The following is a 60,948-nucleotide window of genomic DNA, read 5'->3' on the forward strand; positions in this document are numbered from 1 at the left end:
GAAGCTCAAATTGCTCCTTTTGTTTCGGCCTGGCAGACTTAAGAAGACAGTCTCTCTCCTCACTTCCAAGGGCATGGCACTCCGTGAAATACATCCACAAAAACAAGAGGTGCCATTCACTCCTAATTTATTTAAGGTTCACTCTTATGGAAGACCAGGTTGAAAACTAAAAGCGAGCAGCTAGGAAATATTGGAAAAGAAAAATAGATTTGCGGTTCTTTTGAAAGATGAGACCCAGGAAGCCAGATGTCCTAACGCTCTCCACATTCTTCCCCATGACCCTGTCTCCAACTCGCGGCCCCCCTAGCGGCTCACACCCTTTCCATCACAGTGGATCAGCTGCCCTGACACGTTCTGCGCTCTGTGTCTCCTTGCCACCTTTCAGCACCCTGTGCTGGACACACATTCCTTTAGAGCCTGCAGTGGCCGCTGCCTCATGCACCAAGTGGCCACGCATTGCGGATGCACACCAGCATCCAGCCAGAGCCATGGGATGGGTTATCGCAGATCAAATTCCTGTGGCAGCTACTTCCTCTCCTTATCGAGGAATCGGGGCCTTTTTCGAGCCGTTCCAGTGCACCAGCCGTCCTCCCAGGCGTGACTCCTTGACAGTACAGTCTGAGAGCTTTCATGTGCGCTAATAGTGGATGCTTTTGCAGAGGCCAGCTCACCACTCTGAGATCCATTCACAGGGCACGTAAAGGCAGATTGCATGCCTGCGTTTGCTGCAGGAGGGGGTGCCACAGTCATGATCGGAACCCAGAGTTGATTCTCAGTCCACATTAGCCACTGTCCTCCCCTGCACCCCCTAGGAAGTCTGAAGGGTTTCAGATTTTCATAGGATCCTTAATACACACATCACATGTATCGTTTCTGAGTGCATACAATTGGCTGGTGTTCTCTTTGAACAAAGATCATCTGTTTTGGAATGCTCCTGGATGCAAAACCTTAGGGTATCATTTCCAGATTTATTCCTTTCAAGTTTACTAACCAGTTGCAGTAGTGCTCTTTAAGAACATTCAAATAATATAATAGCTAGTGTGTTCTTCTATCCTTTATCTTGAAAGCAATGAATGAATGAATGAATATGCTCTTTCCCTTTCTGAACAGTTTTACAGTTTAATAACAATTTTCCCAAATTCATTAGCTAGAGCCCAGCAGAGTAGATCCCCATATGGAGAGTGTAGAGAGTAGAAACCTTGATAGCTCAGTGTTGGGCCTAGAGAAATGAGCAATGTGGTTTACAGTGGGGAGGGCACAGCATCTGAGTGGGCAGCCAGGGCCTTGGTGTGGTAAACAGGGCATCCTTATGAGGAAAGGGATGCTGCTTACAGTGGGGGATAGGTTGCACACAGTATTATTGATTAAAACAAATGATTATAATGGAGCAAGATTCTTCTATGTCAATAAGGGTGTTGTAAATACAGAGTGAGAAACCACCATTAAACCCTGACTTTAAATTTCAGCTGGAGATATTGATGTAAACAATGATTTTCACAAGATACAAATACAAATGAAATATTATAAATGGTTAATAGCAACAAATTGGAATAGAATGCATACCAGTTACAACTCATCTACGTCTCCCTGTATTTCTAAATATGTATGGACTCTTGTGCACCTGTATCCTAGCTCTGTTCATGAGCAAAAACATCCAGGTAGAAATGAACACCACTAGAGCTCAGATGTGGGTTTCTGAATTCCATTCTCTACTAAAAAGCACCAAGGAATCCCTTCAGAATGACTGATTACAAATTTGGAGTCAGGAAATTTCAAGATGAGCCTGAAATAGTTTACTACGCCAAACAACATATAATCTACTCAAGAACCATGCAAGTCATGGAAAAAGATGTGGGAACCAGCATGAAATAATCTTTTTGGCCAATTTAGGGACAACTTGAGCATTAAAATAAATAATAATGTTGATAGGTTATGTCTCATTGCATAAAATACAATGCCAAGAGTTCATACCAACATAAATAAATGAATGAATAGATTGACTATTTGATGATGCACACCATGTTTATTTAGTTCCAAGTAGCTCCCAACAAAATTCTTCTCAAATTTACAGGAAGAGAGCAGTGGACAAGTTTAGCAATGAACAAGTTCAGCAGAAACCACCTTCATGAAGTGGTCAAGGTGAGCACAACATTATCAGATATGGAGCGGAACAAAGTCTTGTGTCTCCCGTGGGAAGCCAGAGAAAGAACACAGCTTCCCTTTTGGGGCTGGGCAGCAGTGGGGCAGGGATGAGGAGGACACATTCCTGAAGACACCCTGACTATTGGCCAGGAGGAAGCAGCTGTTCAGCTGTGCATTCCACAAATAATTGACCCGTGACCTTCAAGTTTGTCAAGGTCGCTGGCATCCTGACAAGCTGAGAAGTGCTCCAAGGTGCAGGACATGACCGAGGCCTGACAAGTACATGTGACCCAGGATTCTGAACTGGCTCCTGTTCTTACAAGGGACACTAATGGGGTAAATGGCAAAACTTCTGGCTAGGGTTATGAGGAGCATAAGGCACACACATGTGCCTAAACACATTTCCTGATGCTGTCCACTGTGTTGTGGCTAGGAAGATGTCCTGCTTTGTAAGAAATGCAAAGAAGACCTTGAGACAATAGATATTAGGGTATTAATTTATACTCAAATCAGAAAAATAAAACCAGTTTTTGCCTACTTATAATGTGTGTAAGTTTTAAATTATGTCAAAATAAAATGAATTGTGTCCAAATCGAAAAGCCAAACAAATAATATGGAACTGATACTTCTTTATGGACAAGAATGTACAAAGAATTCTACCCCACTTTTTCTTCTTATATGGCATGTGAATACATTCTTCCCACCAAATGAGGTTAGTAAAGTGAGAAGTTAATTTATTTGACCCATACATATTGTGTCCTAACTCTGAACAATGAAAGCTCTAATTAGTAAGCACCTCAGCATTTATCTTTTCAGTAAAGGCATAAGAAGACATACTATGAATCCAACTATTATATTAAATTTGTAAAATCATACACCCTGACAGAACTACCTACCTTTGTGTTACCTAGTTTGTGTCTTAATTCAGTGAGCAAATTGGAACAGTTCCCTTGGTCCAGGTGATATCAGGGGTGTGGACATGGGATTAGACTGATGTTGGCTCCATTGAGAGACTTGTCCTCTGTTTTCAGCTGGCATAGAAAGTCTGTAGAGTGTGATCATCTGTAAAGATGTGTGTTTGTACACACACACACACACACACACACACACACCGGATAGTAGTAAAGGAGAAAGAGTTGGTACAGGGACCCAACAGGGGAAGCACACTTGATAAGACCTCCAGATTTCTCTCTTGGAGCAACATCTGGGGAGAGAACCAGCAGATGGATGATCCCGCCCTGTCCCTTTCTGCCTTTGAAACAAAATGAAAATAAATTAATATTTTTTTCAAAAAAGTGAGATGAAGATGATGACCATAGGAGGAGAGGAGAAACAGATATGAGATACTAAAACAGGAAAAATGCTCAGGAGTGTTGGAGCTCAATGAGAAATGATTCATAAAAGGGGCAGTCAAGATTTCGAACACAGGAGTAATTGTCTTGCACACATTTTCCTTCTGTTGCCCTGTATTTTAGTTTCCACTTAATTTTTACTCCTTTTGTATAGTGTTGGATAATGTTGATCTGGGGCAGGAGGGTGAGGTAAGGGGGAGACAGTGGCTCTGTGCCTCCCTGAACAACTACATAGTCTACAGAAGCTGGTTCACTTCTCTGGGTTGTTCTTTGCTGTCTGTTAAACGGGGGAAGATAGCCATAGTCTTTTTGACCTATTTTGTAGGAAGTGCGGGCAGTCCCCACCTAACCATGTTTCTATTTAGGACTTGTGACTTCACGAAGTGTGAAAGCAGGTGACATTTGGAAGAACACCCTGAATGCTGCAATTTGATTTCTGCCCAAACGCAAGATGGGCAGGGTGACACTCTCCTGTGATGCTGGGCAACCACAACTGACGGCAAGCCTGTGATCAAGAGGGCAACAACCCCTGCTCAAGTGTGCTGTGTGGCTTGGCTATGGCTTTCACAGGCTAGCTGTGCTACCTGCATTTTTCATCTAAGATATTTTCAATTTGGAATGGATTTATCAGGATATAATCTTATCCTAAATCAAGGAGTGTGCCAATCAACTGTTTGAAGGCTATATTTTAAAATATTACCCAAAAGATATAAGCCAAAGAGCCCTGCAACTCCCTTCTGTTCAGCAGACAGAATGGTCTCTCTTCCCTTTAGACCTCTACCAGATCACTCTAACAGCACCCAAGTACGTCTGAGTGAAACCTTCTTTGTCCACCTTCTGGTCACTTTGAGAATGGTATTCTGTGGCGACAGAATGGAGAGCACAAAGTAGGAGGGGGGAAAAAGACCTGACAAGTTTACAAATACAGCCATAAAATATAAAATATTTAAGGTGTAAGAAAGGCTTTTGTAGTTGTATACTTAAAGGTATCAAGTGATAGCTAGATACATGTATACATTAAGAAATGTTCTCGTTAAATAATTATCATATCTTGGTAAAAGATTAAAAATCCTCTCTTCTCTTTTACATTTTAAATTTTTTATGTATTCATTTTTAGTTGAGAGGCCATGAGAGAGAAATGGGCAGAGAGAGAGAGAGAGAGAGAGAGAGAGAGACAAAGAGTGAGAGAGCAGATATACTTCCTTCTCTGGCTCACTCTTCAAATGCACACAATGGCCCTGGAAACCTGATTTAGCCAGGAGCCATGAACTCAATCCTGGTTTTCCAGAAGGGTGTCAAGGAGCCACCGATGAATCTTCCTCTCTGAGAGTGCAGTAGCAGGAAACTGGAAACAAGATTAGACTCAAATCATGGAATTCCATTGAGAGATGCTGGCATTCCAAGCAACAGGTTAACCACTAGGCCAAAAGCATAGTCCTTCTAGCTTTTTGAAAAATAGGCTAATCCTCTACCTTGCAGCACTGGCGTTCCGTAAGGGTGCCAGTTCATGACCCATGGCTCTATTTCAGTCTAGCTCACTGCTTACGGCCTGGGATAGCAGCAAAAGATGGCTCAAGTCCTTGGGTACCTGCACCTGTATGGCAGACCTTGTAAAAGCTCTTGTATCCTGGCTTTGGGTTGGTTCATCTCCAATCATTGCAGCCATTTTGGGAGTGAACCAGTGGATGGAAGATCTTTCTGTCTCTCTTTTTCTCTGCGCATCTGTCTTTCAAATAAAAATAAATAAGTCTTTAAAAATATAAAGACATACATTATTGGAGTGAGTTCCATCCATTTGAGGAATGACTCAGCATATTGGAAGATCTCTCTCTGTATTTCCCTTTTTTTCTCCCTCTCTCTCACAAAATAAATACAGTCATCCTCCTGTATACTAAAGTACCAAAATTTATTACTCATACCTGAGAATAACTCACTATTCATTAACCAACCTTTGCCTTCCTTTCCCCATATACTTTCCTGGTTCTGCAACCACCACTGGACTCTTCACTTCAATGAGATCCCGCCAGCACTTTTTAAAACTCAACATATGAGATTTTATTTTTCTTTCTAAAGATTTTTATATTTTTATTGGGGAGGTAAATTAGATTTACAGAGAAAAGGAGAGACAGAGAGAAAGGTCTTCCATCCACTGGTTCGCTCCCCAAGTGGCCGCAACGGCTGGAGCTGAGCCAATCCAAAGCCAGGAGCCAAGAGCCTCTTCTGGGTCTCCCAGGCGGGCGCAGGGTCCAAAGGCTTTGGGCTATGTTCCACTGCTTTCCTGGGCCACAACTGGGGAGCCAGGTGGGAAATGGAGCATCCAGGACACGAACCTGTACCCATACGGATTCCTGGTGCTTATAAGGTCAGTGGTTCTATAATAAACATAAGAACACATTGATTTCATCTCCTTATAACACATGCCTGCTAGTGGGACCACTGGGACACAAGCAGTTCTATTCCTAATCTCCTGAGGAACCTCCACTCTACAATGGCTGCACTAACCCATACTCTCACTAACAGTGCACAGACATTCCCTTTTTTCCATATCTTCACTGGCTCCTGTCATTTGCCTTTTTTTTAAAAAAAGATTTATTTATTTTTATTACAAAGTCAGATATACAGAGAGGAGGAGAGACAGAGAGGAAGATCTTCCATCCAATGATTCACTCCCCAAGTGACCACAACAGCTGGTGCTGTGCTGATCTGAAGCTGGGAACCAGGAACCTCTTCCAGGTCTCCCATGCGGGTGCAGGGTCCCAATGCATTGGGCCGTCCTCAACTGCTTTCCCAGGGCACAAGCACGGAGCTGGATGGGAAGTGGAGCTGCCGGGATTAGAACCAGTGCCCATATGGGATCCCGGAGCGTTCAAGGTGAGGACTTTAGCCGCTAGGCCACGCCGCCGGGGCCTATCATTTGCCTTTTTAATAAAATACATTTTAACAGTAGTTAAGGGATACCTGGCTGTGGTATTGAGTTGCATTTCCCTGGCAGTTACCACTATTCAGCATTTTTATGTATATGTTGGCCATTTATATGGCTTCTTTTCAGAAATGTCTGTTTAAATCTACTGCTTATTTTATAATTAGATTATTTGTTTCTGTGCAATTTAATTGAGTTCCTTAAATTTTCTGATTATTAACTCCTTGTGAGATATACAGTTTGCACATATTTTATCACCTCTGCAGTTTGTCTCTGGACTTTTTTTTTTGTTGCTTTCTTGATTATGCAGAAATTTTGTAGCCTGATGAGATTTCATGTTTGCTTTTGAAGAAAATACTTTTTTTTCTTTTTCTGTTTTTTTTAAAGATTTATTTATTGGAAAGGCAGATTTCCAGAGAGGAGAGACAGAAAGACCTTCAATTTGCTAGTTCATTCCCCAAGTGGCTGCAACATCCAGAGCTGAGCCAATCCTAAGCCAAGAGTTTCTTCTGGGTCTCCCATGTGGGTGTAAGCTAATCCTCTCCCTTCATGCATTAGGACCCCTTATGGGTGCTGGTTCATGTTCCAGCTGCTCCGTTTATCATACAGTTCCCTACTTGCGGTTGGAAAAGCAGCAGAGGATGGCTTAAAACCTTGAAAAAATGCTTTTAACCAATAAATATTAAATCACTTTAAGCAAAATGATTGATACAATCAAGACAGCAATTTACAATCAAGACCACAAAGTTAAAAGTCTAAGAGGAAAATTTTGCAGCAAAGCAATTGTATAGAAAGAAACCCACTACAAATTAATTTAAGTGACACAGGTAAAAACAAAGTATAAAAATAGGCAAATATCTTAATAATAGGATGTTGGACTTTCTACCATTGTCTTAAACTATAATGTCATGATACTCTTAAATAGAAGAATGATGTGACTTGTGACTGTTGCTGGTGGGGATGGGGCGAGATGGAAGGGGAAATCTTTCTTGTTATTTGAACCATATCCTGAAAAATAAAATTAAAAAATAGTAAATATGCAAGGAGTGACTGTTGCAGCAAGTAGACCATCACTTAGAATCCTAACTTTTCTTTTTTACTCAGAAGGGCAGATTTACAGATCATCACTTAGAAAGTCAGCATTCCATACGGAAGTTCCTGAATTCCCAGCTTCACTGTCAATTCCACCTTTATGCTAGTGTACAACCAGGAAGGCTCAGGCAATGGCTCAAGTGATTGGGCAACCATCATCCCTGTGGGAAACTCAGAAGGTGTTCCCAGCTCCTGGCTTCTGCCTAACCCAGCTCTGACAGTTGTAGACATTTGGAAAGTGAATGGGAGCATAAAGGAACTCCTGCTTTTCTCTCTTTCTCATACTCTCTCTCTTTCTCCCTCCTTCATTCCTTCCCCTGTTTTCAAAAGAAAAAGGTCAAATGGTCAATAAAGTTATAAAAAGATGTAAATATTTGCTAACAACCAGGAGAATGCAAAGTAACAAAATAATACCACTTTCTCATGCTGACAAAAGTTGAAACATTTTTACAACTGTCAGAGTCTGGCAAGAATGCTCAGTATCTTCTGATGAATAGCGGAATTATTCACAAACTACATTTTGTTCATACTCTGCCGTTACTGCACACAAATGCGAAAGGATGAGACAAATACCAATGACTTAGACTTAGGGGAGTCTCCAAACACATTAAGTGAAAAACACACATGTTGAAACACGTTGAAATACAATATGCACAGCAGGATGCTATTTATCTGAAACACAGAAGCATTGCAGAATTTGCATGGATGTGTGCAGTCATGTACCTGTGTGTCTCTCTGCGTGTACATGTGTTCAGAAGTTTCTATCGGACATTTGCCAAACAGAGTTGGGAGAGGAGACTCTTTGGGAGACCTGTCTGATCTTTCACATTTTAATAGGACCCATTTGTTAGGTAGTTAGAAAGTTATTTACAGACAAGGACACAGAGTGGATGTTCAAACAGTGAGGCTACCTACATTCCACACCAGAGCACCTGAATTTAGTTCTGCCCTCTATCTGCTGTGTTTCATTTCTGTCTCATGCAGACACAACATGGCAGCAGTAATGGCTCAACTAGTCATGTTCCTGACAACCTTGAGGGGCACCTGGATTGTCATCCTGGCTCCTGGCTTTAGCATCAGACCGAAGCTGACGCCTGAGATCAGTTGAGGAATGAACCAGCATATGGAAGCTCTTGCTTTCGTCATTAGAAAAACATACACAGAAAAAAAAAAAGAACGTGACAGATGGCACTTTTCAAAGACAGTCATAGTCATATCTCCAATCTCACTGGCCCCTGGCTATAGGACCTTACCACACCCTAGCAGCTTTCAAATGCCACAGCCAGAATGCAAATGCAGTTTGACGACATCCAAGCTTAAGTACATAAACACTATCCAGTAGTACTTTCATTAAGTAATCCTTCCAATAACCTTATTAGGTTAAAAAAATCTTATTAGGTAATACTGCTGTTAATCTCACTGGGGGGAAAAAAAGAAGAGGAAGCTGGAGCCCAGAAAAGAATTGCAAATTGTACATGATGGAAGAAAGGAGGGAATTTCAGAAGAAGAGAAGGAAGGAAGGAAACAAAGAAGGGAAAAGGGTAAGTATGGAAGGCAGAAAGGAAAATACTGAATATTATTAATAATCAAGGCAGTAAAATGGAAACAAAGGTGAAGTATGATGTCCTATCTACTAAACTACAAAAATAAATAATAAAATAATAGAATAAACTTTAAAGTAAAAAAAAAAGCACATTATTTAACTCCCTGTTGCTGTAAATTTTCTCTTTCATCCTGTTGTTGATTTTGTATTATGGCTTTTTATTTAAAGAGATATATAGTAACTTTGTAATAGAGACTATCACATCCAAATGTGAAGCACAGTGCAGTATGCATCTCTACTTTCAAATCAAAGATGGACTCCCAATGAAACTGTTAAATATATCTTGACAATAGGATGCTGGACTCTCTGTCATTGTCCATACCTACAAGGACAAGATACGCTTAAATAGCAGAATAATGCACTTATGACTGTTCATGAAACACTATGCATCGCGAAATAATAGAGGGGAAATTAGGGGGAAGAAGGGGACTCAGCAGGGGAGTGAGGGAAAGAGGAGAAATCCCAGAATCCATATAACTGTATCATAAGAAAATAAAAAATAATAAATAAAAACCTAAAAACTTTAAAAGTTGTATGTTAATGAGTAGAAGAAAAAAATAATGTAATGCTTTAAAAGCCCTATCCCAGCATATGTGTTATGTTGCACTAAATATTTTGAATACTACTTCTGGAGTTCATCCTTAAGAAATGTGAAAGAATGGAACTATTTTCACACAAATATATTCTTTACAATGTCAGGTATATAAAGATAAAAATGTGAATGACTAATTGGATGCATTATAACAAAAAATTCAGGACATATTAATTTATAGAAACTCTATTACTAGATGAGTTCACACGGGAAACATCAGGAGAGATTATGTAAGATGAACCGCAGCACTCTGTGAGTCCAATGATCAACTCTATTTTCAAGAAGTTTAGTAATGCTGTTCTGCTGAAAATTCACATTTGAAAAGAAACAGCTCATTTGATGATACTTATCTGCCTATCAGCATCTTTTTCTAAGGTTTTTGCCTTGGAGCCAGAGCTTAGCTATAATTTGGAACAAAATGGATTTCTTCTTGTCCCCTTGGAGTATGATGGCCACAGCAGACAAAATAAGTACCCAGCACCAGCCAGGAGCAGTGCCCATGGCAGGGAGGAGCTGGACCTGGAATGTCCACAGTCCTTGCTCTGTGTGTCTGACATTATTCATCAGTGAAACCTGGCTGCTGGCGGCTGAGGTCCTTGACAGTTGCTTAACCGGCAACGGAGTTGAGAGCCAGAGTCTGCAATTGAATTATTCCATTATCTGGATTGAGGCTTAACACCTCTATTGATTTGATACAGAAAATGACTCAGAAATCCCCCTTGACAAGCTCACTCTTTATCAAGAAACCACTCACCCAGTTAGCCATGCACTGTTAAGTGCCTGTATTAACTGAAATCAGGCATATGAAAAGGCTGCCCACTCAGACCAACCCCTAGGGACAAGGCAGGCATCCCACGGCCCCACAGCCCCCAAGGGACCTGGGCTGACTCTGACCAGATGTTCTGCATACCCAGACCCCGGTTCACATTGCTCATCACCCAGAAGTAGCATTAGGACAAGAGTCATTAGGACTGACTCTTGTCAGTCTCCAACCTGTTCACTAATCCATGACTAAAAAGACCCAGCTGATGGGAAAGTCCGCTTCCCTCACCTACAAGACTGCCTAGCCTGGCCCTTGCCACCTCTCCAATAGAACAGTTGCACTGGTCCCAGTCCTGCAGGGGGCACTGTTTTCACTTTTCCTAAAGTGACCAATTCCTGTTTTTGTTTGTTTTGCTTATTTGTAATTGTTGTTTTTGATACAATTTAATTCGTGATGGGCTCACCCCTCCTCCTCCCCAAATTCCCTCTCTTTCCCTCTGTTCTCTCTAGAATCATAATGTGTGTCGATCATGAATTTTCCCAAGTCCATCATGCTTTCACTGGCAACTCCTGTTTTGCTTGCCACTTTCCTCTTGTCACCCGCTGAGAGTCTCACGTCTGGGAAACGTCATAGTGGGAGCAGCTCAGAACATCTGCCAGACCACGTCCTTTCCCCTACCCACTCCTCACCAGGCACTCTCTGCTTCCTGCAGGTCTTAGCCCAAAACGAAAACCACTTCTCAGAGAGAGCTGGCTCCTCCTCAACACACCCAATGTCACTTGGGTGAGGGCCTTTGTTCTCTGTCTTGACACTCTCTTCTTTGGCTTGAGGACTCTTTGATGATGGGCTCTTTCATTTACAGTGAATGTTTGGGTCTCCCCTGGATGCTATGCACTGGATTATGGGTGGGGAATAAAGCAGGAGCAGGGTGGGCCAAATCACCTTCCTCATGGTGCTTACATCTTAGAGACAATAACCCCGGTAAAGCAGACAGTATGAGGGTGTGGTCAGTGGGACAGAGTATAAGGCAGGGGCAGTGATTGAAATGTCAGGTCTAGGAGTGCAGTTTGCAGTCAAAGTGGGAATGCTGGCAAAAGACCTAATTGAAGTTATGTTTTAAACATTTATTTTTTACTAATAGAAATTCAGATACACAGAGAGAAGGAGAGACAGAGAGGAAGATCTTCCATCCACTGATTCACTCCCCAAGTGCCTGCAATGGGTAGAGCTGAAGTCAGGAACCTGGAGCTTCTTCTGGGTCTCCCACATGGGTGCAGGGCCCCAAGGCTATGGGCCATCCTCAACTGCTTTCACAGGCCACAAACAAGGAGCTGAATGGAAAGCTGGGCCACCAGGACACAAACTGGTGCCCATATGGGATCCCAGCATATGCAAGGCGAGGACTTTAGCCACTAAGCTGGGCCCAGATGTTATGTTTTAATTAATACCTCAAAGGTGAGGGAGCTCAAAGCAAAGATTCCTGAGAGTAAGTGTGCCAAATTGAGCTGGTGAAACCAGGAGACGAAAAAAGGCAGGAGGACAAAGCAGGAAAGTCTTCTCCCACAGGACCTTGTGGGTCATATGGTGAGGATGCTGAGTGAGATGGGGTATTGTAGCAGGATTAGGATCTACCTTATGGATTAGCATAAATCTATTTAGAAGGCTTTCAAAATATTCCAAGTATGAGAATCAATGTATTAAATCAGTAGATGAGAAGTTGTTTCATCCTGTCTATATTTTGGAGGCAGAATTGAAAATATTTTTTGACAACCTAGATGTGAGTGGGAGAGAGGTAAGATGACTCCAGTATGAAGTGAATGGCCTGAATAGGCAATGGCGCTTCCATTCACAGAGAAGGGAAAGGTTAAAGGCAGTAAGTGGAAATACAGAGCTCAATTTTGAACATGATTGTGTTTTCGTAGCAAGATACCACATAGAGACTCAGACATATGAATCTGGCTGTCAAGAAACAGACCTGGGCTAGAATTGAAAATTTGGGGTTGTCAGACTAGAGATGGCATTTAAGACCCTAACACTGGCTGAAATCACTCATTGAGCTAAATATGAACAGAAAAGAAGAAAAGCCCAGAGGCTAAGGTCTAAGACCCTCCAACATTTCCAAGTTAGGAAGAGGAAAGGACAAGGAGTGGTCAGGATAAAGGCAGAACCAGGCAGGCGTGGAGTCCTAGGGTTCCCCTGAGGGGGTAGAAAGGACCCAATTGCTTCAAGTGCTACTGGTTTGTCAGTAAAGAAAGGGCTGAAGACTGATCATTGCATTGGTGTGTGAGACTAAGGGCAGTTTCAGCAGCGTTTGAGGTCAAACCCAACTAGCATAGGTTCTAGGGGAACAGAGAGAAGATGGCATGAACCACTCAAGGAATTTTCTTAAAAATACAAGAGGAGAAAAGAGAAAATAATCAAGGATTAGAAGTGCTGTCAAGAAAGAAATTTTGTTTTATTTGATTTCTGTCATTAATACCATTCTATTATTCTTAAGAATTTTTTTATTAGAAATGCAGATCCACAGAGTGGAGACACAGAAAGATCTTGTATCGGCTGTTTCACTACCCAAGTGCGATGGTCAGAGCCAAGCCAAGCTGAAGCCAGGAGTCAGGAGCTTCCTCTGAGTCTCCCACCTGGGTGCAGGGTCCCAAAGCTTTGGGCCATCCTCCACTATTTTTCCAAGCCTCAGCAGGGAGCTAGATGAGAAGTGGAGTAGCCGGAACACTAACTGGCTTCAAGATTCTGAAGCTTGAAAGTGGAGGATTAGCCAATTAAATCATTGTACTGGGCCTATATCATTCTATTTTGAAGGTTGAAATATGGAATGTATTTTTGCTCACTAAATAACACATAAAAGAAGTGAATGCAGACAAGAGAAACTGATGGAGATAGAGTCATTCATGAGTGGGAGAGGAGTGGGATCTAGAATGGAAGTGGAGATGGGCTGGACTGGGAACACAGGCCAGTTCTTAAGAATAGGGTAGAAGACAGAGGCCAGACATGCAGAGGATGGGAGAGGGGCACATAGTGGTAGGTCATGTCAGCTTGTGTACAGCTTCCACATTCTCAATGAAATAAGGTTTATCAATTGGTGTCTAAATTTGGAAAACCAGAAACATGCTCAAGTATAGGGAAATTGACTTGAAGGCTGCAGAGGTTTGGAAGCACTAAATAAATCAATGGAAGAGAGAGCGTTACCTGTCATGGGGCCCCTGACTTGCTGGGGGAGTCCTGGCTAACGCTACACAGAAACAACCTCCCTTAGAGTTGGCAATGCAGGCACGGCTGGAGACTGCCGCTATCACTGGCAGTCCTAGCAGCAAAGGGCTTTTCTCCTCCTGCTTTCTCATCTGTCAGTGCCTTTCACTGGTGGAATGTAACCTAAATACAGCTGACAAATCTCTAGGAAATGCAGTTTTGAGACTCTTTTCCCTCAACAATAACATAAAACTCTGCAGAGACCTGGAATGGGGCTAAGTACCACGCAGCACACAGATCACCATCTGAGAATGAGAGTGGCAGACAAAGCAACACAGTGCAGTTGTCTGGCAGACTGAACAGCTGATTGTCCATGGGTTTGAAGGGTGTGCTAGAGGCAGGGTTGTGGATTTAAAGTGAGACCACTCCACATATCTGTTTCTTTCTCTCTCTCTCTCTCTCTCTCTCTCTCTCTCTCTCTCTCTCTCTCTCTCTCTCTCTCTCTCTCCCCTCTTCCTCCCTCTCTCCCTCCCATAGCATTCTTTTCCCACCACCACATAGGCAAAAATGTGACCTCAAGAAAGCTCCCTAAAGCAAGAAGAAAGTAAGGGAGACAAGGGTAAATTCCAAGGAGCAGCAAGAACACCAACTGTAGAGTTTAAGCTGGGTAAGGAAGACAGTGAGGACATGAGGAAGGGCAGGGAGGTGACAGACATGTTCACATACTAAATTCTTTGCAAACTTCACAAACAATTCTTGTCTTCAAGGATCATATCTAACCTAGATCACCACTGTACTCTTTAAGACCTACAATTCTGCTTAATATTCAGTAATAACTCAACAAGTATTGGTTCAATAATTGAGTAATTGAATGAATGAAAGCATCCAATGCTGTACCCCTACCAGGCTGTCAACCCTATCAGGTTAGGAATCTTATCTCACTTGTTCTTTTCTGTTTCCTCCATATTGTCAGAGTACATTGTAGATATTCAAATATGTGAAAATACTTTAAAAAGCTTGTCTAAAAATGCTCAATATCATTGCCATCAAGGAAATGCAAATCAAAGATGTCAGACTAGTTGTTAACCAAGAACCCAGGATGCTAGAACTCGATCTATATCTTCCATCAAGGTGGCAGGGACTCAATTACTTGAGCCATCACCTGCTGTGTTCCAGAATACTCATTAGCAGAATGGGAACTGGAATAGGAGCAGAGCTAGGAACTCAAATCTGATGTCCCAACTAATGGTGGCTTAACTGCTGTTATTCAACCCCATTATATTAATTTAATTTCAACTTAAATATATTTAGTTGCAAAATGTGAGCACAATTGTTGTTCATTATAACATACAAGTTTGAGGATCAAGAATCCAGGAGGGCTTACCTGATTGATTCTGGCTAGTTTCTCGTGAGGTTTCAGTGTAACTGTTACCCAGAGCTGGAGTCATCTGAAGGCTTCATTGGGGCTGGGGGTTTTTCTAAGAATGGGAAACCTCAGTTTCTCATTAGAAGAGCTGAGACACTAGGTTACTGAGTGTCTTACATGGCAGCTGACTCCCCTAGAGAAACCCATAAGAGTATAAGACAGAGGTCAAATGTCTAACCTGGAAAGATTCACACTGTCATTTTCATAATATTTCATTAGCTTCACAGGTCTACCCTATTCATTTTTTTTTAAAGATTTTATTATTATTGGAAAGCCGGATATACAGAGAGGAAGAGAGACAGAGAGGAAGATCTTCCATCCGATGTTTCACTCCCCAAGTGAGCCGCAATGGGCCGGTACGCGCCAATCCGATGCCGGGACCAGGAACCTGGGGGACCAGGGTCCCCCACGCGGGTGCAGGGTCCCAAAGCTTTGGGCCGTCCTCGACTGCTTTCCCAGGCCACAAGCAGGGAGCTGGATGGGAAGTGGAGCTGCCGGGATTAGAACCGGCGCCCATATGGGATCCCGGGGCATTCAAGACGAGGACTTTAGCCGCTAGGCCATGCCGCCGGGCCCTACCCTATTCATTTTTGAGGGAGAAGTATACAAAGGTGTGAATTCTGGACCAGCACAACAGCACAGTTGGCTAATCCTATCCCTTCAAATGCCACAATCCCATAAGGACACCAGTTCGTGTCCCAGTTGCTCCACTTCCCATCCAGTTCCTGCTTGTAGCCTGGGAAAGTAGTGGAGGATGGCCCAAAGCCTTGGGACCCTGCACCCATGTGGGAGACCTGGAAGAAGCTCCTGACTTCAGGTCGGCTTAACTCTGGTTGTTGCATCTACTTGGGAAGTGAACCAGTAGGTGAAAGATCTTTTTGTCTCTCCTTCTCTCTGTAAACCTGCCTTTCCAATAAAAATAAATAAATCTTTTAAAAGAAAAGAAATGAAATGAAAAGGAAAGGAAAAAAGAAGTGAATTCCAAGAAACAGGGACCACTGGGCATCATCTGGAAGGATGATTATCACATCACCTTCCCCTTGCTAAAGTCATTCAGTAGCATGCTATTTAACATCATGTTGTTGTAAATCTTTATTTTGTTCTTGTTATTGACTTTATTTTATGACTTTTCTTGTAAGGGGATTATAGTAACTGTATTATAGAGATTATCATATTCAGATGTGAAGGTTCAATGCAGTATACATCTCTACTTTCAAATCAAAGATTCCCAATGAAGCTATTAAATATATATTAACAATAGGATGCTGTATTCTCTGCCATAGTCCATACCTACAATGTCAGGATACACTTAAATAGCAGAATAATGTAGTTATGACTGTTTATGAAGGACTATACTATTGTAATAATATAGGGGAAATCACTGAGGAGAGAGAGGACTTGGGGAGGTGTGAAGAGAAATTCCAGAGCCTATGGAACTGAATCATAAAATAAAATAAAATAATAAATAATAATAAAATAAAATAAAATATTTAAAAAACTAAATCCATGCATTACCCATTCAGTCTGAACTTAACACCAAGAGTGGAGAACAGAGGCAGTGCTTGGAAAACATAGAAAAATTGTTGTAAATATTGCATGTGGATATCCTATGTATGTGGAACTGTGTAGATCATGCCTATGGGTTGGTGTATATATATGTGTTATGATGAAAATCTTCTTGCAACAATTTTCTAGGAAACTCAATTTTCTTGAAGACAAGATTCTTATAAGTAATTGGAACATGGATACCTGGTAACATGACATCAACCCATAATGGCATGACGGAGATGTTGTAATGGAGCTAGGGAAGAGCACCTTGTCCTGATCTCCTGCCTTCTCTTTGTGGGTCATTATACGCTGGCACACAGCTTCCCCCAACAACTCCTCAACCAAGCTCATTTCTTTCCTTTCTCTGAGCTTCTTTGTCATAATTCTCAGAACACAGAAGTAACCAGCACAAAACAACAAACAAGGCTCTGTCATCTCATGAGTCACACTTTTCAAATTCTACTTAATCAGTTTGCTGATTGGCACATCCAGAAGACAGCTAGGTGAATAAAATTTTCCCAAAATCTTGACGTGGGTGTGTTACTACTTGTATACATTCATACAAGCAAGAGACTCAAATTCTATTGACTTCCCATTTGGACAGAAAACTATCATCAAGTCATTTAGTGGTAAAACAATTACATTTTGTAAAAGGTGCTGCCAGCTGACAAGCAAAACTAAGGGTATTGGGAATCTTGACTGCCAATTTATGAAGAATGGGATTCAAGAAGCAATGGGACAAACTAAGAAGCTGGATCTTGAATGAATTTAGAGATAAGTAGCCAAGGGTTGATACAAACTGCAGCAAAATAATTGCTAGAATGGTGTGTCCAATCACAGGGCCTGCTTCAGGGAAAATATTAGGGTTGAACATCCAGGAAGAATAAAGAAAGGATAGGAAAAAGAGCCCAGGAAACTAGGCCAGAAATGAAAGAGGTAACAACAGCAATGTTGAGGTCAGAGCTGTTGGCATCTTGGAAGGCAAAATTTTAGATTGCTGGATGTGCCTTAGGAAGGCATGATGCAAAGGGAACTGATAAGAGAACATCAGAAGGGTGGAGGGAGTGGGAGATAGCTACAGAACCCCTAAGTAATTCCAAAGGAGCACAAAGCAAGCAGCATGTGCATGGAAAAGGCCTCATACACTACACATCAGGCTCCATGGCAAGAAATCACAATGAGATTCTGGGTCATAACGCCATAAATGGGTTACTGATTTATATTTGTCATTTGCTTTTAGATTAGGGAAGAAATGCAAGTATATAGGTTTGCATGAGGAAAACTTCATTAATTTAAAGTATTTTCTCGATTGTAATACTCACTGTGTTTGGCAAAGGAGGAAGACTACTTAAATATAATTATTATTCAGAAATAAATATAGCAGTCTGCCTCCCAGAATGAAGCTATATAGTGAGGAGGAGGAAGCTGCTGGTTTACAGCAGGCAGTAAATTCATTCCAGGGAAAATCAAAGCATATTTAGCAAACATGAATAGAACAAGGCTTCCGGGCAAAGGAGTCTTGTGCTTGCCAAAGGTTCCAGGATGCAAGATAAAAGGCAAACAACTTTGCAGATGCTTGACATTCTTGTTCCTTTTTCTTCACCCCCTACCCTCAAATCCAGGGACAAAAATATTAGTGATATGTCTCTGGTAACCTTACCCTTGAACTGTAATTTGAGCTAATAAGCGGGCCAGTTTTTCTTGCACCTGTCATTCTACTGAGAGTTTGTTTTCCTCATTGATTTTGCCACTTAATCTTTGCTTTCATTGTTTGCCATTAAAATCAACTAACAGTTACTGCACAGTGGCTATGTACCAGACACTGTGGAGTCCTCCTGAAGATACAGAGATGAGTAGTATACCATTAGTGAAACTCATTTATTCATTTACTCACTTAACCTTCATTTTTGAGGGTAGGGTACTATCCTAAATATTTAATATCAGAGTTATAGTACAGACAAGAGAAGTCACTAAGAAAAGAAGTTAGCAATCAAGTGACACAAGTGTGCAATTTCACACCCGAAGAAGACAACTATATGCATACATAACACGATAAAGAATGCAAATAGCTAACAGAGAGTAGAAGCAGAAAAATGTGGCTCACAGGAAAGGATGGGACAAAAGATGGCACCACTGTTCAAACTGAGTTTTAAAATGGGACCAAAAAAGAAGGGATGTAAGGAGACATGAATCAAGGCTTTTGTACAACTCTCATTCCTTAGTGAGACTCCATGGCTTGAAGATTCTTATTATTCCTTTTGCATGTGGCTCTCAGTCACTACAGAACTAAATGCAAATTTGAATGAATAGCTGAGTTATTATTTATTAGAAAAGTTACACACACCAGCATTTTAGCAAGCATTCAAATACCATTCTAATAACTACCTTTAATCATAGCCTCATGGGGCTGCCATTTTGGCACAGCAGATTAATCCACCTCTGTTAATGCTGGCACCCCATAACCACTCAAGTCCTAGCTGCCCTGCTGCCAATCCTGCTTCTTGCTAATGTGCCTTAGAAGGCAGCAGATGATAACTCGATGCTTGGCCATCCAAGTGGGAGATTCACATGGAGCTTCTGGCTCTCAACTTTGGGCTGACCCAGCCCTGCAAGTTGTAGCCATTTGGAGAGCAAATCAATGGATGAAAGGTTTCTCCCCTGCAACCTCTTTCTCTCTCTCTATCCCACTCAAATAAATAAATAAACAGATTTTTTAAAAATAGCCTTATATTTCCATGACGCATTTTGTTGTAAAGCTATCTCAGAAATATGCCATTACTTATCACAGATTCTGATGACTAGAAGACAGTAACTCGGACACTTACTCATTTAAACTATAACTCACACTTAACAAAGCATGAAAGGCAGAACATTTAGGGGGCAAAATGCATCTAGCTGGAGGCACTAGGTCTACAAACTTGAATTCTAATTTGAACTTTGCACTGCTAGATTCAATTGGAGCAGAGTTAGGAGCTGAACTTGAAGGAGTTAGTCTATGGGCTGCATTTCCCCATTTGAAAAATGAGCAGGGAGTCAGTGCACCTCGTAACCCTTAGAGGTGGTGCCAAGGAGCAGATGAAATCATGGCTATTAAGGTGAGTCATACATTTGAAAGTACTAATATATGCACAATTTTATTTATTTATTAGTTTTTGCAACTCAGGAGCCTCCTGGTTTTGTTCCTGATGGTTTCTGCAAACTTCTCATTAAATGTACAACATTTAAAGATCTCTTTTGACTTACAGTGTAATGCCTCTATAAAGTTACTCACAAACTTCCCATGCTTAAAATGGAAGGGTTTAGGGGCCAGCACAGTGGCTCAGAGTCAGCATTCCAGAAGACAAGACTACAAAAAAACATTATGCTCCATTCTGTCACTACAACGATGGAGTTGGTAGGTGTGCACAGGCTAACCAGTGAGGTTGAGCATAGGGTTGGTGGACCAAAAAGAATGCTGAATTTGTATTGCACGTGCTTCAAAACGCAGGCAGTAATGGTGAACATAAAGATTAGGAATCATCCAAGATGTGCCATTTTACCTACACAATTCCATGGTCAGATTAACCCTTACATGAGCTCTCTGATAATCCTTACTGAAAAGGAACAAGTTTTCCTTAAACCAGAGGAGGAAGTGGAACAAAAAGATCTCAGGAAAAATTACTGAAGAAACAAAAGAGCTTATGGCTTGGAAATAAATTCAGTTTAAATAAATGCAAATTACAATGAAAAAATAAAGCTTAACTTTTATTTCTTCCCCATGTCTTTCACCTATTTAGAGACAAATCCTACCACTTTGTTAAATTCTGTAAGTCGTAGCTTTAATCTATTGTATTTATCAAGCCATTAATCATTGACTATGTGGTCAGCACCTGGTATTTTCAAGAGATGACAGCAATAGAAATATGAGTGTGACATAATCTGAGTAACTTTACAGACCCTACATTCCATGTTCCAACAGCAGTTTTTACTGTGCAATGTAATGACTGAGCTGCTGGTCTTCACTTCAGGGATCATGCTGGTGCCCAGACTCACAGCTTGTCTTCTCCTGAGAGAAATGTCCATTTGATTCTGGCCTTTTGAAGTTCGATCCAAATAGCTGGACCATCACCTGTCAGCCTTGAGCAAAACAACATCATATATTAAAAAGCCTGAATGATGCCTGAAACACCCAATAAAGAGTTCTCTGGGTCCCAAGAATTCCAGAGACGGTCAAAGGGTCCTTTGTGGAAAAGAACGCGTCCAGAAATGGAAGCTAAAAGCTATGGAGACACAGACCATCCAGTGGGAGAAAGACATCAGAATAGTCAATGTCTGAAGAAATGAAGTCAAGTCAGCTTGATAAAGCAGGGTGAATAGTGATTTTCTGTTTGAATAAGGAGCTGAATCATATTGCTTTTCAATCAGTCTGATTTTATAGTTTACTCTGTTTTGGCTTCATAATATTTTCCTCCACCATTCCTACTCTTAGTAAAGAACTTTTTGAGAACTGAGAGGTGAAAACAGTGAGCTCATTCATTTTGTATCAAGTGCATATTGTGAGGTCTACTGTTTACAATCCTTACCTTAATTGTTAAGGTCAAGGGCATGCCAACCCACAAAGACTTGTTCATGTACCATGTTTGCCTTGGAACCAGTAGAGGCATCAGGGTAAAGGAAAAATATTCAGATATAATTCAAGAAAATTGATAGTTATGATTACATAAATGTGCCTTTCCCCCCCCGAATGGATCCGGATCAGGTTAACTGCCCCAGAGACCATTTTCATGGCAATAACTTAGAGGTCTAGGACTATATAAACCGCCTTTAGAAAATACATGGTGTATTGGACATTCTACTATGCATGCACCTGTATGGGGTCTGAGAGAGAGACAACATGAAATACCTTGTAAGTAAATTCCATGATTTATAGTGTGAGTGACTGTTCTCATGGTCAAACTTCCAAGTAACAGTTCTCTTTCTTCCCAGCAACTCTCCAAATCAAACCCAAATAGAATTCTCAAATATTACTTTGGCAGAGAACCCCTCTGTTGGCAAGGCTCTGTTGTAGAGCATCAGGTGAAGGGTCTTTGCCAAAGAAACTAATAATTTCTTAAAGATCTAGAATCTATGGGGATTGGACAGATATTCAGATTTTATGGTGATATCTTCCTAAATTTTTCTTGTTAACAACTGTCAGTGAATGAAAGTTGCAGATATATTTAATATATGGCACCATTTTCTCTAATAGTTCAATAAAACTTTGTCCCTTTGCTATCTCTTTCTCATCTCATGTGTTTCACTCTTGGCACCGTGGTTGCTGTTCACATAGCAGCTGTTTCCTTTTGTTTTGAAGGTGACTCTCTGCTTGCATTGCTGTCAATGCTTGTGGACTATTGCATGGAGTGTCACAGGGTTGAGGCAAAGGGGAAGTTCCTGTCAGTTCTGGCTTATATAGCTTATGTTGTGAGCACATGTGAGTTAGATGAGCCACAGAGAGACTAGAGAGAGAACTGTGGAGCCTGGGGAGAGTTTCATCAGTGCGTTTGTTACTGTAATCTGTTCCCACTCACCTATCAACTCTCTTTGATTCTGTGATACCTGAAAGCCCTTCAGCAGGCAAGCTAGATCACAAGGAGAGAAAAAAGTGTTGAATCACAAATGCTTCAAGATCTAGTTCCACTTGTGTACAAACTACTTCAAAGGAAAGGATAGATAAGTGATGCATGGTCTTTCACTCTTTGGTAAAGTGGGAGACTCTACAGGAAAATCGGTCAGAAGAACCTGGAGGGAATCAGTTTCCCAAAGGACTGGGAGAGGGCCGCAGTAACTGGGTGGAAAGAGGAAGATGCAGGAAAAGAAGAGACTGCGTCATTGCCTGTTCTGTAAGATGGCTTAGCCCAGTCTTTGCCTATGTGCACATCCACAGTGATTGATTTGTTTGCCTACTATTCAGCTTAGTGACTACCAGTAAACATGGTCCAAAACAGAAGATACCCTTGAGTGGAGATCACAATTTGTCTATGGAAAATTCAGACTGCTCCATATTAACCACACAGACTGACAGTCTCCTGTATACATTAGGTCCCCAAGAGCATAGGAAATAAGGAAAGCTGTTGATCATTTTATGAAGATTGTAGCCCCGGTGGAAATTTTGGTCCTGGACTTACTTTCACAAGTGAAAAAAAATGCACCAATATTTATTTTCATTTCAGATTTCACCTTCCATCATTGTGAGCTTCTTTCTAACTCCATGTCTGGCTCTATTGGTGAGTTAAGGTGGAGTGGGTCTAATCCCTTTAGTCCTCCTTTAGCTGAAGTAGTTGAAAAGTGACAATCAAGGGTGGTTTTCCTCAGATCTCTTGTGGGTGCTCCTTCAGCCTGCTAGGTACTGGCAGAGTGGGGACAACTCTAACTATTGCTTGGTTTTCTACAGAACATCAGTGACATCCATCCTCTGGATGGATCTGTTGGGTCCCAAATCATCCATGTCGATGCCCTCAGAGGGATGGTCAACATCCGAGACAATAACGTTTTGAGCGAATGGGATGGAATCTTGGACTACACACATGTAAGCTGTCAAGTCCACACATTATAATGCCAAAGAAAGCCTTATCTGTTTCAAAACATAACCTTAAGAATTTTTAGAGGCAGGTGGATACTGTCTGCATTTGCCTTTGACCCTAGAAGGGAATGCATGTCTCTAGAGAAAGGACCAGTTATCCTGCAGGTACAGTGACTTTTTCTTGAACAAAAGAATAGAGGAGAAATTTTTCTGGCCTGTAGGAATCCCACAACATTTGGCGTTCCTGTCAAATATTGACCAATGATGGCCACCAAACTAACAAGGCCGTTTAAAGAGTCCCTGTTTCTTGTAACTATAATGTGATACAGGAGTGATTTTCTTGGGACTTCAGCTTTTGGTGTCTATTTCTAAAGAAGAATAATACATTTTCATTTTCAGAAATCTGACTGTAACTTGTGCATCTCTGTAAGTAGTAGTAAGACCTAGCAGAACAGAAGACCAGGGAGGAGCCACTGGTGCCTTTGGCCTGGTTCTCTGTGTGCCTCAATTCCCTCATCTGCAAGACAACATCAATAGCTGCCTTTCCTGCCTGGAAGAACCCTCAGAGATTAAGTAAACTAAAAGCCCACAGTTGCTCATTCTGTCCCAAAGGGCCCTTGGTCACCGATTTCCAACTAGTTGCAAACCCCACACCTTCCATCCAGCCATATGGGACATCTCAGGACAAACACCTCAAACACAGACTTTCTTATGCCACCTGCATCTGCCAAGCTCTCCTACCTGAATACTGCCCTCTCCCACCTAACCCAACCTGATTTGCTATGGGTACATTCCCTGAATCCTCCAGAGGGCTCACAGTTCAGTGAGTTCCAACTTGATTTTCAAATGTGAAAATTCTCTGCCAAACAAAAATATTTCACAGTAATCCACCACGTGGAAAAGAGGAAATCTGAGTTACTCTGGCTAGAGAATGGAGAAGCAGAGGTGGCTCAGTCAGACCTGGCTGGAAAGCAGCTGCTCTGAACCAAGCTGAGACAACCCAAAGGAGAGGCTGTGGTCCATGGCAGACTAGATCTGAATCTAGAGGTCCCAGCTCAGGGCTGCCCCCAGCCCTACACAATCAGAATGTACTCTGTAACTTGTACAACACTCCCAATAACAGTTAGCTTCTTCCCCCATCCTCTTATTGCCATATGCTCTGTGACAAAAGGGCCTTTATTCCTACATGCGGAAAGATAGCTGCTCAGCTGCAGAACCTGCCCTTGAAGTTAGCCATATTACAGAGCTTGTTCCCTTCTCCCCCAGTGCCAAGTGTCTGTCAGTTGCAGAGGACCATGGGGGTCCACCCCATGCCCATCAGTGGGACAGTGCTGTAGGGTTCTGTAAGATTGCCAGTTCTGGCGTTGACCTTTTCTCCAGAGCAGTCCTGGGCTCAGAAACTCTACATTACAGTCAAAAAAAAAACAGCTGGGTGCCATCCCCTGACTAAATGACATGTTTCTACTATGTTACTTTAAGGCCCTTTTGGCGGCTAAACTATTTAGCAAGATGGCCTGCATCCTGGCCAGGATGGATCAAAAAGTCTTCCCGAGCTTGGCTGATGTTAGCAAAGCCCTGGACAAGCAGGTAAGTGGGACCAGCTCACTGTGGCCCCTTCTGGTTTCATGTTTCCTGATCCAACCTCCTGAGACAGTTCTGTGTACACAGGGGATTTACATCATGCTTCTCCTCTTAACAAATTTTTGTTTGTATGTTTTATTTACTTGAAAGACAGTCAGACATATGCCTCTCATCTTCTGAGTCATTCCCCAAATGCCAGCAGCAGCCAATTTGGTCCAGCCCGAAGTCAGGAGTCAAGAATTCAATCCAAGTCTCCCACATCTCAGGGACCCAAAGCACTTGATCCATTACCTGTTACCTTCAAGGCACACACTATAAGGAGCTAGAGCGGGGAGCAGAGCCAGAACTTGACCCCTGGCCTCGGATATGGCATACAGATGTTCCATGTGGCATCCTAACCACAGTGCCCAATGCCTACTCTCATGCTGATTCTACTGTCACGCAAAGGATTCCAAGTCAGGTCCATGGCCCATTCAAGTCAACCCACAGTTCAAACAATGAAAATTCTATGCAATTACAGGTTCTAGTCCCAGCTGCTCCACTTCCCTGTTAATGGCATGGGAAAACAGCAGAGGATGGTCCAAGGCACCAGGTCCCTGTACTCACATGGGAGACTTGGAAGAAGCTCTTCTCTCCCAGTTTTGGACTGACCATGAACCAGAGAATGGAAAACCCTTTCTCTCCGTCTCTAACTCTGACTTTCAAGAAAAATACATAAATCTTTTAAAAAGAAAGAAGCTACAGTATTCTGTGTGTCAGCATTATATTTAGCCATGAAAATTAAGGGATACTAATAAAAAGACTAAAATTTAAAAAAAAATTCTATGCAATTATCTCATTTTGATTTGTTCTAGGAGGATCCAAACTCTACGTAGCAACTTACGTTGCTGAATATAAATGTCACAATCGATTGAGTATTAGCATGTTCCCTTCCAGTGATGTATACACATATAATCTTTAGTTGAAAATAAGTACAGCACTGATGAGGCTGTCTTTCCTTTTGGGTCTTGGATAACATGGGTAGTCTAGTACACTAAAATTCACAGGAATTGGCTAGTAGTTGAAATCTACTACCAGTGGCTTAGGTAATGTAAAGTGGCACATTTGGATGACTTTCATGTTGGCAGCATGAGTATTTAATAACACTAGAGAGAAAAATACAGTTTGGACACACAAAAAAATGTATCAATTTTTAGGGGGAAAAATGAGAAGTTGGAAGCATCCTGCTTGTCCACTTGAACAAGTAAAAACACTAATGCAACAAATGGTGTCTCAGTTATTCTAAATTATCTTTACAGAGGAAACATCACTGAAGTCTGGCACAGTGGTGTAGTAAAAGGGGTGAAAGAAAACAGACAAGTCACACCGGCATGCAGACCAATTTTCCTGGAGTAATGTCGTCACCTGGTGGCCAGAGAGGATATTGCTACTAGAGATAGAACTCCGCAGCAAGTTTGGGTTTGCAGCTGCGGTTCAGTTCAGCTGTCACATGTGTCGTCACCACTGCCGAGAAAACCGTTTCTTCCTCTTCCCGCAACCTCTCTCAGATCTGGCTCATCATTCTGCTGCCCTATGTCTTCCAGGCTCTGGAGCATTACCCATCCACCCGCGGCTTGACCTACACTGTCTTACCCAACCGGGTCAAGAACTTAGATCAGTACGGAGAGACCATCAAGGACATGTGCAGAGATGTCCCCACCTACTTTGCCCAGCAGCAAAAAGAAGGTGTGTTAGCAGTGCGTCTAGAAACTCTAGACCAATGGCCAATTTTAATGATGGTGCATTCCATTTCTTTGCCCCTGAATATAAAAATATGTGTCCCAGAACGTGCTCCCCCTGGTGGCAGAGATGATTTCCCGACACCAGGATTCACTGATTATGGAGAGTAGAGTCAGCTTGCCAGTCATCTCATTATTGGGATTTGATGGTTGGTGGATACCCTTCGCTGGCTCAAATACGCATTGCTTTCTGCCCAAGCAGTGTCACGTCAAGCATCCCACCATTGAGTCCTGTTGCTTTGAGGGCTTTCAGTCCTCTTTTCAAGGTCCTAATAAGGGACACCTCAGTGCCCAACATTCCTGCTGGGGAGATGATAGGGGATTGCTAGCGAACAACTTGGAAAGCAACCAGATAAGACGTCTTGACCTGGCTGGTAATCTGCATATGATCGACAACTTACCATCAGCCTGTGTTTTGTCATTTATCCTTTAGCATAAGTTAGTCCAAGAACAATGTTTTTTCATATTAGGAGGATCCAGTAGGAAGGCTTGAGGAGCTGAAAGATTGAGGAAGAAGATTCAGGCTCAGTAGAACAGAGGATATGTGGGTCAAGTCATTGCAGTGATAGGGAAGGTGGAGTGAGTTGGATCCTCCATTTCAGTCCTACTGTCTCTTCCTAGTAAATCTGTTCTGGGTGCCATATCTGATGTACATGCAGCTTATAATGTATCTATTTTACTTGGGGAAATCTCTAATTGACCTTTTTGTAAAATGCTTTTCTTTCTTCTTAAAGGTACTGCCCTGGCAATTGACCCTGATTCCTGTTTCAATGTCCAAATTGTGCTGTTTATGGGACTCTCTGTCTGTGGTGAAATCTCTGGGCTCTGAGCCTCCAGCTCTGCCACATGGAAAGTAGACCTGCCTGGCCTTCACCATCCAACCTGGGACTGGCACCCAGAGGCCTGGCACCCAGGGGCCTGGTCCACCTTCTGCCTCCAGGAAGTGATCTACTTCAGTCCTCCACCTTCTACTCCTCTCTGCAATCTGGCAAAATGTATTTACCCATGATCCCCAGGTTAGAACAATAAAGTTTCTTGTTTCACTGGCCTAGCAGACCCTTGCTGCTGTACTTCCTCCCTCTGCACTGCCAGTTGTTACACAGTCTCCTGCAATCTGAGGATGAGATTCCAGAATCTGATGGTCCAGTCTGCGCTTGGCAAATCCCTGAGCCACTTCCAAGCAAATCTCCCCCTGAAACTTGTCTAATCTCATTAAGGAAACTCCCAAGCATTTCTCTCTCACACAAATTCCTGAGGAACCTGGATTCTTAGCCCTCTTTCTTTAACTGTCCTTTCCTTTAGCTCAGATGGGCACATCCATGTCCACCTACACCATACAGAACATCCCTGATTTTCTCTATTTGAAGAAGAATAAACAGTGTTGAAGATACAGACACAAATGTTCATTGTGGGTATGTTGGCATTTGCAGCACTTTAAGGCAAGCCTGGGTGCCGGACCTGTGGTATTGTGTGGCATGTGCACATGGAGCAGAAGTGTTTAGGTGATAGGGCTGGGTGAGTGTCAGCTCCAGTCAGGAGTAGCATGTATGGGAAGCCGGGTGCTGAAGCCGCTCCCCAGAATAGGAAAGCTGGAATAGGAGGGGCTGTCGTAAGATGGCGGCTGGCCCAGGGCCAGGAAGCAAAGTTGGTCTCACCAGCAGGTAAACAGGAAGTCACAGGGATGGGCTAATGCCCTCGCTGTGATTACTGGCCTATCACATCGCGCCAAGTGGACCCATGGGGAGAAGTGATTGGTGGAGAATGATATAAAAATAGCTGGTAAAAGCTAGGGAATGACAGACGGACAGACAGCGGATGGAGAAAGATGGGACGAGGGAGAAGAAGGACGGGCGGGAAGAACGGTGGCAGAGAGAGAGCTAAAAAAGAGGGATACAGACAGAAGCAATAAAAGCAGTACGGAGAGACGGGGACAAGAACGGAAAAATGCAGCAGAAAGTACACGGGCAGAAATATGGGGAGGAGCGTGGCAGAAGGAGAGCTGGAGAAGCAGGGAAGAAAGCTAAGGCCAATGGGCAAAGCGGCAGCGGAGATAAGGATTTAAACGCAGCCGCTTTTGGCAGTGAGGGGTCCGGTTGCGATTCCGGCTTTTCCTGGACCCTCGAAAGTATGCTTCGTCGTTTTAGTGTCACCGCTGCTGGGCGGCGGCGGCGACAAGAATGGTGGTGCAATGCAGCTACCTACAGCCAGAAATGAAAAACAGATTATATAGGGAAGGCTCCAGGTAAGTCTCTACTTGAGCTTAAAGAGGCTGAGCAGGCCAGCGGGTGCAGCATGGTTCACACATGGCTTTTTGAAGATAAGGCAAGCAGAGTGAGGCCCACACCCACATTCTGGGCAGCATTAGGGACAATATACTAAGAAGAATTGACACCAGTACCTGAAAGAACCCCAAGGCCCACAATGGCTGAAATGGGGCCAGAGCAAAGTCAGGGATTCAATCTAGGTCTCCCATGTGGGTTATAGGAACCCAATTGCTTGAGCCATCACTGCTGCCTTCTACAGGATGCTGGAACCAGGAGATGGAATTGGGTATCTAATCCTGGAACTGCAAATGGGATGCCAGCATCTTAACCAACATCCCAGTCACCAAGCCACACTCCTGTCTCCAGTTGTGTTTTGAATTTTTTGAATATATAAACATTTTGATATATTTTAAGTTCACAACTCATTGTATTTTTCCATTATGCTCTCACATAGCCATCACTCAGATGGTTTAGGAAAGTCCCAATATACCAGAAAGTTATTTTATGCTACTCCCAGGCAAGACACCACTCCAACCCCTGGACCAAAGGGAGTGGAAAGGATCAGTAACAGTATATGCAGAGGAATTCTGAGCAAACATCAAGAACATCCTGGCAGGACTCTTGATGTGGGAGTCACCCCCAGACTGTTGGGAGCTGGCAGGTACTCCAGCATTCTCCCTATTTTAGTAAATGGTTAAACAGGAAAAAAGTGAAGTTTTTAGGATTGCTAGAGTACCTGCCAGCTCCCAACAGTATAGGGGTGACTCCCATATCAAAAGACCTGACAGGATGTTCTTGATGTTTGCTCAGAATTCCTCGATAGAATCTCAATCAATGCAGGGTGTCACATGGAAAGAGGGAGAACTCAAGTGTCTATGTTCTCTCTCTCTTTAAAAAGCTGCAAGAATTCAAGCCTAGGAACACCAATCTTATCTCCAAACACCACCATTGTATTATTACCTTTTACCCTCCTGATAGCATTAACCTGCGACTTGGGGGGTTAAACTTGAGCAGTGTTAAGCGAAATAAACCATATCCCAACCATAACATTCTCAGTAGAGGATTTCTGCAGTGTGAGTGAAGGGATATGATGAGTCTGGCATTCTCAAAAGAGCTACAAGACAGAGAAAGGGAGGAACAAGTACTGGGATGGGCACTGGCCCTGCAGAATGTGCACTCTGTGAGCTAATCCCAGATTTCTTCGAGTGTATTTGTAAAGAATGCTTTTGACTGTAAATAAACCCAGTCACAATGACCTAAACACAAAGAGAATAGTCTGGGTCATGTGAATCCAAGGGGCAATGTCTTGGCCAGTGCAGCTGTGGAGTGATGCGATCAAGCATTGTCGCTCATTCCTTTTTTCATAACCTTCCTGTCTCCAGAACTGTTACCTCAGAATCCCAAACTGACTGACATCAGCATTACATCCCCCTTAGAGGAGAGAGAAAGGACAGCGTAAAGGGCAGAGTTGCATGTGTTTTCCTGGAAGCCCCACTTAACAGCTCTACTTACATCTCATTGGCCTGGATTGAGGTCATATGACCTCCCACAGACCTACAGCAACCAACAGCTCCATGAACACAATCAGAGAGGGAAGCCACATGTAATTGAGCAAATAAGAGATGAGAGATGCAAAATAAAGATAATAAAAGTAGGGCAGCCAGAGGGACGCCCCCTTCTCTAAGAAAGAAGGTCAAACCAGAAGGCTTGATGCCTCAATCTTTTATTGAACTGCTTGGGGGGCCAAATTACAGGAATTGATGTAGCACAAACATTAATAGTTACATCCCATCTTGATGTTAACCAGTCAATGCTTGATAATGAGGAAGCAACAGTGTGACCCAAATACAGAAGCCCATACGTGACTGTCTCAAGGATATCCTTAAAACACGTAATTCTGTGGCCTTGGACAATTGCCCAACTGTGGAGTCTGGTCCACAGCCCTCTCGACTTTGGTCTTGGACCTTTGCCCACTCACGGACTGTTGCCTGCAGAGTTTGACCTTGGCCCCCAGCAGCAACAATCTGTGAACTCAAGACTCCAAGCACAGTCTGCCCTGCTATTCTTCATCAAGTCATACTGGGTGGATTTTTTTTATCTGTTTATTTTGTTGTGTTTTTAAATTAACTGCCTGCAGCAAGACTAATCCATTATTAACTTATTTTCTTAAGACACTCAAGATTTAGTCCAGGCTTTCTCAGTCTTGGCATTCTTTGAACCAGAAAATTCTTTGTCATAGAGGACTGTCTTGTGATTCGTAGGATGCTTGTCAGAATCTTTGATATCTACCACTGGTTTTGAATAGCATCCTGTCCAGCTGAGTCAATCTAAAATGCCTCCAGACATCAATAAAAAATATCTCCAAAAATTTTGAGGGTAGGGAGAAACATCACGTCTTCATTGAAGGTCACTGATTCAAATAAATCACATTTATCACTTGAAACTGAAGAAATGTAGTCCCTAAAGTAGAATGGGTTTAGCTGCTACCTAAATAATTCAGCAGGAAAGGGGATTTGGGAAGTGAGAAATCGGAGGACAGTTTTTGCTACTATGCATGGACAACAGACAAGTGAGGATTTCTTTCTGCGATCATAGCCCTTTTCATTCCTGCCAGTGTTGGGTCATTCCTATGCCTTCAATTGGTCGTTTTTTAAATATTTTATTGATTTTAGTTCTCATGATAGGTGGGTTCACCTGATATCAACTACCTCACCATTAATAGAAGCTACAAATCTATTATTTTATTAGCTTACCAATGTATATATACTGCGTCGGGGTTCATTAATGCTTTAGTTCATTCACTAAGTAGTTATACAATAGGAAATCGAATGTTATCCTCATATTTGAATCCTGGGAGTTCTAAATGAAGGAACTGTACTTGTATTTAATTTTACCTTGGTTGAACAAATAATCCTACATGGCATGTGAGAAGCCATTTATTGTGAGAAACAAGACTTTACAGGAAATAAAAACCCATCTGTAAGTCTCACTAAAATTCCTGCCACAGCTCCTTTGGCACGCTCATATCCTGCACACTGGCTGAAGTTGCTGGCCAGCCCAGGTACCTGACCAAATCTTCTACCTTCTAGATGCTTTTTGTGTTCAGTTCAAGCTTGCTTCAACAGCCTGACAGTTCAAGTGGTTTATGGCCTAAGCATCCAATGAGTTAGTAGAATTAATATCTTCTTTCCTCTACTCGAAAGAAGGGACTGTTTATGAAGAAAATGCAAGAGCCCCAGCTCCCTTGTAGCTTCCGTTTAGACACTTTCCGCTTAGGCATATGCTTAGTACATTGTACGCACTGCTCCTAATAGGTACTTCTCATGGATTGGTACATGAGAGAATTAACGGATTTAGAGACTGCAAATCTCAACATTCTGCTTTTAACAATGAAGCAATAATATAAAATTTTAGTGAGAATAACACATCTCTAAGCAATAGATTTTAGAGAAGATTGCCAGTAGGAACACTTCTTGGGGATCTGCCCACCAAAACCCTATCTTCCATCCGGGTCATGGAATAAGGATATACCTCTCATGAGCCAATTGGAGCCATTTCCAGATATTTATCAGATAAAACTAATTTTAAATTAGAATCATACGATGGTGAAGTTGGGAGGATGATGACTTTGATACGTATTGAAAGTGGTTTTGGTTTCAAACTCATGGGGAAAACATGTAACACATTGAAATTGATACAGTGGAAGAGTTAAGATATGGAGAAGGAGTCTAGTCAATTTCAAGTACCTAGTTTCAGGTACTCAAGGTAGAATATCCCTTTCCCTCCATGACTAATTATATGGATCACCAAATTCCCCCATTGGCCTCAGCACATTTGATTTGGATTCAATCAACACTTTATTATATACTCTTCACTGTTGTTATCTGTTAATTTCATGCAATGCCTTGTTTTCCCATTGAGATGATAACTTCATTCACTATGGTAACCTTGATGTGGGCCTTTTTCTGTAACAAATCTCAGTGCTGAGTAATGGTAAGTGCTTGAAATAATGTTAGTGAGGGCTATTCAGAAGTGTATGTTACAGTTTTGGAGTAGGAGTGGTCGGTGGCAGAGGAAAATTCTTGTGAATATGATCCCTCTTTCAACCAAACAGATCCCACCAGAGACCCAGTGCTATCAGAACTTCTTTTTTTCATCATGTGATTCTTTTGAAATCTTAGAAACTGCTTTCCTGGGCCTGGTGTGACAGCCTAGTGGTTAAATCCTTGCCTTGCATGCCTTGGCATCCCATGTGGGCACCAGTTCGCTTGCTAGCTGTTCCACTTCCTATCCAGCTCCCTGCTTGTAGCCTGGGGAAGCAGTTGAAGATGGCCCGAAGCCTTGGAATCCTGCACCCACGTGGGAAACCCCGAAGAAGCTCCTGGCTCCTGGCTTTGGTTTGACTCAGCTCTGGCTGTTGGTGGCCACTTGGAGAGTGAGACAGCAGATGAAAGATTTTTGTCTCTCCTTCTCTGTAAATCTGACTTTCTGATTTAAAAAAAAAAATTTAACCTTAAAAAAAGAAAAAGCTTTGCTTCATAAAGTGATTTGATCTTCCCAGTTAGGTTTCAATCCTGCTAAGATTCATAACGAGGTGTCTCTCCTCCTAGGAGTTAAGTGTTTCTTCTTCTATGCTTCACCCCAAGCCAACACTGACTAGATGAGTGTTCCTCGAAGTGGACTCTGCTCTTTTGTCAAGGTAGGATACTTCCCTAAGAAACATGTAAATGACCCACATTGCTTGATTCTTTGTCCCTTCACCTGAGCAATCTAAGCATTTTTTTTTAATTGTATACTAAGTCCTTCTCTTTCTTTGGGTTGAAGTGTGCTACCAGCTGAACTCCTGCCCAAACCATGCTTCCCACAAATAGGCACAGACAAGTAGGAAGCTGATGCAGGCAGGTACAGAAATGGAGACAGGCACCCAACTGATTAGTCCAGTGATATTGAGAATTTTCACAGTATGCTTCCTGTTTATAGACTTGTTAATTTATTTTGAAAGTCAGAGATGCAGAACAAGAAAGAGAGATCTTCCATCTGCTGGTTCACTCCCAAGATGACCACATCAGCCAATGTTGGACTAAACAGAATCCAGGAACGAGGAGCTCCATCTGGGACTTGAACATGGATAGCAAGGACCCAAATGCTTGAACCATTTTCCACTGCTTTACCCAGGTCATGATCAGGGAGCTGGATGGGAAGTGGAGCAGCCAGAACTCAAACTGGCACCCATATGGAATGCTGGCATTGTAGGGAGTGCCTTTATCCACTGTGCCAAAACACTGGCCTCTACATTATGTTTCCTATTTGAAATCCTGTCTTGTTGTTGTTGTTCCTTCTATGTATTGACATAAACATGGCTTATCTTTCTTTTTTGTTTACAAAAAAGCAAACACTCAGGTATCTGTAAACATAGCATCTAGGTTTTACTCCTAAATCTCAAAAATAGTGGAGGCATAAGGAAAACGGCAGTTTGCCTTTGAGTGGAAACCAAGAACATATTTCTGCCAATAGATGGAACCAGTAGGTTTATGCTCCTAAATGTGAAGGTCTGCACAGATGGAAATCCCCAGGACACCCAGGAGCCCAGCCTTTGCACAGCCTTTGGCGCTGATGCCATCTGGAAAGGAAAGATCTATTTTAGTGAAAGAACATCAAAAATATATCAGGATGCAACACACCAATGCCTTTTGTAAACATCTTCTGATTATAACTTTACCCAAGAATTTAACTTCAATAACATTACAAATAATAATAATGGTGATAACAATAAATTAACTTAAATAAGACTGACAATTCCTGGAAGTGCTGTTTGGCTCAACTCCAGTTCATCCTATGACATTCTGGATTGATGACATACTAATGCAACCTTACAAATACTAATAAGTAATTTTTTTTTCTGGGCAGTAGAAATGCAATGAATGCTAGCTCTCTTATTCTTTATCTGTCTTCCATGATTCTAGAGAATTTCTTTGTTGAATTTATTTCATGTCACTACTTCTCTTATACTGTCTTCCACACCACAACAAGATGCACTGCATTAAAAAATGCTGGTGATAAGCCATATGTTACCTGAGCAATTTAGAGCTTTCCTCCCTGTCAGTGCTCTTGATTCTTTTTTTCCTGGATCAATTCTATTGTAAATCTGAGAGCACGTCTTTGCGATTCCCTTCTCACAAGCTCAAACAGAGGCAATTGCAAAAAACTGAAAGACGTCCTACTTGAAACTTTCATGTGTCGTGAATAAGAGAATTCAATAGTTCTTGCTGAGAATGCAGGACTTTTCATTTATTTCATCCTCTATTTCTGTTCATCAACTTTTCCTCTAAGGGGCAAGTTCTTTGGAGGCAGGGTTGTTTTCATTTCTGAATTCCTAATAGTTAGCACAATTTCCACACACAATAGCACTGAATGCCCAAACTAAAGCAGTGTTTCCATTGATTTGTAATTGATATCTGTAATTGATGCCTGGGATATAGTAAACATAGAAAATGTCTTGTGAATGAGCAACTAATTAGCACTCACCTGGCTCTGATTGTGACTCTGACTTCTGAACTATTTCCCCTTTATACAAGGGGATGTGTTCGCAGAGTTGTTCAATGGGTGACCCAAACAGGAGCCAGTCTGCATCCAAGATCAGAGACTGTAGAGGGTTGTACTTGACCCAGGTGTACTTGTTGGAGAACATGCTGTTCATGGTCTAGATCAGGACACCAGAAAAAATACATTGAATTGACATAACCTGATGCAACTTATTGTCCACTCTTTTTCAGATTATTAGCAGAAGGTGTTCAGGAACTTGAAGATGCCCTCTTCCTAACCTGCCTGCAGAGAAATCATGTTGTTTACCAGTACTACTTTTCACTGCTGGTGGCAATGAAATGCAAAGGGAAAAATTGCCATGACAAAGGTCGTGAAGTTATGGAGGGAGACTTCACCGCAGCACAGAGCTTGTGCATCCTCATCCTACGGGATTCTCTCCTTGTACCTTTGTAGCACTGAATTTTACAGCTTCACTCATTTTTCTTCCAATCACTGTTTCTTCATTTGTTTGAGTTTTCTTGTGATTATTTTCTTGTATTGTAAATGCAGAGAGACAGAGATTCCTTCTCCTAGTCCATAACCGTTGGTCTAAACCAAGCTCAAGTCAAGAGCCTGAAAGTCATTGCAGGAGGTACTTGAGCCATCAGGATGAGCATTTAAAAAGGGGGAATTGGAAACAAAGTAGCCAAGACTTGAACCCAAGCACTCTGATGCCAGTATCCTAAGTAGCAACTTAACATAGTATGCACCAAACACTTTTCCCCACCCCATCAGTATTTCTTACAGCCCTGTTCAAGAAGAGGGGCTCTTCGGTTATTTTTACAAAGACACTGGCATTTGCTTTGGCTTCTTTTATCAAAAGCTATATGGTAGAAATCAAGTTGAGATGGGCTCTTGCCCTCAAAAACAAAACAAAAAAAGTAAAAACGTTAAAGGATTGAATGTGATGTTTATGGTAAAAAATGTTAGGCTCTTCTATCTCCCTTCTTCCTTTCTGCATAAACCCAGTGCTTCCTGACTCAGCGCAGAGTCAGAGAGATCCCAGAATTACCTGACTCTCATAGATGTACCGTTTGAGTTCATCCATGGCAGGGATGGTTTGCTGGTCCATCTTCAGGATGAAGCAGGCTCTTCGGGAGAGCAGTCTGGATGCAATGTAGCCCTGGGGAGACAAGAGCACCGTTACTGTCCCTGCCCAGTGCTCCTGGTGAGGATGGAATCTGAACCATTGAGGGAAGACTTGAACTTGCACAGTGAGGGTATGTAGGTGTTTTTAAACCTGTAGCCAATTTTCTACTCAGTCATCTTCTTTTATGTAATATCTCATTTTTTCACTTGTCTTTTCTACTGTGTGATATGCTCACATAATGTATGCCCATGTAAACTTAAACTCAAATTAGATAAAACCTAAAATGCACTTCCTCTACCACATATGACATGTATGTAAGAGCCACATGTCGCCAGGAGTTTCCGTATTAGAAATACCTGAGGTAGAACTTTCACATCTGCTTGTGAACAGCGATGCTTTAGAAACACCCTCACTTGACTTACACATGCATACTTCATTCCCCGCCTCTCCACACTCCCCTCCTCACTCCTCTCCATTCTTTGCCACTTAAAACACAAGCTGGTTGGATATGGTCAGGTGTGAGATTTGAGAAGAACAATGGAGGGTGAGGACCTGGGAGCTTGGAGGCACTTCAGGTAGAAATTTCATCCGAAGTGAAAGTCTTCTTGACAGAGATCTAAATAATGACACACTGTATGAATTTGTATCTAATAAAAACTCTCGTTTTAATTTTTAATTTTCAAATTCTAATTTTTAATTCTCACGAACTCCTAGGTCCTAAATTCAAAATAGACCAAAACCTAAATTGATGATAATAGAAGAGAGGCTTACACCAATTCCTCACCATTTTGTTTAAAAACAAAAATAAAAGCGTACTTTAGGATTTCTAGAATATCTATTTAAAAACAATGTTAGCACCATTCCTTTTTACATGGTATCTTTCAAAGATTCAGTACTTTGAAATGCGTCACACCAGCAGGGAGAAGGCACTGAAGGAGGTTTTTAAAAGAGAAGTAGAAGAGTGTGTTGCAGTGTCCTTTGAGATGGCCTATAGTCTATCAGATTCTGGGCAAGGCTCTGAGTCTGGATGGGAGCGCCGTCACCATTTTAGTGTTGGTGAAACAAATGGAAAACAGATGAATAACTTGATGAAGGACAGAACAAGTTTTCTGATTAGGTCACTGAAACTTACTGTTAATTCCAACAACTGAAACTTACGAATAGCTTAGGGTGCTTTCAATTTGTTTTGATGGAAGAAGTGTGATCAACTGTCCTAGATACAGAATTATCTTACCATACCTGCTATTTTGTGATTGCTTTGTGGTTTTCTTTTTGAATTTTCAAATTAGAATCCCTAATTCATTCATTGATTCATTTCACCAAGGCATTTGAATGTCTACGTGTTCTACATTACATTTGGATTCAATCATTTATCCATGTGCCTAAAAAGCATCACTCTTTCAATTTCCAGCAAAAGAAGCCAAACACATATGTTTCCTGTCATATTGTTTTCCTTATGATAGTTTGTTTTCTAACCAACTGCTTCGTTATTTAAAGAGAAAAATTAAAATAAGGGAGTTCTTTAATTGCAAAGACAGAGCCTAGGATTCCCCTTGTTCTTCAGAACACCAGTTTGGAGAATACAAAAGTTCCTTGCTGCTTACATGTTTGTAGTCAAAAATCGTGGTAGAAGAGCATGATCCCGCATGGATGTTAATAATGGCAGCATTTTTTTCATTGTCAATTGTCACCGTCTCCTGAACATTGAGGCCACTGGGTTTGATGATGTTATACACCTAAATTGAAAACAAAGACATGATGAATTTGCAGCACTTCAAATACATTATAAAGGAGCTTTTCTGATATAAGAAAGTCTTCTACCTGGTATAAATAAGAAATCTAAGACTTAAAGCTCCCTGTTAGGATCCCAGTTCAAAAAGATCCATGCCAGTGTAAGCATTACAGCTTACTTCTTATGTAAGGGGACAGCAGTGCCATCACAGGGGGAATGAGACTGCTATTGAGGCAATGGCTTGCACTTGCACTTGCAAAGGCACTGCTGGTTATTTTCAGAATTTCTTCTCAAATAGAGCCTGTGAACTCTCCACTGTCACATGTTTATCTTGTATTTTTCTTTTCCTTTCCCAGCATCTCTAAGAGACAAAACCCACAAACACACAAACAACTCACCTCATCTCCATGGACTTGTATCCCAAAGATGGCCAGCACCAGCAGAAACACCCCCTGAAAAACAGACCCATCACATCCATCTCTACTAAGTAGTTACTGAAAGTAGGGAATAAAGGGGCTTTTGGACAGTAAAACATATGGTTTTAGAAAATGTGCATCTGGAAGCACTGGTGAATGATCATGAATGGTTGGTCAACCATCCATTTCTAAAGTGTGAGGAATAAATCCTAACTCATTTAACAAGCATTTGTTGAGTGCATATTATTTTTCAGACGCAAGGCTCTACTTTTGCCACCAGTTTCCAACTTTTTCCAACATTATGCTTCTCTAGATAGCCTGAAAATCTCGGGACAGCTGAGCAATGAGGAAGAACTCATTTTATTACAGAAAAACTCTTTTCTGATTTACACTATCCTTGGTCTACAAAAATACTTGTTAAATTCCTTAAGATGAGCAGGCTAAAACAGATTTTGAGCAGAGTTATGTCTAAGGGAATCTATGAAAACAACATGTTAGGGAGAATAATTAACTTCTGAGACTGACGACAAGAAAAACCCCACATTCTCCTAAAACCCATGTCTTAGTGTCACTATCAGACAGGTGTTAAACTAATAGGTAGTGAGACTGACATGCAGGTGATTCAAACCGTTTTCCCTAGTTACATCAGAATCTGGTCCAACACTCACAACTGAATGATGTCATTGAGAACTAATAGTGGAGGTTCGTGGCAACAGTAGATTTTAAGAGCTATTAGAGGTAATTTTCCTACTGTCTTTCCAATATACCCCTCATATTTCGCTTCTGTGTCTGGAGTTAGAGGGAGATAATGGCTATTTAGATCTGCATGCAAATACTACACAGGGTAGCACAGACACAGCCCAGCTCTAGAAACCTCTGATGCATCTGTGTATTCTATTAAATGGATCTCAAATGATGGGGATTTCAACAAATACGTAAAATGCTAACCATCCTGATGTTATGATCACTGGGAGTTCAGGAGTCTTTTGTGACCCAAAATAACATCCTATGCAGCACTGGGATTAACACACCACTGTTACAATGTTAGGCCTTCTTTTGAAAAATCAAGTAACCCTGAGAGAGAAAACTCTTTAGCATAACAATCTTGAACACCCTGGGGGATGCACTCAGCATTCTTTTTTCTGCTTTAGCAGAGGGGTGAGAACCAGGGACAGAGACTGAAGGAAGAGTTCCATTCTGGATTAGAAATACGCCACTGTTCCAGAACCACTGCAGCACCAACGCTGGGATGAGGAGAAATGGGAGCAGTTAAAGGAGGAAGGTCTTGCTTTCTGGAAGATTTAGACACTCTATCTGCTTAAATTTTGCCATGATTGTTCCTGAAAGTGGGGCCCAAGAAGGATAAATTACACCCGAGCCCCCATATTACAGGTGTAGGAAAGTTACATTCCTCTACATTTCAGTTTCCTTGTCTGCAAAATGAAGATAATAGAACTCAGCTGATAGGGTTACTACAGTGAACAGATGAGGATATCCCTACAAAATGCTCAGCCTACGACTCAGTCTGCATTTGGAAAATATTTGCTGCTATTGTTATGATTACTGATATCATTATTTTCAAAATTCCCGTTAGATAGTAAATGTTATTGTTCTAAGATGCTTTCTTTCCTTACAACATTCATATTCCCCAAAAGAATATTCTTAAGACTGTAGGTAGTCCAGATAATGGACGAAAAAAATCTGACTTAATATTTGATACCATGCTGCCAAAAACAACATAAATTCAAGGAAAGAAACTTAGAAGAATGCGGTACTTGTCTAAGATCCGTGAAACCTATGCCAGATTGGATATGAACCATCTCTGCAAGCAGCCAGCCCAAGAATATTAAAAAGTTTAAATAAATACTCACAAGGATTTTCATTTTGCATGAAGGGAGCAAGGTTCTGGAGCAAGTGAGGCTGCTCTGGGCAGCTCCTACTCTTTATATTGGCTTCGTCATTGGAGTCTCTTTTTCTAAATGATCACTTTGGGATAGACCATATCCATATTAGACACACCCTAACAAACGCCACTATCATGTTTGAGACCCAACCACATCCCTAACAGCAATGAAGTTCCTTAATCAATAATGAACTTGGTCACTTTGCAAATATTCCCTGCTTATCTCTACTACTGAGATTTCAAATTCCACCCTTTAAAAATATTTTGTGTGAGGGTTGTTCTTCAAATAGTTTGTAGACATATAAGGATATACTCCTGATAACTTCTCCTTAATGGAAAGTTCTTCCTTAGGACCTGTTTGGTTTCCCCTCAGTGTCTCTACATCACTGTCCTGCTTCGTGCCTTCTTCCATCCGAGGAAGGGACAATGGGCCAAGGCCACGGACAGTGGCTGGGAGCCCTGCTTTGAGAACGGACAGCCATATAACTTTTATTTCTTCTTCCCTTTGGGCTTGGTGCCAATTTCTAAAGATTCCTGGGGAACAAGGCTCAGAAAACTGCCCGTTTACCAGGTTTAACCGATTGTTTGTTTCACACGAAACCTTGCCCAAAACTGCTTAAAGCTTGCTGTTACAGAACTGTGGTTATCAGAAAAGGCATTGAAGATTTCTCGTATGTTAAAAAAAGACAGTGAGAATAAGCTTAATTTGTGTAGTCTTTAAACATAAAAATGAGATGGGTAGTTAGGGTCATGGTGACAACCTACACCCAGAAGATGGGGAGATTAATTTAGGGGGAAAAAACTTGTAAATTGAGAATTACTAAAGGCTAAGACATAACTTAAAGGAGCCCTGTACTACAACCAAAGCATTTATCCACTAGTGGCTTTTTTGAATGAAGTTTTACAAAAAGTGGGCATGAGGGCAATTTGAAAGGGGTTACCTAATTCACTGGAATTCCCTTGTCCTGGCTGTTCAGCTGGGAAGGATGTAGAATGTGCAACTTTATTAAATCTGAGATCACAACAGTGAAAATGATTACAGTTTTGTGTTACATCTGCAAATTTAGTCCTGTATCTGCTTTCCGACACTTAAAAAGCAAGTCAAGGATATATCTAACATCGGAACTGGTGGAAATATTGCAACCTACCCTCTAATTTTTACCCTAGACTACAGGTAATTTTATACATGTAAAGTGTTGGAAGGTAGTTGAACATGATAAGTGCTCTGTAATTGCTAATTATTATCGTTAGACATACAAACTCAAAATGAACCAGTGGATGAACTCTCTCTCCCTCTCTCCCTCTCTCCCTCTCTCCCTCTCTCCCTCTCTCCCTCTCTCCCTCCCTCTCTCTCTTTCCCTCCCTCCCTCTCTCTCCTCTCCCTATTTCTTTAAGATTTTTTTTTTTATTTTGGGGCTCAGCACAATGGCTCAGTGGATAAATCCTCTCCCTTACACCCACTGGCATCCCATATAGGTGCCGGTTTGTGTTCCAGCTGTTTCATTTCCCATCCAACTCCCTGCTTGTGGCCTGGGAAAGAAGTCGAGGACGGCCCACAGCCTTAGGACCCTGTAGCCACGTTGGAGACCAGAAAGAAGCTCCTAGCTCCTGGCTTCGGATTGGCTTGGCTTTGGCCACTGCGGCCACTTGGGGAGTGAACCAGGGGATGGAAGCTCTTTCTGTATTTCCTTCTCTGTAAATCTGCCTTTCCAATAAAAACAAAATAAATCTTTAAAAATTTCTTTTTAATTTTTAAAATTTTTTAAATTTTTTAATTTAAATTTTTTAATTTTTTAAATTAAAAAAAATTTTTTAATTTAAATTTTTTAATTTTTTAAATTAAAAAAAATTTTTAAAGATTTGTTTTTATTTTCATTAGAAAGGAGAGACAAAGATCTGTCAGCTGGTTCAATCCCCAAATAAACCACAACAGCCTGAGCCAATCTGAAGCCAGGAGCCAGGAGCTTCCTCCAGATTTCCCATGTGGGTGCAAGGTCCCAAAGCTTTGGGCCATCTTCCACTGCTTTCCCAGGCCTTAAGCAGGCAGCTGAAGCTGAAGTAAGGCAGCCAGGACAAGAACTGACACCCCTCTGGGATGTCAAGGCTTGCAGATGGAGGATTAGTCAGTTGAGCCATCATGTCAGGCCACTCCCCCAATTTTTATTTCAACATTTGTAAATGTTGAATATTTATAAAATAAACATATATCCTCCATATGATGATTACATTGTAATTGATATTTCTGCTAAATTAATGTTGTCAATTTTTTTTCAAATATTCTACATTACTCTTAAATTTTGATCTACCCAACCTATGTAAATCTATTCCTCGGATGTTAAAATATTTCTTTATGCTGATATTCTCATCTCTTTCTATATAATGCTTATGGGTTTTGTTTGACGTTGTCCCCAGTAATGCTGTTTGAAGTAAATTAATTGCCAATACAGCATCCTGGAGAGCTATCTCTTCCTTCTTATGAAATATGCATTACTTTTGCCTCTATTAATGTTTACTTATTTTTGCCTTTAATTTGTTTGCTTTTGATTCTATTTGTGTGGCATATTTTGTTCTGTTTCCAACTTTCATGTTTTGATAACTCTTTGAATGGTAAGCTGTAGTATTTTATTGTTTTATATATTGTCCAGTCTGAAAATTCTTTTAATACGTAAGCATTATCTGATCCCTTCATTGTGGTTACTAACATATCTCATATCTCTTCTCATCTTTTTTATTGGTTACTTATTTCTTTTCATTCTTCATTATTTTTCTGCCCTCCTGATACTGCTAAACATTGTGTGTTTCCCTATCATTATGAGTACTTCATTTTTACTACTGATTACTTTGAAATTTTAACATGCATGGCTAATCATTCAAACTTTCTATAAATCAAAAGGCACCCTATGTTTGAATCTTCTTCTCAAAAAAGGCAAGGAGCTCAATACCCTTTAGCTAATTGTTGATTATGTTTTGTATTTCAACATTATTATAATTTTGTAGAATTTTATTATCAACCTAAAAACAAAATACAAGAGAATGAAGTATCGGAATTGGACTAGAAGCAGCGAGCGCAACGCTAAGAGACAGGGAGGGGCCGAGGCTACTGAAGCATCCCACGTGAAGTTGAATTCCAAGGTTTCTAAGTTCTCAGGCTGCATCAGCAGCCTCACGGCAGAGAAAGGATGCACAAGTTCCTTCTCAGCTTGTCCGTGAACCCTGAGGCTCTCAGCCAAGGAAAATACAATAGAACATGGAGCCAGTTCTCAGGAAAATTTATCTAATATGATTTTTACGAGTTATTATAAACAAAACAAATTCAATCTCATAAATAACTGTAGAATTAGGATGTCAAATAGCATAATTAAATTTAATTTAAATGAAACTAAGTTATCTGGAAAATCACTAGTTATTTAGGCATTTTTGAAGATTTCTAAGTAACCAATAGGTTGAAGAGGAAGCAACAAGGAGGTTTAGAAAGCATTTTGAACTAAATAAAAATATAACATTTATGGGATGTGACTTAAGCAGTGCTTACAAAAAATTTATAGCATTAACTTCTTATATTAATGACAGAAAATATTTCAAATAAATGATAAAGGCATATACCTTAATTTTGAACCAAATCAAGTTGGAAAGCAAATATCCTTTTAAACCCAATAAAGCACAGGACAAGAAATCATAATGATAAATGCAGAGACCATAGCAATAAGGGAGAAATTGAAATGAGTAAATCAATGACAAACACCAGCGATTTATTTAAATGACCAATCAAATTGATAAATTTCTAGCTGACCTGTTCAAAGAACTAAAAGGAAAGAAATCAAGAATTATTCATTTCAGTAATAAAAAGAGAACATTGCTATTGATCATAAACCCAAGAATAAGGAAACATTATAAATGATTTTATGTACACAAATTCAATAACAAGGCAAAATGACCAAATTCCTTACAAGATGCAACCACCAAAGTTCACAAAAGAATCAATAAATAACCTGATCAGCCCTAAGTCAATAAGCACAAATTGAATTTGTAGCTGAACTCCTTCTCACCAAGGAAATCTCAGGGCAGGATGATTTCATGAATTTATTCAACATTTAAAAAATAAAGAACATGAATTCTTCTAGAAAATAGATAAGGAGTAAATGATTCCCAACACATCCTATTGGGTCAATATTACTCATACCAAATATATATATATATATAAAATCAAAGATGATATGAATACAGAAGCTGTAGACCAATGTTCCTTCATAATTCAAAAATAAAAGCATGCTGAATAGAGCAATGTCTAAAAGTAACAATACATCGAGACCAAGGAAAGTTTTTCTCTGTTTTTTCACGATTTGGTCAACATTTTAAGATTTGGTCAACATTTTAAACATACTCCAAACATACTCCAAATATTACAAACTAAAAACAAAAGGAACATGGTCTTCTTCACAGATGCAACAAAATTCACATACATTAGTGATAGCAACTCTTATAAAACCAGAAATAAAAAGTAACTTCCTCATTCTGACAGAGAGCCTAAGATATGTTGCAAGAAATTCACACTCTATCAGGTATTCACGGAGGCCCCCAACGCATTCTGTATTTACCTACATAATGTACTTTAAGGTGAATCTTGATACTTAAGTAACAAAGCATGTTGACACCTTAACATATTTGTTTGCATGTCCCCTCTCTAGGCCTAACATTAAGTTAGAATGGAGAGATTACACCAAATGTAAAGGTGTGTCAATTGTGACGGGAAAAAAAAGTGAGACTACTGCTTTCTAGAGAAACACCCCTGGTCACCAGCTACAATATTAATTTACTGGGAGGGGCTCATGGATGTTTAAACACTTGGGTGTGAGGAAGAGAAAGCACCCTTCAGACATGCAGGGAAGTGTGGGGCCACAGACAAAGGGCAGCTGCATGTGGCTGCTGGTGAAGATTAGATCCTTGTAATATCTCAAGCCCATGGTGTAGCAAGTTAGCTCTTGATAAGTTGGATGATTCTGACTCAATTTTCTCTATCTAGTCGTGACTAAATGAAATATTCAGTCATCATAAAGGTGAATCTTAGGGATGTTACAAGTCCTCCACACAGTTTTTCCCTACCTACAAGGTCATACTTCCCAGCTCTGTCCTCCCATTCTTATCTGTCATGTGACCTTGAAAAAGTCACAAAGCCTGTCATAGTCCTGCTTTGGCACATCCATATACTATACATGTGTCTTGTCTCCCACCAGGATATGTTATATAATCTGAAGAGTACAGTGGATCTCATCCAGTCTCTCTTTCTCTCTCTCTCTGGTGTTGCAGCAAGTCCTTTACTTGGGCCTTTTCCATCAGGGAAACCACAGGAGTTGGTGTGGTATAGGGACCACAGGGTCCTCACAAGATGCTGGCTGTCTCTGGGTGTGGCTCTGGGTGTGGCTCTGCAAGCTCTATCACTCTGTTTCAAAACCAACTGGGATATGATTCTTCTCTTTCAGTGAGCAGATGTGTCCTTCCCAGGTCTGATCGTTACTACTGAATGAATGCATCTAAGTACAGGGGTTTTACATCATTGTTGCTGATGATTTCCATGTGAACACTGAGCAAGAATGGTGACATTATTTCTGAATCAGAATGAGGTCATTACAATGCAACATGCTACTAGCATTGTGTGATTTCTATTCTTTTCTCCAAATCCTACTCAGGACAGAACTGCTTAATCAGGTTTGATTGTTCTTTATAATGATGAAAAATGAAGCTATTGATCAACATTCTTTCGTAGCTCCACTTTCATGTATCTTGTACACATAATTAAATTACTCAGGATACATTCTTTTAGCAATTTGTTTTCAAGTTCTATTTGCAGTATTCTAACACTCAAGACAACAGTGAACCTGGGGCACAGTACATCATTGCTTTCCTCTGAAGAGGTCCAGAAGGCCTGGAAAGCACAGCTGCTTGGACATACACTAGCAGGAACAGAAAGGAACAGTTACATTTATGTTAAGAGGCAATGGTCCCAATGGAAACAACAAAAATAAGGAGAGGCTAACACAAAGGCTCAACTAGCTAATCCTCCACCTCCACTCACCAGCATCCCATATGGGCAGCGTGTTCTAGCTGCTTTACTTCCCATCCAGCTCCCTGCTTGTGGCCTGGGAAGGCAGTGAAGGATGGTCTAAGTTCTTGGGATCCTGTACCTATGTGGGGGACCCAGAGAAGAAGCTCCTGACTCCTGGCTTTTGATCAGCTCCGTTCCAGCCAATGCAGCCATTTGGGGAGTAAATAAGCAGTTGCAAGATCTTTTTCTCTGCATCTCCTTCTCTTTGTAAATCTGCCTTCCCAATGAAAATAAATAAAATAAAATAAAATGAAAAAAAAAAATAAAGAGCTCAATGATGCCTTAATAAAGATTTCCCACCTGAAATTTGAAAAGAGGGTTTCTCCTATACCAATACTTACTCAATAAGCTTTGGATTTTTTGGAATTAGAAACTTTCTAGAAATAATTACTAAAATGCTATTTTATATGTTTCCATTCCTTCTTTATTTCATTTTTTTATAGGAGAAAGGGCTGGGTGTGTCATTCCCGGTCCCAAGCACACATGGAGGGTTTCATTTGCATGTACTCTTACCACCAGTACCAGGCTGTAGTCATAGGACCACAGTGAGTCCTAGCAATAGGATGCTAGACCAAGAGCACAGGAGGGACAGAATGAAAGGTGTTCAGACCTCAAGAGGAGCCTGCTGGATTAGGACCAGCCTAAGGACCATCAAAACATCATGCAGATTTCTCAAAAAATGAGCAACAGAGGCTGAGACAGAGGCTCTGCACAACAGACTTCCATGTTCAAAAACATTCTAGTATAGGAGTTAATGGGTTAAAGGCTGCTGTGTTCTAAACATAAGCAACTTCAAGGAGAATGTTACTAAGGAATTCTTGAATATTCTTAACTGCCACTTTAGCCCAACAGCAGGTCTACAAATGGAATCTTGAGTAAGAATGTTTAGTGATGAAAATATTCCCTATAGAGAAGCATCCCCTTTCACCTAGAGGCCAAGAAGGAATGTGAAAGGTCCGATTCCTGTGGAGAAGCTCTGAATCTCCCTCCAGACCATGGTAGGAGCATTACAGGCCTGGGATGCAACTCATTTGTGCAACACAAAGGAGGCTTACACACAACTCAGCATGACAAGGTAGGGAGGGAAATGAAGTCTTGGGTGTATATGTGCACTGTGTGATAAAATGAAGATAGGGGCTTGTTCCAGCATCAGTCTGTGCGGTCAGGGCAAGCCCTATTTACACAGGGGCAGGTTGGCCCCTCATAAATCCCAAGGCACTGGGGCTACACTGTCATCTTGGATTCCCTTGACATCAGTCATTACAGGAGAGTACCCTCCAGCTGGCACTAAAAATCACAGGTGAAGAAAGAAAAGTTACTCAGAATCCTCTAGCTTGAACATTTTTATATAATCTAACATGCTTAAAGGGCTTGTTTGGCATCATTTGCACATGTGTCAGCACAGCACAAGCTCTAAGGAGGGGATAGTAGTGACATGTTTAGTCCTCCTTCTGGAATAGAATACAAGATATAATTCAGGACAAAAGGGAGCATGAGGCTCACCCTGCGACCCCTGGATCTCTGACCTGGATGAGACCAGGATTACTTTCCTCCCCAATGCCCGCTTACACTCACAAATGTACTACATGCATCCAGAAGAAGAAGACCTGCTGCCTTTGAAGTTATTAAGTCACAATACTCAAAATCATGTAGAAGTATTTCTGTTCTTCTACCAATAGGAAATCTCACGTGTAAGAGGGCAATGAATCACTGGAAGCAGGAAGAGGAGAATCAAGGTTTCCTGATGTCCAACAAGCAGCTACCAGATGGCTCGTCATCTCAAGGTACATCTTCAGAGATAGTACAGAAGCCATTTCCCAGAAGCAGATGCCCTAACTCCTGGAGCCATCAACCCCTGCCTGCCATGGTGTACATTAGCAGAACGCTGGACTAAGAAGTGGAGCTGGAACTCAAATCCAGGCAGGCACTTCAGTATGGGAATGATAGCACCTCTGACAGTATCTTTTCTTTGCTTTTTTAAAAGATTTATTTATTTTTATTGGAAAGGCAGATATACAGAGAGGAGGAGAGACAGAGAGGAAGATCTTCCTTCCGGTGGTTCACTACCCAACAGCCGCAACAGATGGAGCTGAGCCAATCCAAAACCAGGAGCCTCTTCCAGGTCTCCCACATGGGTGCAGGGTCCCAAAGCTTTGGGCTGTCCCCAGTTGCTTTCCCAGGACACAAGCAGGGAGCTGGATGGGAAGTGGAGCAGCTGGGATTAGAACCAGAGCCCATATGAGATTCAAGGTGAGGACTTTAACCACTACGCTATCACACCAGGCCCCTCTCTGACAGTATCTTAGCCACTGTTCCAAATACCCACCCAAGCTCCTGGGTTTTCTAATCAAATATGGCTACTATTGATGGAAGAACTCAGGCTCACAGACAAGGGAATCAATACAGTAAACTATGTTCAGCCTGAGCTAAACCATTGGAAATGGTCTCAGGTAAAGGTTGAAGGAGGAAATCATGTGCCAGTTTCTATGACAGCTGCTATCTGGAAGGCCAGGTTACACACAATTTTTCATCTGTGGTCTTGTTTGGTTTTAGGGATTATTCTTTTCCTGAGCAATAATGTCAATGTAAAACATATCCACACCCACAGCTTCAGCTGGGTCAGAAGTTATCATTAATTATACTAATTTGGCTGTGCTACCTTCACCTTCAACAGAGGATGAATCACACCAACTCAATGTCAAAGTGTCTTGCTAGCTTGGACTATATTTCCAAGAGTTTCCTGATACGTGAAACCATGGCCCAGATATGGGAAGTAGAGAAAGATAAGTCTGCGACTCCACCTAATCACGCCTGGCTTGAATAGAGCCAGTCAACTACAAATATGAGAAGGTTTGCCATGTAATTCCATGCCTACCTTTTCTGCTCCTCTGCATTCCTGGAGACATGAAGATCACAGTAAGTAGAGCTTTCTCTTTTTTAATTATTATGATACAGTTGAGTGTAGTTAATATTCTGAGGTAAGAGGACCCAATGACAAAATCACTACAACAGAAAACTTAGTGAAACAAAAATTCTATCATTGTTTCTTATGGAACAATGACATTTGTAAGCATATCTGTTGGAAAGGATCATTACAATGGGATTAAATTGCTGTCTGAGCATGCTACAGTGAGCAACCATCTATAAACTTTCCATGTCATCAGATCCAGGTTTCTCTACAAAGGGTAAAGAGTCACTAAGCCCTAGACAGTGCCTGCTCTTATCCATTTTTGAGTTCCACCTTTTACTAAAATTACTGAGATGTCCACACAAGATTAAAAGTTTTGTAGCAAAATAAATGGGTGAGGAATTTACTGACACTTTTTTTGTTTTGAAGTGGATCTTCAAGTCAAAATTTTCCCTTAAGCCCAATCCATAACCATTTGTTTGGCAAAGAGTGAGTCCGAAGTCTGAAACCAGACTAACCTTCTGTGTGGGGTTCCAGACAGAAATCTGAGAATGTGGGAGAGTGACCCCCAAATCCTGCCAAAGATGGTACTGGTGCCATGTTTCTTATAAAATGCAAATGGGCTATTATTAAATGAATATGTTGATGTTTCAAAGCTATAATAGAATAAATTATAACAGACTTTATAATGGGATTGCAAAGATAAAATAATAATAATATAAAAAAAGTTCTTTTGTTAGCAACAAAGTTAAAGATGGGAAGAGCATGGCATGGGTCTAGTTTTGTATGTACAAGGAATACAAACTTATCCAAACCACTTACCCCTGGAAGTTCTTTTCTTCAACTGTAAAAGGATTGATTTATATTAAATGTTTTCTAAAATGCCTGCCACCTTTGAAATTTTATGAAAAACTATTTTTTGACTCCTTGAACTGTCAAGTGAGAATATGACTTGTTCTAAACTTGCCTTGAATCTTCAGGGCAGCTCTCAACTTGTGTTCTGGGCAAAGGAAATAAGAATGGGTACCTAGAATGTAGCATCGTGCATACAGCTCTGTGTTTTGATAACCAGTGGCACATCTAGCAAGAGCTGACTAATCCAAGAATCCTGGGACACTCTTACTTACTTCTCTCTGCTAAACACATGGAGCAGCAGGCCCACTCTCCTTGGTCTCTCACATGAGAAGACTCCAACATGCCCATCCATCTCTCTAAAAAAATTTTCTTAATAGAAAAGGACTTTTGATATTAGGAGGAGAGTGTCCCAGGTAGAACAAGAAAATCAACTAAATTATTTTCAGATGCAATTTTTAGAATTTATGACAATTTTCTTATCACAGATGTTATTCATTGTACAGTGTATGGCTCATCTGGAACTCAGAAAGCTTTACATTGTAAGCCTTGCCTATGCTCCTGGGAACAGTGCTTTTTCTGCTTTCTAGTTGTTGAGCACTATGGTTAGTGGTGTATTAAGCCTGTGCTTATCAAGTAAATTGAAGAAAATTAAGGAAAAAATAGAGATAAGGAGAGGGGATTGCGAGAAAGAGGGAGGGAAGGCAGTATGGGTATTTTAGAACTGTATCTGTGAAATGCATGAAATGTTTTTATGTTAATAAAAACTTACAAAATAAAGGTCTGAGATTATATATTAGTATAATTACTTATAATTAATCAATATTTAAATTACTGAAAATTTTTGTGGCTAAAAATATACAAGGTAAAAGAAAAAACAGATCACTAAACATATCAGTAAAATTAGTCAATGTTTTTAAAGATGCATCTATTTCATTTTTTGTTTGTTTGTTTTTGCATCTATTTAGTTGATAGACAGAATGACAGAGGGAAACACAGAGAGGAGAACCCTCTATGTTATGGCTGCCTCACCAAATGCCCAACAGGGACTGAGTCAGCCCAAAGCCAGGGGACAGGGAAAGCTCTCAGGCCATCACAGCTGCTTCCCAGGCACGTTAGCAGGGAGCTAATGGAAAGTGTTGAGCAGCCAGGACTCAAACTCTGGCCCTCTGATGTGGGATACAAAGTCCTAAGCACAGATTCAACCTGCAACACCCATGTCTAATAAAATTTTTATGGAACAAAGCAAGGAAGAAGACGGCATCACTTTGCAAAGCACTAATACATCAAAATTATTTGTGATTTCAGATGATCTTTGTTGGACTTCTTGGACTGATTCTCATTCCCGGTCTTTCTGGCTATGTAAGTCTCATCTTTTAAAGTTTGTTACATAACCCAAAGAAATGCTATATTACATTATTTTTAATTTCTTACAAATATCAGAATATTATTATCAATGATGACAATAACGCTAACGGCAGTGGGCACCAGTCAGTGACCATCAACAACGAACACAATGTGGCCAATGTTGACAACAACAACGGCTGGAACTCCTGGAATACCCTCTGGGATTATCAAATGGTAGGTAACCAATGTGCAACTTCCATTGTTTGAAAGCACAGTGTCTTATTTTTAACAAAAATTTGTACAAGTTAACCATCAAAAATTTAACATAGTAAATTCTAAATAGATAAAAGTACAATAGTTGTAAGTTGAAGTACCTATTTTGCTCACCAAGTTTCACGTCCTAAATAGAGTGACTGAATTCCTAAAATTTAAAGCAATGAATAGTTATTGGGGATTAAGGGGACATAAAACAAATATGAACTTCCTTTTGCCCACCTGCTGATACTCTTAATAATGATGAATGATCTATACACTATTATTGCTGCCAGTGATAGTCCATCTCATTCTGTCTTCATTTCCTTGTAAGAAATAAACTTTTATGCTTCAAATTTGTTTTTGCTTCAAATTTGTCATCTGATTAATTAGAAAACTAGTTGTCTCACCTGCCCCCTTGAGATATTGTGAGGATCAAAGGACATCAGAATACGACAATCTTTAAAGATGATTTCAGTAACACAGACGTATGTAGAGTGGCTCACCATGTTAGAACTCAAAGACCAAGCACAGCATCAGATATTTAACCTTTGTTGTCCAACACCTTACGGTCATGTGATTGGAAAACAGGGCTGGATCCAGTTCTTATTTCACTCATAATAATCATGGACTTCATTTCCCTCTGCTGGTAAAATTGACTTGGGGTAAGTCAGAGAATCTTAACTTTACTACTGACTCTTTAACAGGGATTTGCAGCAACCAGACTCTTTGCCAAGAAGGCTTGCATTGTGCATGCCCTGAACAAGGATACCATGCCCTCCATTGAAGCTCTTGATGCACTAGCCAAGGAAAAGAAGGTAAAAGTAGAAGACTGTTTATTTTTTGGTGAGGGAAGATCTTATGACTGCCTATGAATGGTGAAGTGACAGTCATTCCCTCTTGTAGTTGTAGTTCATAACAGAAAAGAGGAAGTGGGAAAGTAATTGGCAATTGCCTGGCAGGAGGCAGCTGCCACCACATCAAGTGGTGTGACTCACACGCACCTCTATGGGCGCTGGACAGGGCAGCATATAAGCCTGATGTTTAGAATACCAAACCTCTGAAGAACATTTCTCCAGTGGCATTTTTCTCCAAGGATTAGTTAGGACAATCAGACTTAGCATGCAATGATAGAAGATATCCAGTTAAGTGTGAATTTCAGCTAGACAATCTATCTTTTTCAGCAGCATTAATATTTCCTACACAGTATTTGAGGTGTACATATACTACAACAATTTTTATGTTTATCTGAAATTCAGATGTGACTGCAAATACTTTATCTGACAATTCAAGTTAAAGTGGATAGGAAGAGGGGATCCGTGGCTCTTTACTAATGTTTGCTTAAGTTTGTATGCCTTTAACTGATAAATATGCATTTCACTAGCAGGGCAGAAAAAAATAGTAAACTGTATTCTTAAAAGAGTATAATTACACAATCTAAGTTAAGATGATCAAATGAGGCCCAATTTTGGAATACATGTAGCCTCAAACTTCTGACTAGTTTCCAAACATAGAAATTATGATATAAAGCACTAGAATTTGTTCTTCATCTCCATCCAAGTACTAACCAAGCTGAACCCTGCTTAGCTTCAAAGATCAGATGCGATAGGGCGTGTTCAGGGTGGCATGGCCATAGACTCTTTATCTCAATTGTGGAAAGATTATATTGGAGCAATACTTCCCATTACCCTGGTACTTCCTCTGATCAACAAACCATGGGCATGGCACTCATTTTGTCCATTTATTCCTTTCCCTTTTTACTTCACCCTCACTCTCAGGGGAAAGCACCAGGGGGATCACCTCCTAAGGGCCTGATATACTCAACCAATCCTGACACAGTTGATGATCTGAGCCAGTTTGGAAATAACGTTGCCCGCATGTGCCAGGGGATTCCAACCTACAGGGCTGAGGAGATTCCAGGTGAGCAGACCCCTGCTGTGCACTCTAATTTGGTGCTGGTCAAATTGTCTGACTGATCTCAGGCATGCCCACAAAGTACAAATCACATAGGGTATAGTCATCAAGGCTACTACCTTTTGTGTAACACTTGCTCTACGCCAGACACTGTTCTATATGCCTTAAGTTTACTAACTCATTTGCTCTACACCAAGATCATTTGTTAGGGTTTCTAGTGTATTTCTCCTTTCATGGATGAGAAAATTGAAGCTCAGAAAAAATGAAAAAAAAAAAAAAAAAAAACAGGATTGGATCAATGATGACAATTAGAGTCTAACTTCTGTGGTCCTATCCATCATGGAATACTAACTTTCAAGGATGAATTTACAGCAAATTTAAAGCACATACAAGAAAATGTGTGAATGGCTAAATTAGAGAAGAATATCAATAGAATCCATTGAGTTTCTGTTACTCTGTAAGGGTAATAATTATAGGCTCGATTATAGTTTGATTACTAGGCAGTGAAAGAATAATTTACACAAAAATCAAGTTTCTACTTTAAGGCATATTGCTAACATAATATTAATTTTGTAGATTAGAATTGATTGATTTCAAGAAGAGATATCTCTAAATTAGTGCATAGCCAGTTTTAAAACCATATGACAGTCCCTCCTCTACCTACTCCCCCACCCTCATTCTCCCAAAAAAGTCATTGAATAGACACTGATATAGGCTTTGTTGTTGTTTTTTTTTATCAGATGCAAACTTGTTTTATTACTCAGGAAAATGCTTCAATACAAATGTACTTTGGATTCTGAATATTTCCTACTGTGGAAAAACTGTGGAGGACTAAACAAATTCTGAAATCACTCTGGATTTGGTCACCAGTATATTCTGTGGGGAATATGTGGGTTCTAATGGTTTGTATCCTGTCACTCTTGACAAAGTTTTCTGCTAGTTATGTTTGTGTTAAGTCTCAATAAACTCACAAAGCACTGAATTCTGTTTCTACTAGCATTCCTTACACTTTCTATTTGGAATACACAGGAGAAAACTGTAGTGCAGTGGTGGTAGGTTCTTGAAGTGCACCAGACCCAACTGTTAGCCTATATTGGAGGGTTGTCTCTTATAAAGAACCCCTTCAGATGCTTCAGACACCACCAACCACAGCCTTGGGAATGGCTCCAAGAGCACCTAACTGCACTGAAGGCTGCTGTATAGTTGGTATGCACTGTAGCTTTCCAGACTACAGTAGGAGCAGAATCCACTCCAAGTAGCCTAAGTCAGAAAGAGGAGTTTATTGCAAGAAAATAGAAGTCTCTAAAATAATTTAAGGAGGATAAAAGCAGCTAAATGTAAAAAAAGATTGGAACCAGAAATTCTTTGGATACAAGACCTAAATTTGCTGGTTTCCCCCCTGCCCCCCAGACCTCTCTCTGTTATCTCTTCTTGGTTTCTCTGTAAATTTGACTTCCTTCTTTTCACTTTGCAGATGACCTTTTTCCTGAGTTCATGATAGAAGATAGCTTAACCAAAATTTCAGCCTCCTCTTCTCCAGTTATGGGAGGTAGTGTCTAGTGTTGAATCTGAGTTTCAATTTTCTTTGATCCTGTTTGATTCAATAGCCCATCTTCTCCATTCATTGGACCCCAGGAGAATGGGTCATATGGTTCCAGGAGTGTGCAGGGTCTCTACCGAGCCAGTAAGATCTCAGAGAAAATAGGAAGTCCAAATGCAGTACTTTACAATATGGAATTGTAATTCATGCTTGAAAATTGACCCCATGCATTTTTTTTGAAATCCAGGACTCACAAAGAGGATATTTAATCATTTCTCATATCTGCAGGTGACATATCCATAAATAACCCAAGCAAATTCTAAAAAGTCACTGTTTCTCACCATCTGGAAAAAAATCAAATATTTATCTGTTTGTTGACATGAAATTACTATAATTTTCTTCATCCTGATACAATTTCTTCATTGTTCACATGGAGTGTGTTACAAGATAAATAGAATTCCGAAAATAGTCTGGAGCCATGACAGGTGCAAGTCTGTCAAAGTCCCTTAAAAGTCATTCTCTTAAATAATGTCCTACTGTGAGTGAAAAAGACACAGAACTATGATTCATAAACTGTGCAACACCATGTACTGATACTTGCGAATCAGTGAATTCCATATTTCTTAGCATTACCTAGTCACTCAGGATTTTAAAAATCTAAATTCACTGGGGAGATGTTAAAATTCTATAACATGCACATCTATCACATATATAAAGGATAATTTTCAAAATTACAGGGAGAGTTGAGCAATTTTATCTCAGTTGAAATTTATAACATACTTTTTAGTAAATTATAGAAGAAGCTATGAAAGAGGCACAAATTTTAAATACAATTACAGGCCTATTTTAATGAATCTACATAGAACACTGCAGATACATATGTTTCTTAAATACGCAAGGGACATGTATAAATACTGACTGCATGATAAGGTGTAAGATAAATATCAAAATATTTCACATTAGCATCATAAAGGACATACTTTATGACTTCAGTTTAATTAAGACAAGACAAAATAAATATCTCCCCTCCAAATAAAAAAAAATTCCATTTGTTTTGAAATTAAGTAACATATTTCTCACCAGTACAAAGACTAAAGAAAAATTCCCAATGAAAAGTAGAGCATGTTTAGAACTGTGTAAAACAAAAGCACAACAGATAAACCTTTTGACTGGTAGCAGTAGAAACAGGTAGTGGAAAACAGATAATCTTAGCTATTCTTTTGTAAGGGGACTAGGGAACAGTTGGCACAGCTGTTAAGACATTGCTTGGGATACTCACATCTCATTGGAGAGTTTGAATTCAAGTCCTAAGTTTTCTCTGAATACTGGCTTCCTGCTGTTGTGCACCTGTGAGGGGCAACAGACGATGGTTCAAGTGGCTGGGTCCTTCTACTCACATGGAAGTCACAGACTGAGTTCCCAGCTACTGATTTTGACCTAGCCAGGCCCCTGCTATTGCAACATCTGGGATGTGAATCAGCAGTTGAGAGATATTTTCTCTCTATTCCTTCCACTTTTCAATTAAATAAAATCAAATAAATAGATAAATGTGTTTTTTAAAATTTTGTTAAAGAAATGCTAAACAATGAGTCAGGTCCTGAACTTTAAAAATTAGAAGGAAAAGTATATCCAAAATAACGTGGGTGAAAAAATAATGGTGACAATATCAGAATTCAATAAAACGGAAAACAAATATAGTCAGGTTCAAGAAAGTCAAAATTTATTTCTATGGTCTGTGTAAGTTCGACAAACTTTAGGTAAAATTTATCAGAAATTAAGAAATACGTAAGTCATAAAGTAAGCAGAAAATCCCAGGTCAAGATGGGCTCTACAGGAGGTCTAACAAACATTGAAGATTCAAATTATTATAATCTTATATAAACTTTCAAATGTATAGGGAAAGACAAAAAATAATACTCTCCGTTTCATAAAATTAGCAGATTTGATTCTAAAATCAAACAAAAAAAAAGGAAATGCAAAGAGAAATTCCTGTCATGAATATACAGAATTCCTTAATTGATTAAAGCATTCAACTACTGCTGTGGCATCATCACACTGGATTTTTCCTAGCAAGAAAGATTAATTAATTAATTTACCACATTAAAAGGTTAAAGAACAATCAACAAAAATAAATAAATATATACTATAGTTGAATGTTTATTCTAAGAGAGATAATTCTTTTTTTAAGATTATTTATTTGTATTGGAAAGATCTTCAGAGAGAAGACAAGACAGAGAAAGATCTTTCATCCAGTTTCACTCTAAAATGGCCACAATAGCCAGAAGTGAGCCGAGCAGAAGCCAGGAGCTAGGACCTTCCTCCAGATCTCCCATATGGGTGTTGTGTCCCAAGGACTTGGGCCTTCCTCTGCTGCTTTCCCAGGCCACAGACAGGGAGCTTGGTTAGAAGCAGAGCAGCTAGGACACAAACAGCACCCATATGGGATGCCAGCATATGCAGGTGGAGGATTAGTTCCAGTTTTAGTATATGTGCTGCCGAAGTGAGCACCAGGTAGAGGACTAGCCACTGAGTTATCGTGCCAGGTCCAGAAAAAAGTAATTCTCAGAAATTGAAAATCAAAGGAAACACCATTAAACTAACCAAAAACCCACTGAAAGCATCATACAAAATAATAAAGGCATTCTTATTAAAACGATTAGCAAGATGCTTGTTAGCACAATGTCAAAAAACATGCTGTAGCATATGATAGCAAGAAACAGCAAATACAAAGTTTCAAAAGATGAAAGATGAAAAGAAAAAAAGTTATTCTTCTCAGAAAACATGATTTCTAGCAGAAAAGTGAACCTGAATAGTGATTCTAGATAGAAAAAATCTTACTTTTATTAATAAAAAATGCAAATTAGAACCATAATTATCAAATAAGCAAATGTAATAATATCAGGGTTTTTCTATTAATTATTTTGCATTATGTGACAGTTTCATAGGCTCTGGAAATCCTCCCACCCCTCCCCCTCCCCTCCCCCCTGGTGGATTCCTCCACCTTGATGCAGTATTACAGTTCAAATTCAATCAAGATTCTTTCCTTGCAAACGTATACCAAGCATAGAGTCCAGCTACCCATTGTCCAGTTTCTTGGGGAGACCATTTCTGGTCCGAAGTTAGAGCTGATAGAATATCGTCCCAGTCAATTAAGAGTCCCAATATAACATCAACAGCAATTTGCAATATTATGGAATTGACATGGTTTTGAGTAACCAGTATGTTAAAAAAAAAAAAAAAAAAGCAAGTTCTTAACCACAACCTATGATTAGCTCATTGACATTTCAATTTTAGTTTATATACAGGACCGACTGCTATATACCTTAAAATGGCTATAGGGTACCATTCAGCTGTCTCGTGTCTATTTCATTTTAGTATTTAGCCATTTGTTGTGATGAAGTATAATTTTGCTGATCTTGGCAGATTTTAGGATAATCTAGACTGGCTTGTAGCTCTAACAATACATTTGTCCACAATTAAGGTGCAGAACATTTTTTTTTTTGTTGGGGGGGGGTGTGCAGGAAAATCCTCAACACCATGGTGAGGAGTAACTAATCTTTGTGTCCCACCCAGCAAGGCATGAGCCAATCCACGCCAGCTCTTTCCTGTCAGATTCCAAGCTCTACTTTTTGTTGTTTGTCTATTTGTTTTAGGTTTTTTTAGTTTGTAAGATTGTTTGTTTGCTATGAGGGGTTTTCGGAGCGATCCCGATGGTCATTGCGAGGGAGGGTGGGGGTCCAGAGGTGGAGCCAGGCTCGGAGCAGAGAAAGCTCTCCTCCCTGGTCCCGAAGGACGTTTATTGTTCTTCTGTTTCTGCGGACCGCTCAGGGTTTCTGATTGTCTTTCCAATGACGTTGGTTTCTGCACGGTAGTGTTTGGACTTCTTCCATCCCCTGCGGAAGCTCCGGTTGGGGGTGGGTGACCTCAGAGTACTCAGCCTCCAAGGGCATCCAATTCCCTGTGGCCTCCTTGGCAGTTGGGATATAGTCCTTGTTGCTCGTAATAATATCAGGTATTGAAGAAAATGTGGAGTAACTGGAACATGACCATGTTGAGTATGAACTGATACAGTTCACCATTTTCTAGTAAAGCTTACTACCCAATTCCATTTTTAGCCATATATCCTGGAGATTCACATGGGCATTCAACAATATATTCAAACAATGTTCATAATACCAGCACTTAGAATAACCACAAGGAAAACTGAAAGCAATCCAAATGTTCACCAATGTTTATTTAGTATAATACAATAAATACATTAGAGCAAAAAAAATATCACAGGCATCCACAATGAGGATGACTTTTAAGAATTTAATGTTGAGTCTAAAAAGCAAGAAGGAAAGACATTGTGTTAAAATATTGCTCAAAAACACACTAAAATAAGTAATACATATATTGTGGAAATACATAAAAGCCAGGGAATGACAACACAGAATTAAGAAGTGCTCATGGATGTGTTTGAATCATCATTCTTTCCATCACATGAATTTTTAAAATAGTGTTTGTGTTTCCTCCTTACCTATTTACAATTCTACAAAGTCAGAGTACAGTGAAGAGCATGAAAGAATAAACCAGTGCTGATGCAAAGAAGCGACTCTTTCATTCCACCATGAGGCTATGGGCTGTCATCTCTGGCTCAAATCAATGTTTGGTGGTCCAAACATTCAGCTTTTGATCCACATCCCCAGGAGGGTTGGGCGAATGAAAATGCCCAAGATGCCCAGGGGTGTGCAGAGAGTTCCTGAACTGTTTTGTGCTAAGCCTGCACTCCCTGAAACTCCAGATCACACTTGGGTGTCTGCTTGAGCAAATCTCCCACCTGCAGTGTGTTCAGCCCTGTGCATAACCTGAGCTGTCCACCCATTGCTTGACTTGGGCAGTGGGCCCATTGGGATGAGGAAGAGGTGTAGAGAACATACAGAGAGAGTTTGCAGGACTATCAGAACTTAACTGACTTGGTGACCCCAAAAGTTAGCAGAGAATTTCTTGTTACAGGCTAAACTCTAAGAGGAAAACATTCACAAGAATATTTCAGATAAAATCTTGCCCGTTATTTCAGTCCCTTCTGCTCTCCTCCTATTTAGCACATAATCAATCATGTAAAACAAGCATCTTGCCATTGGATCCTTGCAGAATAACCACTAATAAATTTTAAACTAAACCTAATGATTCTAAGATCCTTTTACAGCCAAAAATGCATGTATCTATGACTGAGATATGCATTTCAAACATTCAAGCGTTGGGGGGGAAAGACAGAATTTCAGAAAGTACAACCAAATTAAACCACAAAAGAAAATATATCAGGTATTAAATTTAAGTAACTCCTACCCAGATATTGTAAGTAGACTGAATTTGTAGTCAGCTAGTCAGAAGGAAGAGTGGCCTGGGATCTCTCAAACTTGCAGCTGGTGTTTAAGGCAGTTTTATGGAGATATTAAAGGCTACCAATTTGGTCATATTTTCAATTTATACAACAATTCTCACATTCTCTCTCCCTCTCCCTCTCTTC

At 40.6% G+C, this 60,948-nt stretch overlaps 3 protein-coding genes across 3 annotated transcripts; 2 read left to right on the top strand and 1 right to left on the bottom strand.

Annotated features, from left to right (window-relative positions):
* The first annotated feature begins 21,479 nt into the window (after window positions 1-21,479).
* LOC101535435 (gastrokine-3-like) lies at window positions 21,480-27,368 on the top strand. The gene is given in 6 exon segments (XM_004580076.3): window positions 21,480-21,524; window positions 22,831-22,884; window positions 23,052-23,186; window positions 24,660-24,767; window positions 26,345-26,486; window positions 27,274-27,368. Coding segments are annotated over 6 exon segments (579 nt in total).
* A 6,972-nt stretch (window positions 27,369-34,340) lies between these two features.
* On the bottom strand, window positions 34,341-40,506 carry GKN2 (gastrokine 2). Its single transcript, XM_004580075.1, has 6 exons — window positions 40,495-40,506; window positions 38,606-38,659; window positions 38,080-38,211; window positions 36,398-36,508; window positions 35,329-35,503; window positions 34,341-34,405 (listed from the first exon to the last, which is right to left on the bottom strand). The coding sequence occupies exons 1-6, from the start codon at window positions 40,504-40,506 to the stop codon at window positions 34,341-34,343; spliced, it is 549 nt and encodes a 182-aa protein (XP_004580132.1).
* Window positions 40,507-49,530: 9,024 nt separating this feature from the next.
* GKN1 (gastrokine 1) lies at window positions 49,531-54,734 on the top strand. The gene is made up of 6 exons (XM_004580278.2): window positions 49,531-49,542; window positions 51,695-51,748; window positions 51,830-51,967; window positions 52,693-52,803; window positions 53,764-53,905; window positions 54,640-54,734. The coding sequence occupies exons 1-6, from the start codon at window positions 49,531-49,533 to the stop codon at window positions 54,732-54,734; spliced, it is 552 nt and encodes a 183-aa protein (XP_004580335.2).
* Window positions 54,735-60,948: the final 6,214 nt, after the last annotated feature.

This window comes from Ochotona princeps, chromosome 8, assembly GCF_030435755.1.
Source record: "Ochotona princeps isolate mOchPri1 chromosome 8, mOchPri1.hap1, whole genome shotgun sequence".
In the NCBI taxonomy this organism is placed as follows: domain Eukaryota; kingdom Metazoa; phylum Chordata; class Mammalia; order Lagomorpha; family Ochotonidae; genus Ochotona; species Ochotona princeps.

Bases quoted from the DNA above. Each gene is read 5' to 3' on its own strand.
- GKN1 (XM_004580278.2), top strand. The intron at 51,749-51,829 runs GTAAGTCTCATC...TACAAATATCAG, and splicing joins TTCCCGGTCTTTCTGGCTAT to AATATTATTATCAATGATGA. The intron at 52,804-53,763 runs GTAAAAGTAGAA...CCTCACTCTCAG, and splicing joins CACTAGCCAAGGAAAAGAAG to GGGAAAGCACCAGGGGGATC.
- GKN2 (XM_004580075.1), bottom strand. The intron at 36,509-38,079 runs GTAAGCAGCAAG...TTGTCTCCCCAG, and splicing joins CGATTTTTGACTACAAACAT to GGCTACATTGCATCCAGACT. The intron at 35,504-36,397 runs GTAATTCTGGGA...GTCCTGATCTAG, and splicing joins GGTACATCTATGAGAGTCAG to ACCATGAACAGCATGTTCTC.